Source organism: Callionymus lyra, chromosome 8 (genome assembly GCF_982586985.1).
Source record: "Callionymus lyra chromosome 8, fCalLyr1.hap1.1, whole genome shotgun sequence".
NCBI lineage: Eukaryota > Metazoa > Chordata > Actinopteri > Syngnathiformes > Callionymidae > Callionymus > Callionymus lyra.
The window spans coordinates 15372078-15444166 of record NC_141825.1 but is presented as its reverse complement, the minus strand read 5'-3'; the positions used below and the strand labels follow the sequence as shown (position 1 = coordinate 15444166).

At 39.0% G+C, this 72089-nt stretch overlaps 2 protein-coding genes across 2 annotated transcripts in view; one reads left to right on the top strand and one right to left on the bottom strand.

Moving 5' to 3' along the window:
* Positions 1 to 11949, top strand: part of elapor2a (endosome-lysosome associated apoptosis and autophagy regulator family member 2a) — a 14393-nt gene extending 2444 nt beyond the window's left edge. The window contains exons 3-22 of the mRNA XM_087798221.1: positions 121 to 310; positions 382 to 529; positions 1285 to 1374; positions 1696 to 1801; positions 1884 to 2036; positions 2795 to 2883; positions 2954 to 3134; positions 3217 to 3345; positions 3460 to 3550; positions 3876 to 3978; positions 4048 to 4185; positions 4997 to 5260; positions 5333 to 5506; positions 6125 to 6311; positions 6450 to 6546; positions 6713 to 6814; positions 8489 to 8615; positions 8906 to 9084; positions 10051 to 10219; positions 11431 to 11949. Coding sequence (XP_087654347.1) covers positions 121 to 310; positions 382 to 529; positions 1285 to 1374; positions 1696 to 1801; positions 1884 to 2036; positions 2795 to 2883; positions 2954 to 3134; positions 3217 to 3345; positions 3460 to 3550; positions 3876 to 3978; positions 4048 to 4185; positions 4997 to 5260; positions 5333 to 5506; positions 6125 to 6311; positions 6450 to 6546; positions 6713 to 6814; positions 8489 to 8615; positions 8906 to 9084; positions 10051 to 10219; positions 11431 to 11499 — 2786 coding nt within the window. The 3' untranslated portion in view covers positions 11500 to 11949. The remainder of the gene's footprint in view (positions 1 to 120; positions 311 to 381; positions 530 to 1284; positions 1375 to 1695; positions 1802 to 1883; positions 2037 to 2794; positions 2884 to 2953; positions 3135 to 3216; positions 3346 to 3459; positions 3551 to 3875; positions 3979 to 4047; positions 4186 to 4996; positions 5261 to 5332; positions 5507 to 6124; positions 6312 to 6449; positions 6547 to 6712; positions 6815 to 8488; positions 8616 to 8905; positions 9085 to 10050; positions 10220 to 11430) is intronic.
* A 4283-nt stretch (positions 11950 to 16232) lies between these two features.
* grm3 (glutamate receptor, metabotropic 3) lies at positions 16233 to 65749 on the bottom strand. Its single transcript, XM_087798222.1, has 12 exons — positions 65602 to 65749; positions 49367 to 49865; positions 46504 to 46647; positions 42296 to 42565; positions 41602 to 42199; positions 26340 to 26582; positions 26027 to 26216; positions 23728 to 24037; positions 23451 to 23644; positions 21682 to 21814; positions 19864 to 20041; positions 16233 to 18103 (listed from the first exon to the last, which is right to left on the bottom strand). Exons 2-12 carry the CDS (start codon positions 49676 to 49678, stop codon positions 18027 to 18029), a joined length of 2649 nt encoding a protein of 882 aa, XP_087654348.1. The 5' UTR covers positions 49679 to 49865; positions 65602 to 65749; the 3' UTR covers positions 16233 to 18026.
* Positions 65750 to 72089: the final 6340 nt, after the last annotated feature.

Below are 72089 nucleotides of genomic sequence, written 5' to 3'. Positions count from 1 at the left end.
AGTCTAAACGGATAAAAGGATAAGCCTTTGTGATGTTTCCCCTCCAACATAGTAGTTTCCTATTTTCAATATGTATGGATTATTGTTGACATGTCGGACACGCTCTCTCGTATCTTCAAGCCTTCTCCTGTGACTCCGGTGAGTTCCTGGAGATGTCGGCTCAGGAGTGCACTCAGTGTGCAGCAGGAAGCTACTCCCTCGGCAGCGGTATCCGCTTCGACCAATGGGATTCCATGCCCGCTGGGTTCAGTAGCCTAGCAACCTCCCTGGAAAACAGCCCCCACGGAGATGATAAGCTCACTTGCAACAGGTGAGCGAGGCCAACCGAAGAGCCCAAAGTGTCGAGAAGACCCATGTTTCTTTGAAGCTTCTGTCCCGCAGCTCCTCTTGGGTTCCTCAAGGAAACTACCTGGAGTCCAACAGGGACGAATGCACGGTGTCTCTCATTTATGCCGTCCATCTGAAGAAGCAAGGCTCCATCACTTTTGAGTACCAGTATCCAGACAACAACCTGCTGTTTGAGTTCTTTGTGAGTATTGGCTATTCATGTTATCTTACTGTGATGAGATTTCATCATTCATTTGCATTCAATCAAATGGTTGATCAAATACTCAAATATTGAAATAATCAATTGCTGCGCCCGTAGATTCGTGCATCTAAATAATACAGATACATTCAGCTCATGTTTGAAGCTTTTTTTAAATAAAACCGAGCATGATTAAGAGCGAATAAAAGTAACCTTTGCTCTCGAGGTAAGGAAATTACATGATCACCTTACGTTGGTAAGTGAGATTTTTGCCACTGTTATTCTCAGCCTCATTCCTTCAAACCTGAAACCCTGAAACTCTAAACGGATTTTTTGAATTTGCGTATTAAAGTTTCTTTATTGCAGTGTTGTCGAACTAAATCATACAAGGAGCTAAAATATTAATCACGGTCCAAACTATTTTGAAATGTTCTATCTATAACAAGGCAAGTAAAAGTATTACTGTAAATCCATGTGTAATTTGATCAAATATCCTTCTTAGTTTTTATTTTATTTTATATTTATAATCGCTGACATCAACAATCTCTGTTTCTTAGCTTATCTTGAACACTATCATCTTCAAAGGTCACTATATCAACATGGACTTAAATCTGTATTGACTAAAAATGTCCCACTTGCAGGCCACACAACATGGGTCAGAATTGGGTTTGAGTTTGACACATGTGAAACATTGTTCTTATCATAAACTATATCAATATGTTTTCAATAATCTCCTATTTCTTTTGTTTTTCTTTTAGATCCAGAATGACCAATGCCAAGAGATGGACCAGTCCGCTGACACAAAGTGGTTGAAGCTCACCAATCACGGCGAATGGGCGACTCACACGGTGAGAGCTTTATAACGATGCGAGGGAAGGATTAAGAAAATTAGAATCGACGATAGCAGCTTCAGTGTATGACGTCTTTCTTTTTTCAATTTAAAATAATGTTCCTTTGGACAGAGAAGAGGTCTCGGAAAAGCCTAATCTAAGTATTGACTTTATAGGTCAGGATCATGTGACCCCCAAATATGAATGCACTATGAATGATAAACATTAGTCTGAAGCAATATTTAAAATTAAAAATGAATTTGAATGAATTTGCATTTTGTAAACCACACAAAAAAAAAATCTAATAACTGTTTTTCTGATACTCTAACAATCTTAAAGGTGAACCTAAAGTCTGGGACCAACATTCTGTACTGGAGGACGGGCGGAGTCCTGATGGGCACCAAAGTGGTGAAACCTGTCCTGATAAAAAATGTCAAAATTGAAGGTAATTCATATTTCCTTTCTCTTATCTCTGATTATTTCCTTCCTTTTTTTTCATCTTGTTTATTCTCTCTTTCCCGGGCCAGGCGTCGCTTATACGTCGGAGTGCTTCCCGTGTAAGCCGGGAACGTTCAGTCGATTCCCCGGCTCCTCCTCGTGTGAGCTGTGTCCCAGGGACACCTTCTCAGGACACGGGGCCAGTTCCTGCACCGCCTGTGACACCACAACACAATATGCAGGTAGAGACGCACTCAAGTTGACACGGATCAGGTGAAGACTTGAGTCTTGAGATTCCAATATTTAGCTGATGAGTCTTTTTTAGCAGTTTATCCTACTTTTTGTTTTAGTTCTATTAGCTTTGTAGTCTTATAAACAACCCAAACTAATACAAAAAGTGTGAAATGTGAGTTTATTTAACCATTGTTGTGTTAAGACATCTGAACATTTTTAAGGTTGTTTTCAATAGGTTTTCTGATACAAAGTCCAGCAGATTTTGCCTTTAATATTGAACAAAACACACACACACACGTACTTTTGGAACAACAAAATAAACAACAATAAAAAGCAGCTGTTGGTAAGAGACCGTGTTTTCATATGGGAACTAAGAACATTTTAGAATTTACTGGGAAATTAAAACTAGAAACTGACAGAGAAAAGAGCCTTAATTTACTTCTATAAACAAGCTCACATGTGGTGCTGGTTCACTAGGTTGCAGTAACGCTGTTCTAACACTGAGAGGAGCCAGAAACATGTATTAATTTGCTACGTCAATGTGCATAATTGACCACGTTTCCAGTTACATAAAGCTTTCAAACTTGTTTTTTGAAGCTTATAAGTCCATATGAATTTATTATAGTTATTTCTCCTGATTTTTTATTTTTTTTGGTAAAACTCACAAATGGATGAATGAAACGGAGAAATTATTATTTAATTTTTATTTATTTTCTTGTTTCCTGACAGAAATCTAATGTATTATCTTTTATTGTCATTCTTACAGCTGACGGTTCTGCTGTGTGTAAAGATCGTCCTCCATGCTCCCAAAAAGACTTCTTTCAGATCCACACAACCTGTGACCATGAAGGAAAGGTAAACCTTTTAATTACATTGAACATAAATAACCAGAAGAGTTTTTTTTAAATTGTCTTCTTACTTAAAGACTCGAGTCATATACAAGTGGGCGGAGCCAAAGATCTGTCTTGAGGGAGTGTCAGGAGCGGAGACCCTGCCCCCTAGTGGAGAACGCGAGCCGTGTCCTCCTTGTAACCCAGGATTCTACAACCATGACACGGCCACTTGCTCCCCTTGCCCGCCTGGAACATACTCTGACGGAAAGAAACGTACTGAGAGAGTCTCCGTCTTTTACCCATGTTGCAGTCGGTTAAATTGACTTGTGTTGTTGTTGTTGTGGTGAATCATCAGCGTGCAAGGCTTGTCCAGCGGGAACAGAGCCCACGCTGGGCTACGAGTACAAGTGGTGGAACGTTGTTCCTACGAACATGAAGACCTCCTGCTTTAATGTGGGAAACTCCAAATGTGACTCCATGAATGGTGCGTTATTCTTTTTTGTACAAACAGTCAAAATCATTGTTAGAAGGATTCGGTCCTTGATTAAATTGGTTGATGTTCTCTGGAGTTGAACCTCTGTTTCTGACTGTCTTTTAGGCTGGGAAGTGGCTGGTGATCATATCCAGAGTGGAGCAGGAAGTTCGGATAATGATTATCTCATCCTGAACATCCATGTCCCAGGATTCAAGTAGGTGAACCATACATGGTAACAGTTGACTAGTACTGGTGATGTGTTGATGAGGCCTCATGATACAGTGTCTTCATTTTAAAAGACCACTAGGTGGCCCTCTAAGTTTACAAATAACACAAGGTTTTATTGAATGAGTAAATCAGAGACAAAGATTATAAAGCAGCTAGTGATCTAGAGGTCTTTCAAAATAAAGACATTGTATCATGATACCTCATCAGCTGTTTCATGAAGCCTCACCAACCCATTACTTATTAGTAGCTATAAAGGCAACATGTCATGGCGACACTGCGGTCATGTGTCTTTCTTTCTTTTCCTCTGCCAGACTTCCCACGTCAGTATCAACACATTCTGCAACAGAGTTTGGTCGCATCACGTTTGAGTTTGAGACTCTGTGCGCGGCCGACTGCGAACTTTACTTCATGATGGTAAGAAAAGGCATCCTTTTTAATCAGGATGTGTTTTATATTTATTTACATAACATTTTTGTCCACCAGGATGTGCAGAGGAAGAGCACCACAGTGGTGGAGTCTTGGGAGCGAACCAAGATCAGACAGACGTACACGCATGTCGTCACTAAAAATGCTCCCGTTTCCTTCACCTGGGCTTTCCAGAGGACTAACCAACCCTCGGATGTGAGAATCTCTCCCCACTTACTGCTCTAGACTTCTGCTTGTAAATTAAGAGACGAGTCACTTCTACTAAGAATTTACTGTTTTTTTTTTTAGTCGTGTACTGATCGGCATGATTCAATTATGAAGTAATTTATTTAAGTATTAATTAGTAGTAAGATATTATATTTCAATACTGTAGGAACGTTATATTTGATTATTACAAATTTACAAGCCGCGTTGCTCTTGAAATTTTTTTTCCCCCATTGTTTTTTAAACTACTACTTGAATCAAAGGTATCCTCTCGTCCTCAGTCGGTCGTGTGATCTTGTAAGAGTTTATTCTTCCTTTAGCTACAGAGTACTACTGCTACTGAGTGCTGTCTTCTACCAGCCAGAAGTTTAATTGCAATACAAAAATGAAAAAAATACTGTGAATTTCATGTTAGTTAAAAAAAAAGAAGTATAAATAAAGCATTAAAGAACTACGATAGAAATAAAATATGAAAATTATTGAAAGCCAAAGATAATAAAAAAAATGTAATTGTTATGTTATATATCTATACAGTGCTGTTAAATATCCCCTTTTTTTTTACAATACTGTATCATATTAAAGTGTATATAAGTGTGAGTTTCTTAATTTAATTTAAACATCCCAAAGTCATATTTATTTGTTGCCAAGCACATGGTCAGTAGATGGCACTGCAGGTGTGCATTTGGGGTCACGTTTCATTAGAAAAGCAGCGGCACTAATGAAAATTGTAGATCCTGATCCTGTTTTTTTGGACTTAACATTTGATGTATTAGATTAATATTCCTTCTAATGTGGTCCTAAGGTGCGTCGTTACATCAATGATGTGGCGAGGATCTACTCCATTACTGTCACCAATGCGGTGGACGGCGTGTCCTCGGAGTGTCGAGCTTGTGCCCTCAGCGCGCAACCGTCCAGCTCCACGTGTGTCCCCTGCCCCCCCGGGCACTACATAGACCCCCACTCCAGCCAGTGTACGGAGTGTCCACCCAACACGCACCTGATCTCCCACAGCACGCCTGGTCCAGACGCCTGCAGAACCTGTGGACCGGGCAGCCGGAGTGACAAGGTTTGCTCTCGGAAGTTCAACACCGTTGGATTATTATGATGTTCAATGTTGTGTTGTTTTTTTTCCCTCCAGGACCACAGTTTGTGTTACAGCGACTGTCGCTTCACGCACACGGACGGAAACGTCACCTTCACTTACGACTTCACTTCTCTGGGCCCGGTTGGATCCCTGATGAACGGGCCGAGCTTCACATCCAAGGGAACCAAATATTTCCATCTGTTTAACATCAGCCTATGTGGAGGACAGGTGAACACACTGTGACACGAACGTTCAAGACAATCTTGAATACACACAAACACACATGTATAGACAAAAACGGCAGAGGCAGATATACCAGTGCTAAGGAATTGGTGCCAGACCTTAAATGGTGTCTAAAGAATAAAAAATAAATAAAAGTAAACCTAAATAATTCTAAATCATTCATTTTTAGTTTCATTTTTAACTTCACTCTAAGTGCAGTTACTTTCTGTCAGTCTTAACCGAAAATGAGTTGCATTCTTTCAGAATTACTTTGGGGTTAGATTTTGTTGTTGGTAACAGACTGTGTTATGTCAATATTGGAGAGGAAAATTCCCAACATTTGCTGACAAAAGGTTTCGTTCTGTTAGTATAATTTTGAGACCAAATCTTGTCGTTTTAACAGACTCTTTGTTGTGTCAATATCATGTCGGTATCATTTTGAAGGAAATATTTCAACGGATGTTAGCACAAAAGTTATAAGGTAGCTGATAAATACACAGGGTTACTTAGACGCACACAGTCTGCCTCATGTGAAAGTTAACTTTCGACTCTCACACGACGAATCCACACCCAGAACCATCAATTTCGGTAGTTCATCTTTTTTCCTTGATTCATTGATTCCAGGATCAGCTGGCAGTCTGCGTTGACAACGTGACAGACCTATCCGTCTCCGACTCCCAGAGAGAGAAAGGTGAAGGTGCCAACTCCCTCAAAACCTTCATCTGTCAGTCAACCATCATCCCAGCCAGCGGGCGAGGCTTTCACACGGCTGTCACGTCCCAGTCCATAAATCTGGCCGACACCTTCCTCGGTGAGTCTGGACGACTCCCCCGATCCAGTCATTTACATTTATAACATGTTAAACGACCTGACAACTCCCCCCCCCCCCTCGAGAGAAACGATTTCTCATTAATGCAAGAATTGTTTTTGTTTTTTGTTTTTTTTGAAGGAGCGTCCGTGGAGTCTTCTCTCAGTGGAATTAAGGCGAGCCCAGAAATGTTCCCTCAGACTTCTCAGAAGGTTCCTGACGTTAACTTTTTCTACAGGTATTTAGGATTTACTACCTAAATTATGATAATCTTTATTCTTTCTGCTTTAATTTTATTGTTTTTAAATGTAAATTGTTATTGTGAAGTCATTTTAGAATTACACAGGTCTTTTATTCAGACTTATGGGACTAATCTTCATGTATTTATTTGTTTCTCTGATAAGATCTTTGGAGAAGACGGCATCATGTGCTACAGGGCGCAGTGTGGTGTTGACGCTCCGCTGTAACCCAGAGAAGAGCACAAAATCCGAACTGACGCCGCCCAGGTATCAAACCACATCTTTTTTTTAAATTGAATTCCACCTATTCATTTAGTGAAATGGTCTTTCTCTGTAACCTGTCCAAGCTACCTGGGGTGTAAGCTGGTGACAGACGTGTCATGTTATCTGTAGTACAGCCCTGGGGAATGTATGTTCAATTCTTAATATAGCTTGTTAAAAATCTTTTGTTTAGAACTTTATTTTTCACTACTTTTCACTTTTTGTGAACATTTCCTTTTATAATTCACACTTAAAATGTTTCTAAAATGAAATCATATTCAATAAACAGGCTAATATACTATAATATACTATAATTTTGTCCTTGATACTTCAGTTTTCCCCAAATATTAAGGCCCATATTCTTTGTTTCTTCTTTCTTTTAGCTTAACCCTTGTGTTATCTAAGGGTCAAGGTGACCGAAAGCCCAAAAACCAATGTGTTTGTGGTATCCCTTGTGTTGTCTCAAGACCTATCTGGCTTTCATAAATACATATGCAGTGTTGGAGCTCGTTCACTTTGACCCAGAGTCAACAGAAGGGATACCACAAACATTTTTTTTCAGGCTTTCTGGTCACCTTGACCATGAGATAACACAAGGGTTAAAGGCCCCCCAAAACACTCACAGTATATGATGTGGCCCTTGGAACGTTTAATGGTCGACCCCCTTCATTTGCACATTAAATGTACCTTTTCATGTAGTTCTTAAGAATGCATTAATGCGGCAATATTGATATTTATATAACTAAATTCATGGGCACCTGTTAAAGCTTGTATCAGTGGGATTATTAATGGTGTTTCTGGCTCCCCCTAGTGTAGTAACGGGAACATCGGAAGTTGTCAGTTGCACTTATTCCAATCTTCTGTGTGTACTTTACTTTACAAAACAAGGCACTTGTTGTGACAGTTTCTGGTTCATATTCCTGATAAGTACAAAAAAGTCTCTCAGTAGTTGATTTGAAAAACACTGTCTCTGACCCAGTTTGGTGTTCGCATGACACTCATCGAGACAAAGTGACAAAGCAGAACTTCATTAAACAACATCATTAAAAAAAGAGTCATGAGTGAATTAAACAGGTCATTGCAGAAAATATGAAACCAATAATATTAACATTAAAATATTGCTTTAGCAGGAAAAAATGTATCCTATTATCAGTATAATATAGTTTGAGAGACTTTTAAGCCATCATGGGTCTCATCACTTTGACATATTAAAAAATCCTTACCCGCTGCTGTAACAGTCGACCTTCCTCGACTCTTTTAGTTCTAAATATGGAAAACCGTGACATGTTCTGAAAAGATATCCGTTATTCTTGCACTGCCACTGACGAATCACTATAATGTCGAAGCAGAATTATGTCAGGGCAAGTTCAGGGCAGATTTATATGAAAATATATTCACAGCGTGCAGAGTGTGATATCAACTGGATTTGAATATCTTTGGTTATAATAACGTCTTAAACCTTTAGTGTGAAGACGTGCAACATTTACAGTAGCTCCCATTTTTGAAGTAAATGCAAATATGTGAGGAATAAATGACAAAATTAATGGCTATTTGTGTCATTATTAACATGCTTAAGTGCTTTATCTTGTAATTATTATTTTTTACTGTAAGATTAAAGCTTGTTTTGTACTTTTTAGGACTTGCATGATTAAGGAAGTACAATTTTTCATGTGGTTTCAGTAAGTGTCCTGCTGGAACCTGTAATGGGTGCGAGTTTTTCTTCCTGTGGGAAAGTTCTGGAGCTTGTCCCACCTGCACAGAGGGAGACTATCACCGTATAGAAGGAGCCTGCAAGAGAGGACACCAGGTAAGTGTCTGCGGTGGAGAAATAATGGGACAATTTGGTTTCCAGTCCAAACAGTGAATTAGATTTCAAATAAAGCCGACTCAAGTGCTGACTCAGAGCCTCAAGTGTGCTTAGTCTCTCGTTCCACAAACTTTGTTTAAGTGATGGCTCATTTTTCACAGTGTCTGCTTTAAGCTGTACCTCAGCATTTGTGGAAGAGAAGTGCGAGCAGGGATGCTGCCATTTAAGAAAGACTTAACATTGTTTTACATTATTACACACAATTGTTATTTCAATGTTTTTTTTTTCAGGACCTCCTCTATGTGTGGACGGAACCAAAGCTATGCATGGGAGGCGTGACTCTGCCCGAGAAGACGACGCTGCCGTGTGAAGGCATGGAGTTCTGGGTCCGTGCCGGTGCAGGACTCGGGGCGTTCACTGCAGTGCTGCTCATATCTCTCACCTGTTACTACTGGAAGAAGAACAAACGGTGCTCTTTTCCTTCTTTACTCGTTTGTGTCCATAGCCTCTATTTGCTTTCTAGTTAAACCTTTTTTGTATTTGCAAGATCATTTACATTTTATTTCGAATATATTCAACATTTAGTTGTTTTTTTTTTAAACTTGAATGACAGTTTTAATAGAAAAAAAAGGAAAGGTGGTAAGCAATTGGGTTGATGAGGCTTCATGAAACAGCTGATGAGGTATCATGATACAGTGTCTTTCTTTTGAAAGGCCACTATATGTCACTCTCTGCTTTATGATATTTGACTCTGATCTACTAATTCAATGAAACTTGGCATTATTTTCAAACTTAGAGTGACATCTAGTGGTGTTTCAAAATGGAGTCACTATATCATGATACCCCATAAGCTGTTTCATGAGGCCTTATTTCACTATTACCAGTAAAAGTCTGAAATACTATTTTTTAACGATTCCCATCTTTCATTCCTAGCCTTTTATTATTGAATCATTCTGCCACTAGATGAATTTCCATTTTCTTTCTTCCTTGCGTGGCAAGACAGAGTTACGTCTGTTATCTTGAAACTCGTACGGTTTTGAGTAAAAACAAAATTTCTTAACTAGGCTTCTTACTTAAATCAAATCCCTTCCTGAACACTTTCTCACTAAAAAAAACCTCCCAAAAAAGCCATGATCCTACACCGCTCTTCTGTCATCTCACTCCCTCTCATTGAACTCATCCTTGTATATGTATGCAAATCAACATGTATGTCACTCATGCTTCTTTTTTTTCGGAAACTGTTCAAATAGTTTTATAGCAGAGAGAAGTCTTAGATGCATGTGCAGGTGGTCTTTGGGTAGTTAAAAAAGTGCATGTCAAACCCTGTTGCCGAGGCAGGATATTAAAGGGTTAACAAAGCTGCTGTTCCATTAAAACCAAATCAAACGAATGTGTGACTTGATAATTAAATCCCACCTCCTCTCCATCATGGCAGGCTGGAGTATAAGTATTCGCGGCTGGTCATGTCTGCCAACAAAGAGTGCGAGATGCCCGGCGCTGACAGCTGCGCCGTGATGGAGGGGGAGAACGAGGCCGACCTGGAGGACGAGGTGGTTTACTCCAAACCCTCTCTGCTGGGCAAACTCAAGGCCATCGCGTCTAAGGTGACCTCCACAGTCCTGTCGTATTTGTCGGATCTGGGTTCTTCTCTATTATTCATGGATTCATTGTCACCAGAAATGGAATCAACAGCTAGAAGAGCACGTACGAGCGTGATAAAAATGGGGAATGAGTGCAGACACGAGCGTAATATGGCCACTGGCGACCCTTCCACATCAAAAATATAGTCGGGGGGGAAAAAACTATAAAATGTTATCACTAGTTTTATTGCATGCATCTTGATTTAGGGAGTTAAGTTTCTGGTTTTCCTTCTCAGAGTTTGTCTTGACCCTGAGAATATGAAAACATTTAAAAATAAAGTGCTTTGTTATTATGTTAAAATATTTTGTCCACACTTGGGGTATTAGAAAATATTGATTATTAAAAAAAGGTAAAGTAATTGTGTGTATATATATATATATTTATAAACCTTTTGAAAATCATATGTAATGTGTTACCATAGTTACCATACCAAATGGTTTGTCCACACTAGGGGTATTATAAAATATTGATTATTAAAAAAAGGTAAAGTAATTGTGTATATATATATATATATATATATATTTATATTTATAAACCTTTTGAAAATCACATGTAACGTGTTACCATACCAAATGGTTTTTCCACATTAGGGGTATTATAAAATATCTATTATTAAAAAACTTTTGAAAATCATGGTTACTGTTAGTTTATTTTATGATTTATAGTTCAATAGTGTGTGTGTAAAATAAAATAATTCTATATTCATGCAGTTTCTGTTGCGATTAAACTTCCGGCCGCTAGATGGCAGTTGTCGTCTGTAGCTCGTTCTAAGCGATGACTGAGGACGAGAGGATACAGTTGACTCCAGTAGCTTTTAAAGCTGATGTTTGGACTTATTTCACCAGAGGAAATGCTACAAAAATATCATTCCTACAGTATCGCAATACATTGCAATATATTGTATCAATGCCCCTGTATAGTGATGCATTTGTATCGCTTTCATCATATTTATTCACAAAATTTGTTCTGTAACCCAAGTGTTTACTTTTCCTAACATTATATTATTAACTGTCAGTGCATATAAAGTGGCCCCTTAGGCCCCTCAATGGAGTTATTAAGATTTTGAGTCTTTGGAGTTTAGATACATGAATATTCTTCTGCAAAGTGCATTTTGCTTGTATTGATTTCTAATTGTATATATGTTACCGTTACTAATATTCGTCTGTCATTCCAGGGGAACGGCGAGAGTTATGAAAATGTGCAGCTCAGCTCGTCCAATTCAAAAGCGCTGGTGTGGAGTTAGAGGTGGATCTCTAAAGACTGTTAAGACCAAAAATCCACAGTCACCTCCTTTCATGAGCTTTGGTTTTTGGGGAAACCAGCTGGGTGTGCGCGCTGCACATACCCAGAAGTTCAGAAGTCACTCGATGGCCTTAAAGTGACAGAAATTGACGTGTTTTGTGAGATTGGTGACGCCTCCTAGTGGACGTTTCTGATGCGGAGCGATGTCAGAACGAGCTCAGGGTACGAAGAGGACCTAGTTCACGATTTATTTTTGGTTTTGTATTTATTTCTGTGTGTGACTTGCTCGTAGGGATCCTCCACAGAGCGACGCAGAGACAAGATGCTCATTTCTTCTGTTTTCTTAATGTCACGATAAATACGTTATTCTTGTGTGACGATGATGTTCTGTTGTGACTGGTTAAAGTTTCCACCCATGCCAAATAAATAATGGTGTATTTATGTACAAGAATTGATCTGTCATTCAAAAAGGGCAGCAGATGAGAGCTTCTACAAAATACTGGTTGGGAAAATTTGAAGAATTTTGAAATTTTGCAAAGCATATATTTATGTATGTGTGATTTACCACATTATTACTTCATTTTAAGTAAAGTCTACATATCGTAATTTAAATTGACGGGTAATCAAAGTACATTTATCTTTTGTGGGTCATCTAGTAAATAATTTTGGAAAGAAAAATGAACTTGATATTCAAACTACAATTTATTTTTTCTAAATTGTTATATTTTTATTGAAGAGATTGCGCTAACTTATTATATATTATTTTAAAATATTATTTTAACTCAAAATGTATTTAAGGAACATATTCATGTTCCTTAAATAACTTTTATTGAAGTCAGTACAAAGTAGTTGCAGACTGCACGCTTAAATTAATGTTTTCCTAACTATGGTGGCCTCAGGAGGACATAAGGGAAATCTCGCAACACCGGTTAAATATAAATTTGTGCCAAAAATTGAATCTGTTGAACTCTCATTGCACGAGCCCATTATGGTCAACTGTCTGGCTATTTCCCCTGAAGCTGAACAATCATGTCAGAAACCTTTTATAAGCTATTTACTTTATTATACTTACAGGATTTAAAGATGTATGGTTCCTGAAGCTAAATAAAGCGTAAAGGCTGCTTAATTACCTTTTTTAACTTTTAATAGTTCAGCCAAAATTCAGTTCCTTTTCTACTCAACCTCATGTTGACTAAGAGTTGGGATTGTTTTCAGAGTAATCCGTTCCTCAGGCAAACTTCAATACAAGATGGATGTTACAGATGAGCACCATGGAAGTACATGGATGTTTTTAAATGTGTTTTTTTTTTTAACGAAGATGAAGACAACTGAGCTCCAGTCGCTACATTGAATGCATTTTCCTAGAACTCTAATCCGGAACAGTTTACTCTGAATATAATCCCAGACCTCAAACTGAGTGAAGTTTGAATTTTCTTTGAACACTTTAACTCTGAAGAAAATGTATTCGATGATTTTATCACCGTCCACCAGAGGGCGATCGCGGCTTTTGTAAGTGTCGTCAGAGGTTGGAAGGAAAACGAAGTTGACAGAAGTAGAACTTTCATGCAACACTTTGTTTGGCGAAAGGAAATCTGCGTGTAAGCCTTTTAGATCACACTCTATTTTAAGGCCAAAATCCTAATCTCCTAAATTTTGTTGAGTATACCGTCTTGAAAAGGGGTTTTGGAACCAACCAAAGGACGAAACACTGATCTGCCATAACATTATGACCACTTACCTTTCATAGTGTAGGTCAAAATAGTCTGGTTTGTAGTGGTTTCTAGAAAGATGGATAGTCTTGAAGAAGAGTTCAATGATATCTATCATCAAACTTTACATTGCAATAAACTTCACGGATTCACTAATTTGGGAGAGTTTATCTGAATAATTGTAAGACATTGTTTTGAAAAGGAGTCCCTGCATATATTAAACCCTAATTCAAAGCTTCCTACACCATCTTCTCACGATCAAACACTGCTAGAATCCCATCCCTACAAAGAGGTAGTTCATGTTAATGTCCATAGAATTGACTCGATTCACCTCGGAGTGGTTTAACCACCGAGATGTTGTTTCCTTCCAAAGATGGAGGCCAAAGACAAGGGATTGCAGAACAGAGACCCTTGTAGGGCACATGGTCTTTGGCAGTGGCTGAATACAAGTGTTCTGCCGTTGAAGGGTAAAACCAATTAAGAGAGTTTCTGCCACGAAAGGCGCGGACCACACGGAGGTTGAGAAAGAGCAGCACGATGGTCTATTTCCAGACCATCCTTTACATCTACTTCCCATTTTTTGAGTTTGGCTTCCAGCATTTGAAGCGAAATTTGTCATTTATCCAGCGTCCTCGAAGCTGCAACGTGGGCTGGTTCTCAGGTGGGCAGCCAAAATCCGAACGCTTCACTTTAAGTGCGGGGCGACCAATCTGTTGTTCTGGCTTTAGGTGGTCTTTTTGGCAAGAGACGGAACCGGGGGCGCCTAGATTCACACACTCGGTGGCTAAACGAGGCGGACAAAAGTGGCGAGGGAGAGGTGGAAGGGTGAAGGAAGGAGGGCCAGAGGAAGAGTGTGGGACCGCTGTACCCGGGACTAGTCTCTAGACTAAATAACAGGAGAGTCCGGGGTTAAGTGCAGCCATTTAAATCGGGATTAGAGTACAGGACCCGAGCCAGATCTCATCCGTCGCTGCCAATTGGGATCGGAACCAGAACGCTTCTTTATGTTCCTCCGCTTTTCCACCCCTCCTCTCCTCGCAGACGAATAGACATTCCGGCTGCGGATGTGGCGCTGGTTGTCCGTAGCAACCTGGCATGCGGGGTGTATCTTGTGGGAGCAGGAGGATGGCGGAGTGAAAAGGCTGAGCCTTCTGCTAACAAAGACGGAGAATCTCTCAGATGCTCTTCGGGATTCGTCTGAAGGCGACGCGACTTCTGGGCTGTGGGAGTGCTTTTACATAATCCGGCAGCTCCCCGACACCTCTGCACCTAACACACACCTCGATGTAGGTCGTCTGGTCTCGGCGCGTCAAAACTCCCCTTAAATTCCTCAAATCTATCATTCAGTGTGATGATCAGAAGCTGTGTTTTTTTTTAAGAGACGGGCGCCTCCGACCAGATGAACCTGGTTATTCATGTGACGACGCAGACTTATTATTCAGTTCTGATAATGGTTGAACCTTCTGATATACAGTTTCTCCTGTTGTTGTTTGTGATGACCAGCAGAAAAACAACCTTTAAACGCGTCGCCGATGTGTTCCAAGACACGATGTACTCGACGTAAAGAGCTTTGATGTGGGAGTGAAGTGCAAAGGTTCGCTCGAGAAATGTGAACGACTTTCCCGCCAACAAGCGGTCTGTGTTGGGTTTTCCTCCGCGGAACAAGCAATCTTACATTTCTGTGAGAGGATGATTTGAATTCTAAAAAACAAACAACTGTTCTGAAAAAGAACCAAAAAAATCTGTCCACTTAAGTCGCTTTAGTTGCTAGCATTTAACATTCAATTACTTGTGTGAGTGAAGAAGACGTTTCACATTTCAGTGCAAAAGGTTAAACAAACAAAACGTGAATTTGCTTCTTCAATCGTAATTGAGTGTTTTTTTTTTATTCTGGCGAAGATATCGAGGATATTTTTTATCATTTTCCAAAATGTTTATGTATCATGGGATCGCTGGACTTTAGTAGAAACTAAAAAACAACCTGTAAATCACTTGAAACAATGTTTACGCCACCAACATTAGCAATTCAGCAAAATAAATACGTAAAATAAATCATATTCAAAAAACAAATTTCTTTTCTCTATGACGAATGTGATCTTATCTTATGTAGATTTTTAAAATCTTAAACGTTTTCATGTTTTCATGTTTAAGAAAAAAAAGATGCATGAGCTGTGAAGATAGTAATAAAGCTATGTTAGCAATAAAGCTAAGCTAGCCATTCCAGTTTGATTTCAGTCAAAACTTTTGTTTTTGAATAAATTTGGGTTACATCCCTATTTAAAACAAACACATTTGCACATTTAATTCGTTAAATGAGTGTACATTTATTTTATTCGACTCAATGATCAGTAAATACAGTTAACCAATGGTAAAATGACTTTAAAACACTATTCTTCTGTAAATAGTTTTTTGCAAGAAAGATCGTTTCCAAGTAAAAACCTCAACTCCATTATTCTGGGCTCCCTGTGATTCTTCTAGAAAAAAAAAGTCAACACATTTGAATCGCTCGGTGAATTCTGCTTCACAATGATAGGAAGAGCCGACATCGAAGGATCAAAAAGCGACGTCGTGTTCATTATTATTATTATTATTATTAATTATTTTAAAGGAATAAATCTGAATCTTAACAGACTTTAAAAAAAATCGTATTTATTAGCAAATACCTTTAGAAGTGCGTCAACTCCATGTTGTTAAATTGTGGTCTTAAATTAAAGTTAATCGTGTTCAGGGAATCATCCTCCACTTTTACTTTCAGCCAGATCTTTGCTCAGTGACATGGACATCGTCAAACATGCGAGTTTCTCTCTCCCATCTTTTGTTATCTGCGACGAGGCAACAGCTGACACCGTTTGCTCGGCTTCCTCTTGCGAGCCGCCGTGGGACGGCTGGGGCCAGCTGCGACTCTCTTGCCTCCAAACGTCAACACATTTAGCAAAGACACGTACAACCGCTCGCTCCGATCAACCCGAGTCAACGCGCCGTCAACTCAATCATCAAAGAGATTCCCTGAAGAAGACGACCGCGGTACAGTTGCCATGTGAAATATCCACTTATTGTTTTATTTGCACAGAAAATGAAGGGGTTTGGGGGGGGGAGGTTAGAGAAATTCTCTGCAGCCTTATAGTTCCTCAGATTTAAACGGGTGAACAATCGATGACAGCGAGCTTGCGGAGGGGGGGGGGGGACACGACAACCTCCGTCCACCCCTCAAACATCTATTGTGAGGTCACACACAAGCAGAAATGTAAAAACCGATCTCTCTCGCGCTCCACCTGGAGCTCCTATAAACATACATTAAGGCACATAGCCGTAATCGAAACATCACCATGTGCTGTGCCCGAGGGCACAAAAACATCAGCTACCACTTCCCCTTAAATAATTCAACATGTGTTCATCAAACTGTCTGATGGGCAACTGGAACTCCTGCTACGTTGCTGTTGTGCTAGCTTGACTGTCAATGTGCTACTTTCTACCATCCACCTCACAATCTGCCCTAAATCGCTCAGAAAACGTAATAATAATAATAATGATTACATAGTTTATTTTATTGCTTTGTCTTAATCAGGACCACTCATATAAACCAGTGCCTTTGGATTATTAACATTAATAATGATTTGTATTCCTTTTATTTTAATCTGCTGTCTGTGATGTAACTTAAAGAAACAGTGTCTTGGTAAAAACGTTTACAGAATAGACTTTTGTTTAAAAAAAAAGAAAGAAGATAATATATATTAGTTTCTAAATGGGACTTTCCAACAAATTAGAACAAAGAAAACCCCAACATTTATAATTGAATTATCCTTAAAAAATGCATCATGTTATTCACCACATTTAAACATTTTGGATCACTTTATATATATATATATATATATATATATATACATAAAAATGTTATAGACTGTTTTTTTCCTTCTCTTTTTATTCATCCCTTACATGAGGTAAACCTTCATTCCGGAGCATTGTAAACACATATTGACAGAACAGTCATATTTTTCGTAAACGTCAACAAATCAAGTGTAATTTTAATTTGAATAAACGCTAAAATGTTACGGGTCTTGTGACTTGAATCGCTTATGTTTGATGAACACATGTTTGAATCTATGGCCACTTCCATAAAGGGATTTAATGATTAGCAATAGAAAAAAAAGAAAAAAGAAGAACATTTGTATCAAAAAACACATTTTCCAGTAAAACGCTTCACAGATCAAAGATGCAGGACACACCTATCAAGATGTGAAAGGGTTAATTCCTAAAACTAAAAATACTATTGTGCCACCGTGATGAGCGGGATGGGTCGTCATGTACAAGAACCGTCCTTTTCTGTTCCAAACATCTCAGTTCTGCGTTGTGCTGTTTGAACCATCGGTCATAGTATTTACAAATGTACAGGTAAGACAATAGAAATGCAAACATTGGTTATTACAATGAGATCTACAAAAAGAATAAAAACTCTGTGGGGTATTGCAGGTGAGGCGAGCAGAGCCACGTATGTGCGTCCACAGCGAGGGGTCGTCGCCCTCCTAACCTTGATCAAGCCAGTCATGTCTATTTACATCATAACAAAGCTATCAAAAAACAAAGGCTCCAAAAAAGTCTCTCCTAAAAACATTTTTTTTTTTGTTCTTTTGATTCTCTACTTACAACAATGTTCCAAGTATTTACATCACTAGAAAATAATTTAATTATAGTTACACACTTTCTACATTTGTAAACGATACGGTTTCTAGTCCACAAGGAGAGTGTTTGTGGGAGCAGGAAGGAAGGGGGGGGCGCTGACGGTGATCGGGGGTAACAGTCGCGGGAGCAGGACTGGTTGTGCTCACAGGGAAGAGGTGGTGGAGTCAACGACCTCTCGCCCGTTGCACACGGTGGGGACGAAGTGAGCACTGACAGAAGCTGGAATACAGAAGAAAAAATAAGAATATTTCACGTGTATATCTCACAAAAACATGAAAAATAATCCCAGTATAATCAATCCCTTTCCATGTACTGCTATATTTGAACTACAGACTAGTGATGTGTTGATGAGGCTTCATGAAACAGCTGATGAGGTATCATGATACAGTGTCTTCATTATGAAAGGCCAATAGATGGCGCTCTAAGTTTAAAAAAGTGATGCCACTAGTACATAAGAGACAATTTTTATAAAACTGTTTTAGGTGAATTATAATGACACAAACTTACAAAAACAAAACAAATCAAGCAAACCCACTTGCTCTGGACAAAACATACACTAAAATCCAGAAATCTACACTAAAATATACCATGACATCACACACATTTACACACTCCTTCACTAATATATGTTGGTCCTGTCCTGCCACAAAAACACAAAACACCCACACTAACACACACTACCCTAAAACCACATTAGTTCAGGCTCACACACACAAACCTCTTAAAAAATATCATGATAAATGGAAGTGCTAGACACATATACTAAAACACATTAATCTTTACACAAACAAGTAGAGTGACTGAGCTAGGCACAATAAACCACCCTAAGCAAACGCACACCAAAACACAATCTTCTAAACCTACACGTATACAAGCTAACATGTGTACACAACCCTTGAAAACCCACACCAGATAGTATGTAGCTATTTAGCTAACTATCTAAATGGAGATCCAGAATGCTAGACACCTACACTTAATGGCAAACACTCACCTACACAAACACACAAATCTTTAATACATAATCGGCCAAATAGGAGGAAAAAAAATCAAAAACACAATTGCGCACACCTACGCCAAGGAGAATCACAAACACTTAAACACAAACTAGATGTCATCCCTGTAACACACCAAAAATATACACACTCCAGGCATTCAAGCCCACTTTCAAAAAACATAGACACAACAAAATACATATACACACACCAGGGATTTTATCCCAAAAAACACATACACAAAGACCAAGGATTTTAGTACAGTTTTAAAAACATCAGTGCAACAAAATACATACACACACACCAGGGATTTTAACACACTTTCATAGACATCAACACAACAAAACACATACACACACCAGGGATTTTAACACACTTTCATAGACATCAACACAACAAAATACATACACACACACCAGGGATTTTAGCACACTTTCATAGACATCAACACAACAAAATACATACACACACCAAGAATTTCAGCACACTGTCATAAAGTTGAACACAACGAAATGCAAACACACACTCCAAGGATTTTATCACACCTTTAAAAACATCAACACACCAAAACACACACCAGACATTCTAGCACACTTTGAAAGACATCAACACACCAAAACACACACCAGACATTCTAGCACACTTTCAAAAACATCAACACACCAAAACACACACCAGACATTCTAGCACACTTTGAAAAACATCAACACACCAAAACACACACCAGACATTCTAGCACACTTTCAAAAACATCAACACACCAAAACACACACCAGACATTCTAGCACACTTTGAAAAACATCAACACACCAAAACATAAAAATGCAAATACACACAATACACCCACACATTTTTATTTAATAACAGATTGATGATGTGACTATATGGCAAAAAAAGGAAAAGTTACACAATATTATTGTTAAAAAGTGAACCCAAACAGAACAAACACTTCCAGGCGACATTATTTTCCGTGTATTTCAAACGCACCATGAGAAGCGTACGTAGTCGCCGCCCCGCTGACGCTGAATCGGTTCAGGTTCAGACGATGACTCGTCACGTTCTTCTGCGGCTGGAACATGATGATGTGAACTTTCGGAGCAAACATGCACCCCAACACTACGAAGCCACTCAGGCTGACGGAGATGCACATCGTCGTGGTTTGAACCTGCAGAGAGAGAAAGAATTACAAATATAGATAATATAGATATATATTTGAAGCCAATTTATGTTGTTTAATTGCATTTTCGACAAGAAATATAAACTCTGTAAAAAACAACAACACTGGTTAAGCCAGAATAACAAGAGTTTTGGTTACACGGAAGTAGCATCTTGGTAAGTGACGTTAGCATGTAGCCAGTTGCTAACAGCAGAAGCTAATAGCATTAGCAACACATATAATGTTTTGCTACAAATTCTGTAATTGAACAGGTTCATATTCCGCTCAGGTCGTTGTTATTATTTATTTTTATTAAGTATTGTTCAACAACATTTTCATGGACTTTTAGTTACATATGGTGATAGAAGTTTAAGTTCTTTAATTGTACAATCGCCAACTACACTTGTAAATTAAATGGCCAACCTCAAATCAATGTCATACACTTCTGGATCAATAGGTAGTTTTTTTTACATATGTTGATCATTTGGTCAAGTTGGGGAGAAATTCAAGTCACATAGTATCGCAATATATAATGAGATATAAAATATTTTGAAAATTACAAATAAATTCAAAACAATTTGAATGAAAACAACAATTATTTTTTTTTGGAAGCCGAAATGCTTCAAATTGTGTGGGTGTTGTTTTTTTGCTGGCCATAGTTACTCTATTTGCCTGTGCAATCTGAATCTGAAATGCCACAGTGACATACGGATGTTATATTTGACTTCCAACATGGCTAATAAAGCCAGGTTTTAAAAAAAAAACAAAATAAAATATTTATTAATAAATTAAGTATCAATTTAATATTGGAGGTAAAATAGGGATTTATTTTCACACCTATTGTCAATTTCCTCTTCATGTGCTCATTTAACCCGTCCATAAACTTCATGTTCGTCACCCTCTTCTTCTTTTAGTATATATTTTAGTGAGTATTGTTTTGATTGTTTAAGTGCTTTGTGACCCTGGTCTGGAAAAGCGCTATAGAAATACAAAATGACTTACTTACTTACTTTTATCTGGTTACCTGATTTCTAATGTCTCCACTTCACAAATCAGCACAAACAAGATCAAAAACTACAAATAAATCTGACTTTTGGTCTACAAGAGTGATTAAAATAGTAACTACAGTGAAGTCAGTTTTGATAACGATTTTCCTCTAATAGAAAAAAGGTGAAAACAGCAGAAACGTGCAATCTCGGTGTGAATCATCTTAGTCAGAAAAAGTCTTCCCAGAAATGAGGGGCAGGAAAAAAAGAGCGAGAGTGTGTTTCGTTCTCATTTCTTATTTTGGGATCAAACGCGTAGTCCTGGAGTCAGCACTCTCCTCTCAGACCCTTTGATACGGTTCCTCCCATGTGGTGTGTGTACGTGGAAGATTTGTATGGATCAGGTAAACACTCGCTCCCTTTTCGCCGGCAAATCTGGACATGTGTCAGCGTTTTGACAGAGTCTGGCTCTTTTGTCGTCGCAGCACTGCGGAGCTGGGATGTTTGCCAGCCAGATTAGGAAGTAGCAGCAGTACCTGCGCTCATTGTGACCCGGGCGAGTCCCCCGGGGGGCTCATAATGAACTAATTATATCAGCTCAGAAATGAGCTAAAAGTGCTTTTATTGAGCTGCGTTTTGAATGTATCGGTACCGATAAAATACCCTGTAGTCGCTGGAGGTGACGTAGAAGATGGGCAGGAAGGCCAGCCAGATGATGCAGGTCGTGTACATCGTGAACCCGATGAACTTCGCCTCGTTGAAGTTCTCCGGGCACTTCCTGGTCTTGAAGGCATATCTGCAGAGGAGACATCTGATCAGAACTCTCAACTCAACTTTAAGTTCAAATCCAACTAATAAAAGTTGATGGAAGTTTGCTCGATGGGAAGCTGTGTAGAACTTTCAAGGTTATTTTGTGAGTCATTTATTAAACACATCCTAAATAATTATACGGCCTGACAATACTCTCAAATCATATTTTGAATCATATTTGAAGTTATAGTCTTACTTCAACTGTATAGTGTCTTGAGATAACTTTGTTATGATAAGACACTTTAAATAAAATTGAATTGAATTGAAATCCTCCAAACTTCATTTAATTAATAACTGACATATTTTGTGTTTTTACCTTTAGTGTAAACTTACAATAAATAGCTTCCTCTGTTCAATAATCATAGGATTTTAATTACTAGTTAAATGACTGTACATCATATATTTACTAGATCTTTCCCTTCCGTACAAATATCATTTTTTTTTTAATTATTGCATGATCAACATTGAACGAAATGCTGTAAAAAATGAATTGGGATATGTAAATGGTGTTTTTAAATAACATGCTACTTTGTGTTTCTTTTTTTTTGTTGCATGAAAGCTACTTACACCTTTTACATGATAGACATTTTATGATAACATATTTGTTTTGGATGTTTGCAGGTCTATATTTGATATTCAGGTGGTGGGTCTCCGGCAGTTGTCTTGCGTGGAGACAGACAGTATTTTGACCTCGATCACTCACTCTGTCTCTCTCCTTTGGATTGCTTGTTCTTCCTTGCTTGTTTATTGACAAGGTTTTGTAATTAAAATAGCGGACCGCGATATCTTTCTTTATATTTTCATAAACTTCAAGAAACCGAGGACTGTGTTTCGAGTTTATAGGGGATAAAGGAAGACAAGGGAGGAGAGTGTCTTAAGGCTTAAAGCTTCTCATAAACGGAACCTTTGCTTCAATTCATCCAACAAATACCTCTGCCTAGGAGGTCATGTTATCTTATTTTGTTTGTTCTTTGAAAGTATTTGTGAAAAATAATTGATATTCCCTTTGTTAACATTTTTTATTTTATTCAATTTATTTGTAATTTGTATTTGTTTTATTTCTAATGTTAAAATGAGGAAGGAAATCAAAGAATGCTGTGTGTTGTACACTGCGATCTAAATTCTAATTAAAATAAATTTAAATTAAAAAAAAATACATGCTTCATTTTTGGAATTTTAATTTGATTCAGGTAGGTTTTTAGGGTTCCTTCTTTTGTTTGGTTACTACTTGCTTTTCCCGATCAGTTAGTTAAAGTGTGAATAGCTGGAAAAAAAGGAAAGTAAAATACAGTTTATAATCAATTTATTTAAATATAAGCCCGGTTGTGGTGGTACAACAATATCTACACAGTATTCTCATGGTAAAAATGGCATGAGTTCAATATATTTCTTGAAAGTTGTGTCAATGATTTATAAATAGATAGATAGAACTGTACTGATCCCTCTGGAGGTCTCCTTTGGGAAATTGTTTAAATTCAAGTTAAATCAAAATATAAAGTTTAAATATAGGTACTGTTTCCATATATACTGTACATACATATGAAATGAGATCCTTGTGGCACCATTCCAGTGCTTTTTTCTAGCGGCATACACGGTGGTCATAGTCAGGCATGTTCACTCACAGAGTACACAGGATGACCAGCAGCACGTCGTATCCCAGTGACAGCAACATGCTGGAGTCTCGCACGTTGCACTTGAGAATGACCGTCTGCCGTCGCTCCGGCAGCGTGAACCGCCTCGTCCCGGGGACCTCCAGCAGCAGCCACACGGACACCATCACCAACTGTACTGAGATCAGACTCAGACAGATGAACACCTGAAGAACAGGAGGGTCATTTGTTGTCCGTCCGAATGAGTGATGCCGAGGGCGAGGACGCCCCGTGCTCCCCGATCGCTCACCTGAGAAGACGGGCTAATGAAGCGTGGCCTCACCGCGCCCGCTCCGTCTTTCACCCCGTTGAATATTCTGGCGATCCGGTTGGTCTTGGTGAGGAGGGCGGAGTAGCAGACAGCGAAGGATGTGCCGAGGCCGAGGCGGCGCAGGGCGCAGATGGCGGGAGACGGTTTGGCCAGGAACAGGAAAGTCATGGCGTAGGACATGAAGACCCCCAGAAGCAGGATGTAGCACAGCTCTCTGCCGGACGCCTTCACCACCGGCGTGTTGTTGTGTCGGATGAAGACCCAGAAGACCAGACCGGTGCACATGAACCTGAGATCGATAGAAGGGAATCAAGATCACTCAAAGCATCTCCAGACCTTGTTTTTTTTTTAAGTGACACCGAAATAAGCTTAAATCTAAAACGCTGTAATGCGACACATCTATCATGTGACTGCGTAGAATCTCCTAAATTCTGTTACGATCCTCTTTCCAAGCGCCTGCCGTGACGTCGAAAAGCATCCCTGCATTAATCCAATATTAGTCTAATAAGGTTCTAATTTTGCTAACGTGTAGTTGAAAATCTCCTGATTGCTCATTGAAATGCGTTTAAGTGCCAACAGCAATCGTAAACTCATTTATTAGATTCGGCGTGACTAATTTTGCAATCATGTTTTAAGCCTCTCCATTTTCTCCCTCTTTCGTCTAATGCTTCTCACAAGATTATTACCGACTCCCCTTGAAAAGCCACATGTGACAGTGAGCGCGGCCTCCCGAAAGTAAACAGAACAATTCAAGTCGGTGAACACGGTATCCAAATATATTTAGAAGTTCCTTGCTGATTTCATAATTCCTCAGAGAGCAGTTGCAACTGTTCCTCCCCCCCCTCACCCCCTCACCCTGGAGAGCTCAGATTAAATTTTTTTCATCCTTTGAAAAGAATGCCTCAGAGCTGAGAAATGTCAATAGACACAACAGATATTTAGACGTTTTACGGACATTTTTTAACAAACAATCACATTTTGTAAATACCATAAATATTAAGACTAATATTAATTCAGATCGGACATCATAGCTGACAGTAATAGCAGTATTAAAGTGTATAATCATGTAATGGAAGTTGTTTGATACCATTTGAAATCAAATTTTGGCCAATTCAGAATAAATTGTTGTCAGTTCAGTTGAGTTTAAAGATCATTGTAATGAGTTTTTCTTTCTTTGACTCATTGTCGTCCTTTCATTCCCTTAAAAGATTGAACGACTGAAGACTTTTCCAGCTACATAGTTAAAAAAGAAAGTGAGGGATACCCTGGACAGGTTGCCAGTCCATCATCAGGAATCAAATTCACATATGCAAAAATAACTGAGAAATCTAAAGTGTCTAATGAAACCTACACAAGCGGCGTTTTCTACAGCTTGAGTCAGAAAACCTGAATTGTCTCCAACTGTCGTGGTTAAATTAATGCCTTAGAGAGTTTTTTAATGATCAAATGTCCACTTGTTCGAACTGTGTATTCAACCTTGTAAAAATGGTAAGTACACTCAAAATTCACTCATCACACATCTAAGGTAATAATCTGTTTCTTTTTATAGATGAAAATGTATGTTCATTTTAACGTAGTGACTGGAGCTCAGTTGTTTTCATATTTATCTTCCTCCAAAAAGACAAATTTAAACACCGGAAAACCTCTAAACTGCTCGTCTGTAACGTCCATCTTATATTGAAGCCTTGAAATGAGGAATTGTTCTGAAAAAAAACCCCCAAATAAATCTGGATATTTTAAGTTTGTAATTAAAAGGTTATCAGTCTCTCACTAAAACACATTGAAAGTGTCAATGCACGCAGTGGCCTCGGCTATAAGAAAAAAAGCTTAAAATACAGACTTGTTTAATTTTTTAAGGAACAATTCATGATGTCGAGGCTTCAAAACAAGATCTACATTACAGACGAGCAGTGTGTTTGGATGTTTTGAAGTGTGTCTTTTTGGAAGAAGGCGCCTAGCAACATCTGCTAAAACAAGCTTAATTAAAACTTGTTTTATTTTTTTTACGGAACAGTTTCTCTCTTCGAGGCTTCAATAGCACCATGGAGATAGTAGTTAATTTTTGCCTATAACTCTACAAAAGAACGGATTACTCTGAAAATAATCCCAACCCAAAGGGCGAGTAAAAAAATGAGTGAAGTATCTCTTTATTAGACAAATTATCAACGATAATATTTCTATCTAAACTGGCAATAAGAAATATTCTACTGAATGAAACCCCCATGATGTGGATGTAAACCTCTGACACTGTGTGACATGATAGGCTCTGATCACTCACCCCACACAGGCGATGCTAATTGGACCGATGGCCCAGGCATCTTCCCACATAATATAGTCCTCGGGAAGCTCGTAACAGGATGTTAGGTCGTCTGTGGGCCATTGGCCCGGAGCGCAGGGCGAGCATGTGAACTCATCAGCGAGGTATTCATGAGGCTCGCAGGCGGTGCAGATCCAGCAGCAGTATTCACCTTGGAAACAGGATTACACGTCGCACAGGATGACAATTTTGAAAAAGTGTCCCAACATCGCTACGCCCGCTGTCTCCCGGGGGAGAAAAAAAAGATCGACATTGTTAAAAAACTTCCTCCTACCTGCCTGCATTTTCTTCATCTCATTGCGTTCGCAGGGGTCGCTGCACTGAGAGGTGGGCACGGCTTCTTTAGGCCAGTGGATCAGATCGTTGCTCAGACTCAGGGTCTCTGCCCACTCCCCCACAGGCATGTAGCTGTAGCGGTCGCCAGTGTGCTGATAGCTGAAGATGTTGTATCGTCCTATCCCGTCACCCTGGGAATCGAACTTCACCGCCGTTTCGGTGCCCGGGGGCGAGAAAGGGGCTGAAAAAAGGGATGAGAGATGGGGGATCCCAAAAAGAGAGAGCGATTAGTTGAGTGCAAGAGGAGATTAAAGCGAAAAACAATCAAGCTATTGATGTGTCATTGATGCTATTTTCAAAGCAGCTTTGAGGTGGAGACAATAACTCCTGCTTTTAGGCCCGTGGGTCAGAGACGGTCATAATAACAACCCTCGGTGACGTCTCGTTGTATCAATGGCCTCCCGTTCACCCCTTCGGTCGCATATATTTCCAGACACCTCTCTATATTCCGATCCAACAGAGTTTATTACCAAATGCATCATTAGCAAACTGCCGATAAAGTCATACGTGTGTGAATCCCTGGGCAGCGCTACAGCAACCCACACATAGATAGAATTAGCTCTGGGGTCTCTCATGTGAGGGAGGTACACTGCTGAAACTGCCAAATTGGTTTGTATACAAGTTGTTATGAGAGGATTACCATCTACCCCGAGGATGCAGAAATTGAGGAGATTGAAAAATTGGCAGGGAGCTAGAACCATTAAAAGCATCACAGGAAAGAAAAGAAGAACCGGGAGAAAAACAGGCACTTGTGCTGTTTGCGTGAGGACAGGCAGCGCCGGTTGTTTTGACAAAGACAAAGTGCATGTCAGTTCGACAGAGACATTTCTGCCAGTACAGTGGAGCAATCAACTCATTGCTGCTGAGACCAAGAACATGGCTGCGTATTGTGAGCCGCCTCTTCTCCTGCCAAATGATGATGTGGCCTGGGAAAGTGCGGCGGGTTCATCGTTCCCTACCAGCTATAAAAATGTGTGTTTGGTCATCAGCCCGACAGTTTCACCGGCCATTTATTTATTTATTATTAGTATTATAGTTCAATGTAAATAATGCTCAGTGGAGGATCCTATAGACAAGGGGTCCACAACTCTTTTTGACAGTGTATAATCCAAACTGACCTTCATATAAAAATCATTTTCCACTTGTTTACAGGTTTATTTTTGAGTATATGTGACTGAAACAAGCGTCTTGATGTATAAAGAGTCATTGGCTAATGTTACCTAAGAGAAAATACAACGTTTTTCAGAAATTTAATAAATTATTTTATTCTTTCTTTATTATGTCTTAATTACCGGTAATGGTTCTTGGACTGGGGATCAGGGGCCACTGCTATAGGCCATCCTAACCCCTGGCGTTTATATTTACAGTTCATTTTAATACACTGCAACAGTTTTAAAAGTTAAAGAATGGGATGACAACCAAGTCGCATCAAATGAATTAGTAAAAAAATTTGGTTATTACCAGCGATGGGTTGATGGAGTCTCACGAAACAGCGGATGAGGTATCGTGATACAGTATTTCGTATCATGTTTCGTGAGCCCTTATCAATCCATCACTAGTTATTAAAGGATGGCAGACTCATGTATCACTTTGAGTGGAGATCTTGCATATACATTTAACTGAATCAGAATCAGATTTTTTTTTATTGCCATTATCAGTGAAGGTTTCTACAATTTGGAATTGGCTTCAGTAGAGTTGTGACACATTTAAACATGAAATAAAATCATGAACATGAAAAAAAATATAGTTAAACTATTTAAAGGTTGCAGGTTGAGATATGAAGGTGTGTGTGACTTTAAGTGTAACAATCAGGAAGTGTAAAAGGGGGGTTTATACCAAACAAGACAAGCAACTAGTTTACATTTAACTAGTTAACTAGGTCACTATAGAGGCATCTTCAATTCATTTTCTGTAGTAAATGGGCTCAGACTGAAATACTGCTCTTCATCATATTATAGAGGCGAACTAACCAATCGACGCCAATCTTTTACGGTGACGTTTAAAGAGAGGAATAAATGAGAGATACATACAAATTTAAAACACAGTTCAAAATAAGGGGCCAGACAATGTTCATACCACAAGAGTCTTTCCGCTCATTGATTCTGCACCATAGAACAAGAATTTATTTCCACAATGGCAGCTAGAAAACAGTCTGTTGAAGGGCGATGTCGCACCACTGTGATCTGAGGAGGTCATACGAACGACCTGGTGAACATGTCATCAGTATTTCATTTCATCTTAACCCACTTATTGTTAATCAAGCTCTTCCACATAATATCACGGTGAGGCAGATTGGCCTCTTGTCCTTGAGTTCAACAGATGTGGGCAAATGTGCAGCTACAGCGATGTTGAAAAGCATCAGGGTAAGACATAAGAGGGGAGAACAATATTCTTGTTATAAAAGATCAGTTGAAGGAAGGATCTTATTGAAGGAGGCTGTTGCACTACGATAAAGCTCATTCTGGAAAAGCTGCTAATCTCAGAGGAAAGGGTTAGCTGAAGCATGCAGGGAACACTGCTGCATTCAAGGGGTGCAGGAACATCTGAGATCCTGAGTTGGCAATCCTCTTTTCCTGGTCCTGGTCCTGGATCCAAGATGGTTATTTTGAACTATATTTCTCCCCACAAAATAGTAATGATTGTGTAGTAGACAATCGCGAATATTGAGGACCATTGAGAACTCAAGGCCTAGTGCAAAATCAGGTCTAATTTTTTCTCCGCTTATCGTCTTAGTCTTAGACTTAGTCTGATTTTTTTTTTAAGGCATAACGATTATCACATCAAATGTTATCATTTATTTAGCTTTATTATTATTATAGATATAGAAGCTGGAACATACTTATAAAAGTAACATTTCACAAACAATCTGACAAAAAGACCCACATTTACAGAAAAACCAAAAAGAAAAAAAAAGTATAAAACAAATAAATAAAATCTGTTAAAGATGTTCAGATAAAACCACTGACTCCAAAAAAGATGGTGGGCTATCTGATGAAAGATGGGTATGTTTATGTTATTTTGTATTAACTTCCTCTTCAGTAAATGTAAGGAAGTACAAGTAATATTCTCTCTAAAATATAATACATTTAGTTTTGTTGGGTTGATGATTTGGACTGAGTTAAAATGTTTTAGTAACATTGTGTGCGGTCTTGTATTACATTATAAGTGTTCATTTTAACACCTATTTACTGCTCATGAACTCTCTTTGGCTCGAAACAACCATGTAAATCTAACATAAAGGCGCCTTAATACGGAGCCGCGGAAGTGACATGAATGTCATTTATTTATTTTGTGATACTTGTTCACGAGATATTCGTATTTCATGACATTAACATCTTGCATTATTTTGACACACTTAAGCCTAAAATAACCAGGGATATTCTCCAGTGGTGATGGTCGACTAGTTCTTTTCACCGAACACATGTTTTTGTTGTCATGTAGTTAATGTTCGTAGCTGTTTTTTTTAGTTTAGCCACTAGATGACTTCGTTCCATCTTAAAGCGTGTTCACGTCGGCATGGTAACGGGTCGTCTCGAACTAATAAAAACCCAAGAAACAACAAATAACATCACTTTGTCAAATCATGAAGCAAGAGTGGCGCAGATGGTAGAGCGGGTTGTCCTATGATCGAGAGGTCGGGGTTTGAATCCCGGCATGCTGCATGTGCAGCTGTCGTTGTGTCCTTGGGCAAGACATTCACCCACCTCGCCTGAGTGAATGTTGAGGGACAGTGAATGTGTGGTGCTGGTCAACCCCAGGGCAGCTGTGGCTACAATAGTAGTTCCTACTATGGAGTATGGAGTGAATGAATAATGTCACCTAGTGTCAAAAAAAAGCACTTTGAGTAAGATTTGATAAAGCTACTTTACTTCCTTTATGTCCAAAGTAAGAGCCATTATTATCATTGAAAGTAAGTAAGTAAGTAAGTAAGTAATCTTTATTTATATAGCGCTTTTCCAGACCAGGGTCACAAAGCGCTTTAACAATCAAAACAATATTAAAAAAAGTACATACTTTAAAGATCAAGATAATACTGAGAACAACACAGGAGTTCCAGAAAATCAAGGAAAAGCCTGAACAAATAGAAACGTCTTAAGATGTTTCTTAAAGGAGTCAGTAGATCCATCAAGCGCAAAGAGAGAGGAAGATCGTTCCAAAGCTTAGGAGCAACAGCCTGAAAAGATTTCTCTCCTCTGGTCCTGAGCCGTGTGCGTGGAACCATAAGTAGATTCTGATCCACAGACCTCAGAGCCCGAGCTGGGGTGTAAGGCTGGATCAGATCAGTGATGTAAGGAGGAGTCTGACCATGAATAGCTCTGAAAGTAAGAACCAGAATTTTAAAGTTGATCCTGAAAGAAACTGGAAGCCAGTGAAGAGTCTGTTGTCTGTGATTAAACATAATGTTTATTATTGAAGCCGAAGAAGATGGAGCTGGAATAGTTATTGAAAATTGAATGAGAATGACTTAAAGAACTGCATTCGTCGCACAGGATTACCCACAGGATCAAGCTCTGAAACAAACATTTTCCAAAAATCCACCTGAAACCAAGGCCTGTTAGTTGCTTGTCAATAAAGTGAATCACTTCCTTTACGTCCAAATAGTGTCAACGGCTTAGTTTCTCTGCTTTAAGTATCCTGATTAGGTTTCTCCTGCTCAAGAATAATACCATTTCTTGTTAAGATAGAAAGAACATCTTCATTTCCGTTCATTCCTAAATGAAAAATTCCCGCTGATAAGACGCACCCAGCCCATAATATTGACCTTTTCCTCGTGTAAATGTGGCGAGTGGTACTTCGAGAATCCGCATGATCATGAGATACGTAAAGTATCACAAGATAAAAAAAGAATTTGATTCCTGTCACCTTCAAGGCTGTAACCTGTAAAATGTATTATTATTATTATCATCATTATGTTCCACTGATGCAGTGCATGATGGGACTTGTGGCATTAGAGGTGGGAGCGGACATTCATCACCTCAATCTGTTAAACAATATTCTGCTTTAATTGCTTTCCACCACGCAAACTCGGAAGACGAAACCATTTATTTTATAGTGCAAACGTGTCTCTTCTGAGACAGTGTGTGTGTGTGTGTGGGGGGGGGGCTTTACTGACCACATTGACGCACTGAGCAGTCCATTAGTGCCATTTGTTCACGTCCATGAGTGTGTATGTGTGTGCGCGTCCACACCAAGAATGGTGTGGCAGGTAAGAGCAGACGGGGGTTGAGCTTTATGAAATCCATAAATCACAAAGACAGCAAAGCGCTTTATCTCCACCGTCTCTCTCTGTCACAGGAAATTTTATGTGTCAAGTCTTCATTGGATTCGGGGGCTAAATGTTTTTGGTGACAGCTAAATGAATATGATTCCAATAAAAAATGTGCTGATAACATCTTCAGACGGAGATTAGATATTAATCCATTATATTGCAAAGTTGGCAGATAATAAACTACTGCCTATACGGGAGCTGGGAAATGAGCGCCCCCCCGCCGCCGCCGTCCCCCCATCGTTTGCTAACACAGAAACACTTGGCCACTGGCTGATTATCATAACTGCACCTTATTAGATGCTTGCTTGTGTGTAGAAGCCTAATTAGCTGAACGCGGTAACTGTGTGTAATGTAGACTAAAGAGATAACAGATTAAGCCCACAGACCTATTTAAAAAAGGGGATGGGTTCGTCCTTGACTTTCGCTTTAACTGAGAAGAGTCTGCTCTCGGACCCATGAGACTTGTGGGTTCCTCCCAATAACCAACAACGACCTTGCTGACACGACGGAGTCTTATTAAGGAAGAGTATCAAGCTAGGTCGACAAGGCTACCGAGACCGAGTGCTGATATGGCGGGTCCAGGACCTTCAACGATGGACACTCTCTGACCAAGTGCAGTTGACGAAATGTGTGACGACTAAAATAGTGGTGAATGGCTCTTACTTATATTGTGCCAGCTCAACCATCAGGAGCAATTGGGGTGAAGCGTCTTGCTCAGGGACACAATCTTATCCGGAGCTGGGATTGGACCCGCAACCCCTCCTGCCTCAAGCCAACCATTCTATCAACTGAGCTATGACGCCGCCATGGTGAGTGAATAATGTTCATTAAACTGCTATTTTTTATTGTTAGTCATTCATAGGAATTCGTGAAACATTATTCTATGTCTCATTTGATAAATTGACATTTGATTATGAGTCAAAAAACAGTTTTACTTTACAGATGTTATTTTTCATACAACAGATTAAATCAGCTTCATCAAACCTTAATGGTCAACATATAAACTAAACAGTGTCTTTGTATTAGCCAAATTATGTAAGCCTTTTAGAGTGGCCTGTTCAACGGAAGCACAATTGTTATTTATACAGTATATATACTGTATCTATATATATATAGATATATATATATACTGTTTTTTAAAGCAAAACATATTGTATATATACATATTGTATATATAGTATATAGTATTAAGATCATATTATTATTTTATTATTTCTTTATTTGAACAGCGCACAATAAAACATTAACCCTGGATGAACAAGGAGAGATGCATTGCACCAGGTTCTAGCAAATTGCTTTTTTCCACCCGTAGTCCCTGAGCAGGTAGATGGTACATACAATTAATTAGAAACAATTTCAAAATGCATTTCAATTACAAGGTTAAGAGGTTAAGAATACCCCCATTCCCACATCATAACATTACACACACATACACACACACCTTCAAGTACACACACTCACCCTCACATCCAACATTTTGTGTGGCATGAGATATTTTTAAATATATAATAAAAGGAATGCTAAAAATACCTTTAATGAAAATATTAGTTAGGTAATAGCATAAGTTGAGGGTAAAAGCCGACTCAAAAGCGTACATGTAAACTTACAATTACAATGAAACATTATTAAATAATTCACAATTAAGTATTAATCCGTCCTAAAATTTACCTGACACAAAATACCAATTACAACAAACATTTTTGTTCTTCACTATGGAGGATACACACAACTGATATCTTAATGGTAGACATATTCCAAACTTATCCAGCAATAATTCGGGTATTTTACATTTCCCTTTAATCTGCCTAGAAATGTAACCAGACTATTAGACTACCACCTCCATCATGGAAGCATCACCGCAGCTTCTGAGGGAACCCAGTCATGGATCCTCCTACTAATTAAGGAAGTGCAGTTCTATAGCCAAACTTGCATCACTCACCTGATCAAAGTCTCTACAAAACAAAGCCAAAGCAGTTTGAACTGATATGAAGCTCAGCCCAAGTTCAATCAGGAAGATTGTCTTCGTCGTCACCCTCTTCCGTTCTACCTAATCTCCTCGTCTTCCTTTTCTCTCTTTCTCCCCTCCACAGCAAAAAGCCGTCCACACTGAGTCCGGTTCTGCTCGAGGTTTCTGCCTGTTGAAAGGAAGTTTCTCCTCGCCACTTTCGCCAAGTGCTAGTGATTCGTCGGGACCTACTTTTTCTTTCCTCTTATCAACTGTGGTTTGAACAGTGAAGCGCATTACGATAACTCTGCTATAAACTGAATTTAATTCGAGTCGAGCATTTCTGCAGACTTCGTCACCGCCAGTGTCAAGACATAATGCTCTTCCGTTGGGGTCACACGGCCAAAGTCTGTTACTTCTTGCTAATCATATTACATCATATGATCCTGTTTCTACTTTTTTCTCTTTCAGCCTTAACAGAAAAAATGTGGTTTCTTAAGAAAAAGAGAAGATTCTGAAACCTTGGATCACTGTTAAAGGATTTTTCGCTAATAGATTTATATAACAAGACATTCTTATGATTCCACGATAATTAAACCGAGCCAAAATCAACTCTATATCAACTACAATATATAAATATTTGTTACAGATACTGTACTATTGAGTTAGATACTCCTAATAACAGTGTGTTGTTGGTGCAACATCTGGGTCTAACAGCATGAGTGTAAAGGGACATAAACCCACACCTGAGCATTTACAAATATAGACATGGGGCTGCAATCATGTGTCACAAATGTACGCACAAATAGATGACATTGGTTTTTATCTGTCTCCCTGCAGATTCAGTCCTCGGGGGACGGTGCACAGAGCAACAGGACACAGAGGAGCAGCAGGCGAGGGAAAACACAGGTCACACATCTAGGTTGAGATGTGAAGCGGCAAAGAGCTGAAGCTTGACTGAGAGGAAGGTAGTGAGATAGACAAGATAAAGAGACAGAAAGCTGAAGGTGCTGAGAGGGAGGATGAGCCAAGAGACAAGATAAGAGCGAAGAAAGGAGAGAAGTGACAAGAGAGGCGATGGCCGAAAATGTGTGTGAAAGAGAGAGCAGATAAGAGGGCGGAAGCAAAAAAAAGACCGGTCGGACGACAGTAACGGCGAAAAGCTGGACTTCTTTCAAAATAAATGGATGTCCCTGAAGGATGTTCGAGAGGACGATACCTTTGCTTTCAACCTGATCCAAAAAGCCTATGATTGGCTTGATACCACTTTTCCATGTCCATGTTCCTACTGACTCCACTTTAGTAGAGGCTGATACAGATAACCATCCCCCTCACTCACAGAGACGATATCGACCCAACATTAACAAATCCAACACATTTGGATGTTAACGGGTCACATTAAAGCGTAAAAAAAGTCCTTGAATACTCCGATTAAATCGCTAATATGTGTGTTTCCTTGTCCTCACAGAAAACTGAAAACTGCGTGAAATCGGTCTGAGTTTTGATGATTCCATGATAAAATCCACCCTTTCCACGTATCCTATATCGAACAGCACAGGTGTCAAACTCATGGCCACGGGGGCCAATTCCGACTCCTACCTCATTTTAAGTGGCATGGCTGGACTCTTTTCTCAAAACCAAAGTAGGTTCATGTATTTGGTCACAGTGTTCAACATGAAATAAAGGACAGAGATCATGGATGTCAGGCAGAGACTTATAATAAGAGCTAATCAATCAAATTAATGAATCAAGTAAAATTAATCAAGAATTAATCTTTTAGGTGAAAAGTAAATTTGTTTAGCACACGACTCAAACTGCTTAAATAGTTTCACCTTTGAGTTTGACAGTTATTGACGATATCAAGGATTTCCGAGCAAAAAAGACTTCGATCCGGGTCTGGGTTAGTGTTGTGTGATCCCCTCCTTTTTTAACTTAAAGCCCCATATACAGACACTATTCACACCATCTAGAAGTTGTATAACAACATACACTAGACAATAGTTGATGTACAAGGACATATCTTACTTTAAGTTAAGTCTAGTTATAGCACCAATACGTTAGTTCGAAAATGTCGTTTCTGGCTCCCCCCAATGTCGGAATATTGTTACTGCAATGTCATAATTTCTCCAATTTCGATTTTCTCGTTGTGACACAAACCGACTCTAGTGAAAAACATTCCTTATATAAATATAAATTCTGCGAGTGACAGTTGAAAAATTAAACCAATCAATTATGGATAAAGGTAATATCTTAATAATCATACCCATAAGGTCCTCCTTATCCAAAACCCAAAATTAAAGAATTTAAATGAATTAAAACACTGGAAAAACTATCTTAGAAGGTTAAAACAAGCATTATCTTAAGGATGAAATAATAAAATGAACTTTATTTGAATGAAACGTAAATAAAAATTGAGGTTTTGTATTAAAGTCTGAGATTAAATATGTGCAAAACAACTGTTTGTCATCACTTTGTCATCATGAGAATTCATGGTTTGGCAGAGAGAGAAAAAAAAAAAGCTTTTGTTGAACCAAACAATGTGAAAATGTGAAGGATGGATGGAGGGATGAGCAGACTGGTGCAGAGAGGGGGTGGAGGCAGGAGAGCAACCTTGTGATGTCTGAGTGGTATGTGCTGTTTTTGAATGAGGGGAGAATAGAAACTCTTTTTTTTTTTGGGTTGGGAAAGGGAGACGGTGAGACGTTGGGAGCTGACGAGTAGCAGGTGGAAGAAGACTGGAAGACAAGAGAGTGACAGAAGAGACCGTGAAAAAGTAGTGACGGTTGTTCTCTTGAATCTAAACGTTGCAGTAAGCTCCCCGCTCAATATGGCCCCCGAAGGCACACCGCCTCTGCTAACACAGAAATATCACACACACTTCTATATTTGTGAGGACATTCACTGATGTGATGCCTGAACCCCCCCTACCCCGCGCCGCCCCACCCTCAGTCCTCGGTAACACCACCTCACCCCTTAAAAACACGCCAGCCCTCAGATCAATACTTAGATAGACCGAAACAGGGGAGAAAAAAGGGTGTATCACAACCATCACTTGTAGTTGCACAAAGACACTGTGCATGTGTGTTTATATACTGATCCGCTCGCTGCAGATCAGGGAGGTGGGTGGGTGAGAGTTGAATGATGGCTAGAAGAAGTGTGTGGGTTGTGGGTGTCTGCGATTTTATACTGGAAAAAAAAAAGAAAGCTTTTCAAGCTGCCGCTCTGAAAAAAAACAGTTTCGCACATGTTTGTCTACAGTGTGCGAAGGATGAGTGTGATTTTTTTGTTAGAATTGCCTCATTTAAATGCAGGAAAATGCGCCCCAGTGTTTGGTTGGAAGGGACCAGTATCCACCATCAACCAGATCAGTTCAACAAATGGCAATAGTGTCGACTTCATTACCATAGCAACTAGCGAGACCGGATTAGGGGGTGCCGCGTGTAGAAACACTCCTAACATGAAATGCAGCCTCAGTTCACCAATGTCAGCGACACAAAACAAAAACAAAAAACAGGCTTTCATCCATTGTGCAAGGAGGTCATGTCGTTTTTTTTTTTTAGGAGGTTTTCCACCACAACACGTGGAGATGTGGACCATAGCTTCATACGTGGTGCTACAGTTCAGACAGTGAGCACTGCGGATGGTGATGCTGCAGTATTTATACCCCACATTCAACCTCATCTCACATCTTTTCTTCCTCCCCGGAGAGACATAGAATCATGTATACGAAACAGACGTCAACAACTTTCGAAAACCACCCTGGTCTGTGGCGCTGATATCAACTCTGCTTGAAGCCGTCCCTAATGTCCCAGGTCTGAGCAATAAAGAGCTATAGATCCCTGTTCATACTCTCAGTGTCGGGCGAACACCTGTCTTATGGCAGCCGTCGAGGAGGGAGCGAGTGGGTAGTTGACGATGGGATGTGCTCCTGATTGATAGCATAAAGTCATGGGGGTGCTAACGCCTCTCTGTTTGCTCAGAGGACGTCCAAATCCTTCTGAGAGACAGGAGCCATTATTGAGGGAGGATATCCGTAAAATGTGATGATGGCAGAACTTCAAGAAGGAATCTTTGGAAACCAAATTCATTCGGGATGCTTTGAAACATGTTAGAATGAAGACGTTGAACTGAATTATACGCTTTTTATCTCTATAGCTCAACGTCAAAATGGATACTCTTGAATGAATGCATCATCATTTAATATTGGGAATGAACCAAAATGAAAATTTTTGGCCAAAACCAAAAACACAAATTAAGGGTAACCAAGACAACTGAAACACTAAAAAAAGCATAATGCTACATTTTAGAACTGTTGATTTATTTATAATATTTTGTGCTTTGTATTTAATGTATCGTGACAAATTGAACTTCATTGTGTTTTAACTGAGGATTTAGGATTAATTATGTGTTTAAATAATACACAATGTGATCAATGTTAGTTTAACGCAGAATACGAAATAAAAAGAAATCCAAAACTACCAACTTTACCTTACTATAATAATGTACAAGTTATAACTCTTTGTGGGCCCTTGGTATAATAGTATATTAAGACAAAGAGATATTTCATTTATTCCAACATTAAAATAATGATCTCAATAATGCAGATCATATAAAGTCAGACTAAGACTGTAATTTCATTGTCTTTACTACGGATGTGCAATATTTTCTTCGGTGAATCCATAATATCTTACATATTAAATATTTCAATGATCGATGTTATTCCTTGGGATTAGTTTTACCTGTGGACCTTTGGTGATTTGTTAATAACCTCCTACCTCTGTGTTATTTCAAGTACGTTTGCACGGGATAAGCGACTTCTGTAACAAAGTATGTTTTACTGACATTAAGGACGGATTTGTCGTCACATCCTATTCTACTTCAGGCAATGACAATATGGCTGCGACCGTTGTACCTCGCGCTCCGAAGAGTAAATGCACAAGTAGGCACTAGACTCGAGAAAAGACACTCAATTTAATATCTTTATGGGGCGAGGCCCGACACCAAAGAATATTTTCAATCTATGGTGCACAACCATACGTGTGGGAGCGTATAGATGCAGAAAGAGAAAGGTAGCATAAACAAGGCAGATGGAAATGTGCGCCATAACCATAATAAACACCAGGATGCAGATTCGCACTGGACTAGTATTATCACCTGACACCTGTGTTAGGAGAAATACAGTAGGTAATTTGCGGTGGAATTATTACATTACAAATCACAGACATGGTGATTTCGCACAGGATTAAATCTCAGACATTCTCGGCAATGATTACAAAGCACCTTTGATTCACAGGTGATACTTATCCTGTGCGAATCAGGCTTAAGAATAAAACTTTGGAAAGTTAAAACATCAGTGACAAAAACACTATAATGTTTACTACCTAATTTATAGATGTAGAATGAGGCTATAGATTTATGAATGTCTACTGTTGGCCAGTACCCTCTATTTTGTTTCTTATGTATTGAGGGCAGTCTATTGAGCACAGCAAGAACAATGTCGAAGTACAATAACATCAGCATCCTGCGATTGACAGACAAGACCAATGTGAGCCGTATAAAAAATAGTAATACTTCTCTTACGAGAACTTTTGCTAGACGACAAACAGAACCATTACAGCCAGATCCACATCACCTATGGTGACAAAGGTTAAAGTTATAGTTAAACCAAATTTGAAATTTCACTCATTTTCTACTCACCCTCATGTCGACTGAGGGATAGGAGTATTATTTCTTTGTCTTTTTGGAGTAATTGGCAGAAATGAATGTCTGCATGTCAGAAGTCATTTACTTTGTCCCCGTCGTCTTAAAGACACCCTTAAAAACATCCAAATACATGCCCATACTGCTCATCTGTAATGTACCTCTTGTAACGATGCTTTAAAAAAAGGAATTGCACCTCTCGTAGGAGGACTCACATTTTCCTGATCCTTAAAACTCTGCATTGGCTGCCAGTTCTTTCAGAATCAATTTTGATATTCTGGTTCTTACTTTCAGATCTATTCATGGTCAGGCTCCTCCTTACATCAGTGATCTGATCCAGCCTTACACCCCAGCTCGGGCTCTGAGGTCTGTGGATCAGAATCTACTGATGGTTTCACGCACACGGTTCAGGACCAGAGGAGAGAAATCCTTCCAGGCTGTTGCTCCTAAGCTTTGGAACGACCTTCCTCTACTGACTCCTTCAAAACATCTTAAGATTCAAAACATTTTATTTGTGCAGGCTTTTTCTTAATTATTTTGGGGCTGCTGTGTTTGTCTTATGTTGTCATTGTTTTTAGAAGCATGTTGTGTTGTTTGTTATTGTTTTTGATTGTTTGGGCGCCTTGTGACCCTGGTCTAGAAAGGCGCTTTACAAATAACCTTTACTTACTTACTTACATCTGATGGCTTCAACTCTACTCTACGACAGTCTCAGCATTCTTCATTTTTTTCAAAACAAAACACTAAGACCACTCAGGGCAGCCTAGAAGGAGCCGCCCGAACGACCAAAGCCAGTTGAATGAAGCCTCAATCATGTCAGCCAGTTCAATCAGATTGTAGCTGAACAGGTTAGAAAAAAGCACATAATCATGTGATCAGGCATATCTCCTGAAACACACATTTCTATAGAAGCACCATCACATGATGAGTATGTGAACTGTATGTAAACGGGCACTTAAAATCAATGTAATACTTGTGTTCTGCAGATTATTCCATCTTAACATCGTCGTCACTGCTAAGGGCAATCAGTTATTGATTTGTTTTTCTTGTTAAACTTCATCTTAAGATGTTTCTAAAAAGCCTTTGATTTAACTATTCATGCTAACAATCATGTCTGGAAAATCAAATCATTTTCACTGCAGCACACCTGAAATAATATAAATCAGTATGTGATCAATGTCAATAAAAATAATAGTGTAAGTGTTAACTCTCGGGATTTCAAGAGGGCTTAATAAAATCTATCTAATCTAATCAAACTCTAAGTCATGTTTTCATCTTGTTTTTTTTTTCTAAAAGCAAAGAATGAAATCCCAGGTTCTGGGTAATTTAATATGAACTACTTATTAAAACAGAGGCGTGGAAAAAGATGACTTCAGCGCTGAATTCCACGTTGATGGGATGTACAAAGGAAAAGTTCTTGGAGGGTGCACACGTACATATTAGTAGTAAATCCATGAAATTCTTCTTACATGATGCCCAATAATTTTAAGGATTTGATCATCATAAAGATTGAGACATTTGTTTTCTTCTGAATCCCAATTTCAAGAAAGACCGTTTGAGTTTCAATCACACAAGATATATATTTCCATTGTCAAGATCAGCAGTGTCTCGAAAACCCAAGACTTTAATCAGAGCTATAGTATCCTGATAAACGCATATACCGTTGCCACAAATCTGCTCATTTTCGTCTTTGAGCATAATCTTTGAGTTTTCCTTCCGCCTCCCCTCCATATGTGATATGTTTTTTTCCTCCCGCCTGTTCCCTCTCCCCAGCGTCTGTGGAAAATCTGTCCTGTTAGTGCTGTTTGTCGGCCTGTTTTGATGTCTGCTTCTGGTCACGGTTGGTGGAGAAATAAGCACCTCTAAACCTGTGTCAGTCCCTGAGCACAGGAGTTTATTTATAACGCTTCCTTTGTACGCCATCTGTCAGTCATGCCAATCCCCTCTCTCTTATTTACAAGCTCTACAGAGAACCCAGAGAAACAAGCAGCCCGGCTATAGGAGCTATTATAAAACAGACAGAATCTCATTAGTGCGAGAGAGAAGAATATGTTTAACGGATTAACTCAAGAACTTATTGCTCAGAGCAACTTTGTACTGCCCTATCATTTTACGCATGGGTACAAGTTGTCAATAGCTGGCTGCTCTGACAATGCGTTGAAATTAAGAGGATTTGTTTCAGCGCTTTTCTTTCTGTGCATGAGAGGACTACTAACTAGGCCGGCGTCCTCTGCAATACCCATGTAACTCTCTGGCATCATCCCCCTCGCGCTCTTGGTCTCTTACCTGGGAAGCTGACGTTGAGGATGAAATCTCGGTAGAGCCTGCGTCCGTCCAAGGCCTTCATGCTGTCGCACAACTTCGTGGTGTTGATGCACAGAGTCTGTTGCATATTATGAAGAGCGTATGCCATGGCGTACACGGCGTTCACCACAAACATGATCTTGGACTCTGGTTCAAAAGTACTTTTGTTCGTGACTAGGTCCTTGTCGCATGGTGGGGGAAGCGTCCCCCCGATGGCCGCTCCATCCTCAAAGGAGCACTGAAAGCGCTGCTCCCAGAATTCCCTGAACCATGGATTTCGGAGGTTTTTGACTGGGTTTAGACTGAGAAAGTAGCGATTGAACTCTGGCACGTGATTGGCTGCCAGCTCGAGCGTGATGGCTCCTTCAGCTGTGACCTCGTTTCCCTTGACGATGCTTTCCTGGGCACCCCAGCCGTCACTGGCAACCCAGATGAAGGAGGCGTTAAGCCGGGCAGCAGCTGCCAGCAGCTCCCTGGCATCGTCGCTACGCAGGAAAAGGACGGCCACACGAGCGTTTGGCTTTTGGAGGAGCTGACGGATCACAGACTCGTAGGACTTCTTGGCATTGGATCTCCCCACCTGGAAAGGAAAAAAAAGTCATTGGTAAACTTCTTTTAATTCTTCGTGATCAAAATTCAATTGTGTTCTAGTATGTACCTGATGTCACTGACTTACCTTTTCTGATGTAGCAATGCAGATGTTCCTCATGCGAGCTTCCTGCTCGAAGGCCTCGATACCAGTTTCCCCGTAATCCCCCTCAGATGCGACGGTGGACACGTATGTCCAGTTAAAGAAGCGAAGGATTTCGGCCATGGCCTTGGCCTGGTAGAAGTCTGGCGGGACGGTGCGGGCGAAGTAGTCGTAGCGGGTCTTGTCGCTGAGTTTGGCACTGGTCGACGCATAGCTTATCTGAGGGATCTGGAAGAGCCTGAGAAGGTTGGCCACCTGTAGAGAGACAAAGAGTTAAGTCGGGGGAAATTCTCCACTATGGGGTTCTACATGAACATTTGGGGTTTTTACTCATAGGTTTGTTGGAATGAGTGACCAAATTAAAACTGTTGACCATATCGCAGTAACTTTTTAATTTTTTTTTACTTTTGTTTTTTTAGTTTTCATGTCACTTTACAATATTTCCATTGTGGCTCTGTCTTATTTTTATAATACTAAAGCTAACCAGCAGGGGGCAGGACAAAACGCCCCTTTCCAAGTAAAGTCTTTGGTCAAAAACTGGTTTGTTGGATATTTGTGAAACATACAGTTAAGTCTTCAGAATCAAACCCACAAACTTCAGTCCTTAGTGGCTTGTTAGTAGTACTGTCTCTTCTTCTTCGCTTCTAACCATCTGTTGCAACCCTAGATGTATGTTTATTATTATTATTGTTTATTTCTATTTACTTTGATTATTTGCCATTTTTGGCAGTGATCTACTTCAAAACGCCCTAGAGTTTAGGAATTGCACATAATAAATACATACCGAACATGGCAAACAAAGACAACCCTCAGATCTTTATTATAGTTCACGGAGCTCGGGGACACACTTGGGGAACCTCCGTTCATAATATCAACCAGAAGATAAATAATCCTGTTTATGTGAAATATTCATAAATTGCAGAGTTATTAACGTGTGTACCGTATCATAGACCATTCTGCTTTGAGCGCCAAGCTTCGGGAAAGTAATTAAAGTTTGATGAAAAGTGACTGGCAGAATTTCAAATGTACGTCGACTAAAGGAAATGATAATCCTGCTTTAATTAGTGGCATTTTCTATCATCGGAGAAAAATGCCGACATATGTAGACGGTTGTTTGTAGCTGACGATGAATGAAATGACTTCATGCATGATGGGATTATTTTGGAAAAGGACACACAAGCTTACGTTGGTATTATTAGGCTTTCATTTTGTATTTAAGCAAAATACGTTTTTTTTTTGGGACATACGAAGAGCACGAGGAACAGCCGTTATACACATACACAAACACACACACACAAACACACACACACACACACACACACACACACACACACACACACACACACACACACACACACAGTTCAATAAATCACTGACTCATGCATTAGTGATGGACATCATCTGGGTCTACCAATGTCCATATAATATTCCCTTTCACTGTTGATTGGGGTTTCGCTCATGTTCACCCTCATTGCAAATTTGGTCACATACACCAACACAAGCAGCTGAAGTGTATTTGCCTCAAACACAAAGGCTTTCTAAGATACATAGTCAAATACTGGTCGCAAATAAACACAAACTGCGCGGCTCCGGCTCTGTTCTCGCCTCGCTTTAATCCAGCTGGAGAGCATCACTCTGGGCTTTTCTATATTTCAGTTGACGAGCTGTTTTGACAACTTGTCAGCATCTCATTAGAAAAATAATGCGGAAGATTGGAGTACACGCTCGGTTATGCACACACTCCAAGGACAGGTCTACACAAAAAATAAAAACCAACCTGCAGTGATGGACACGAACGTGCGCGGCTATTTAGGCGGGTTTTATGGTTTGGAAAATGGCAGTTGACTTAAATGTCAGGGAAGGTCACGCCGCGATATGTGACCGCACGGCTCTATTACCTGACGCTGACCAATGACCAACGCTTGCTAAGAAGTGTGTCTGCAGGGACGCCCAGAGTTTTCCCTCTGTTCATGAAAGCCGCTCTCCTCCACCGAGTTAGAGGGAAGGGGGAACATGCTGTCGGAAAGGGCTGAATATGAGAGATGGCTCGAGAAAAAAAAAATGTAAAGCTTCAGGAAAAAAAAAAAAACTGGTGCAGTGCAATGATGCTGTGTGTTTTTCTGCTTGAAATGCAAGTCACACACTTTCACACACACACACACACAGTACACATGTTCTGAAGGTAAGAGCGATGTAAACACCTTAGAGGTAATCAGCATCAACAGATATTTGCTCGGAGAAAAAACACAAGGTGTAACCGAGGAAAAGAGAGGGAAACGGTTTGACTGCTGGTTAACAATTTTGACGTGTGATAAAACAGGCAGGAGGAGAGAAAAGATTTCTGTTAAGGAGGAGAGGAAGGCGCTGAGGTCAGCATACATTGAGCTCTCCCCAAATAGCCCGGAGAAATGCCTAAAGATGCATACATTACAGATGAAAACACATAGAGGAGGAACAAAGCTACGCTCTGAGAGAGGGAAATAAAAAATATAAAAATAAGAGAGTGAGGGGAAAGAGATGGAGGAGGAGAGGACAGAGAGACCGAGATTAGGGATTTAAGGACTGATAGGAGGCTTTTGTTCAGTCACAGAGGAGTAAAGGAGAAGAAGGTTTTATGCTAAACTATGCAAATGACCCAGCTCTGTGACAAGAGCTACAAGAGCCGGAGAAACACAAGAATACATCAGCGAAAGTCTCAGAAACACACTGGCATTATAGAACCGTCGGGCTTGAGTGGACACCATACTTCGAACATTCGGCCAAAGAAGTTTTGGAAAATAGCTTCCTGATGCCAAGAAAGACTATTGTTGCGCCTCCATCCTTAACTTTTTTTTTTATTTTTTTATATATTTTATTTATACAATTTTTATAACAAAGTGCAAACATGTTCAAGAGTACAAAAGAAAACCAGGTTATTAAAGCACAGGAAACAAAGAAAATTAAAATCCATCCTTAACTTTTGATTCAGGTTGGAAGAACAATTTAATCCAACCATGATTTTTAACAAATGCAAAAAACATAGCTTTATGATGCCCCACTAATAAAAAGGAGGAAGGGTTTACTATAATTCTCAAAATCAGTTCCACACCCTGAATTTTCACCAATTCATTAAAATCTAGAACACTGAAATAAAACATTTCAGTCACCTGTAAAACAAAAGGAACTGTAAAAACACATTTAAACATTCTAATTTCACAATTCCCCCTTTCTCAATAACCACTTTCTAGACCTAGAAGGAATGAGCTTGAGACTTACTTGCCCCTGGCGGTGTTGCTTCTGGGGAAAGTCTAAAGAAAGTGGTTAAGAAGTTTTGAATTTAAAATCGAGCTTGATTTTCCCAAATCACCTGCCTAACCTTAATGCTCTTCTTCCAACCTTCAACATCATCATCATCATCATCCTCTTCATCATCATCATCATCATCATCATCATCCTCTTCATCATCATCATCATCATCATCATCATCATCATCATCATTAGATTACCTGTTGTACTTTGTACACATATGATGTTTCTTTAGCTGAGCTTTCAGAATGTTACAGGGTCAGTACATGAAGACATGTGAAAACAAGGAAATCTATAAAAATGTTCAAAACCTAAAGCACAAGGTAACCAATTGAAAAAAAAATACTATTTTGTTTTACCAAGTTACAAGAAGTCTTCTACACAAATATGTTTTTTTTTAGTTAAGAATATTAGAGCCCCATGGAACACTATAGTGTGTGATTTTAATAAAATAATAATTTTTGTCATTATCTTGACCAAACTAACTTTTTCGTGATTGGTCAAAGGCAGAAAGATTCAAATATAAAGTAACTGAAACCTGAACTATCAGAATTGTGAGTCAGATGGAAGTAAGTAAGTAATTAATTTGTATTTATATAGCGCTTTTCCAGACCAGGGTCACAAAGCGCTTGAAAGATTAAAATCAATACTCAATAAAATATATGCCTTAAAGTTCAAGATAACACAGAGACAAACACAGGAGTTTCAGAAAATCCAATATATTTAAGGGTCAAAATAGGTGGTTCATGCATATTTTCCATCCATGCTGAGGCTTGAAAGAAAAAAAATTACATAATTTTCTGTGACAATAATTTTTTATTTGTTACATCAACACTAATGACGAGATTAGTGGCGTGTGATTGCAATGATAATAAGACTCGGGGGTTAAATCAGGTGGAACTTGTTACCTGTATCGAGACGCTGCTGAAGGACCCTCCGATGACCCCAGCAATGGCGAGCGGGCTGTCATCCTGCATGGCGTACGATCCATCCGGGCAGATAAATTCTGTGTCGTCCACCTTGGTGAGGGAAGCTCGGACAAACTCCAAAGCCTATAAAACACGATCACTTGATGGATTTCTTTCAACCAGTAAACAGAAAATGTAACATTAAGATTCTATGACTTATTTATTCCCACAAAGGGACCCTGTTCATACTTTTAGCACACGTGCCAGCTTGTGAATGGTCTCCCTCTGGGCCACTATTATACTAACGTATTCCAGGTCTGGTGCCAAATATGTAACAGACCTGAACCCATTTCACGATGCCACCATCAAGATGTGCGCCAGACTCATCACCTTTAACAAGCTCAGCAATACAATGTAATATTCCTGTTGACGATTACTGTCCCATCGGGAGTTTCGGTTCATTTCCAAAATCGCAAATAGCTTCTATCCCTATTTCTCATCAAGTTATATTTGCTGATATTACTTCTGGCAATATTCTCCACCGACTGGGGATGAAAATCAATTTCGAGGTCCATTTACTTTACCTGAAATTCACAGTTTGATGAAAATCTGCCGCCCTTTATTACACAAACAAGATATTTAAGACTTAAAGATGCTCTAAGATCATTTGTGTTTTTAGAAAAGAAAATCTTCAAACTTAATCAGTGCAGTGTGAGGATATAAATACAGCATAAACAATACAAAATGAAAGTTAAATAATGATAATTGAGAACAGCAACACACAATTCATTAAATGATAAACAATTAGTTAAAGTTATGAGGCCATTGGAAACTGAAATAGTACTATAGTTGTAGTGCTTACATGTATTTTGAGGTAAATATAACCCTAAAAAGATATCAGATTGGTCATTATTTTTTGTGCCTTCCAAATCATTGGATCTTCAAAATGTGTACAATTAGATTTATATTTTTACAATTAGATTTTAAAAAGTAACTTTCAACAACTTTCCTAGGGATGCACCGAAGTAAAAAATGTAATCGAAAACAAAGGCTGAAAAAACAAAACATGGAAATTATTATTTCAGGACAATCGGGTAAATGGATAAAAACTATGGGCTTATATCCAAAAAATGCATTGCTATTGCAGTATGTATAAATATATTAATGAATAACAGGACAAAACAAATTCAGATTTCAACATTTATTTCGCACTGACTATGCCACTACTTTGCCAAACACTATCCATGTGTCTTTCTCAGGTGTTTTGAAACACTTTCACATGTTGACTGGATCCAAGCGAGCACAATCTGGCTGCGACTTTTAATTACAGCGAGTTTTTGCCAAAATACATTTTTTATTTTTGGAGCCTAAATGTCCAAAAAGTAATATTCATTAAAAAAAACAAAAAAAAAACTTTTAACTTGTCATTTATGAATACATTGTTCCTTTTGGTTAAATCACAAAAACAGATGTCAACCTTTGTAGGAGCCAAGGTTCCAAGAAGGTGTGTTCCCAAACAAAAAAGCCTCTATTAATTAATTAATATTTTGCTCGAAATCAAACAATGGCTGAGTGAAAACACTTTACAGCTAAATGTGGACAAAACTGAAACACTGGTGATAAGATTCCAGGGTTGAGTCAGTATTTGGGTGACTTAGGTCAGTCTGTCAAACTAAGCCTGAGAAACCTGGGTGTTGTATTTGATAAAGACATGTCTCTTGTTCGACATTGCAGAAAACTGACCAGAAATTGTTTCCTTCAACTGAGAAAAATCTCTAAACTTAGGAAAATGTTGTCGGAACATGATCTGGAGCTTGTAATCCATGCGTTTGTTTCTTCTCGTCTGGACTATTGTAACAGTTTGTTTTCATGTCTTAACAAGAAGGATCTGTCTCGTCTGCAGTTGATACAAAACTCTGCAGCGAGAATTCTGACCCACTCAAGTAGGAGAACTCACATTTCTCCGGTCCTTAAAACTCTTCACTGGCTTCCAGTTTCTTTCAGGATCAACTTTAAAATTCTGGTTCTTACTTTCAGATCTATTCATGGTCAGGCTCCTTCTTACATCAGTGATCTGATCCAGCCTTACACCCCAGCTCGGGCTCTGAGGTCTGTGGATCAGAATCTACTTATGGTTCCACGCACACGGCTCAGGACCAGAGGAGAGAAATCTTTTCAGGCTGTTGCTCCTAAGCTTTGGAACAATCTTCCTCTCTCTTTGCGCTTGATGTCTACTGACTCCTTTAAGAAACACCTTAAGACGTTTGTATTTGTTCAGGCTTTTCCTTGAATTTCTCGAACTCCTGTGTTGTTCTCAGTATTATCTTGATCTTTAAAGTATGTACTTTTTTGAGTATTGTTTTGATTGTTTAAGCGCTTTGTGACCCTGGTCTCGAAAAGCGCTATATAAATAAATATTACTTACTTACTTACTATATTTGTTGTTTTTTGTGTAGTTAGTAAGTGTCTGTTAAGCTCAACATTACCGGCTGGAAACTGTTCAATAAGTTAGTTAGTTTCTAATGATCGTCATTAAAAAGCCGTAATGTTGGAATGCTTTGAAAATGACGACCTTAATTCTGTAAAGGCGAAAAAAAACAACTATGATTTCTAATATTGAATTAAAGACATTTTATATGGAGTAAAATGTATAGTTTGCATGTTTTCTGTTACAGTGTCATAGTTACACTGTCATAGTCACAGTAAAAAAGGATGATATTTACAGAAAATAGGCCTGTGGTTTGCTGATTGAATGCCTTTAAAATTATTCTAATTCCTGATTGATTTTTGGCAAAAGAAATTCCAGTGATTTCATTGACCTGACTGCCCGCTCAGCCGTACTCAAACAATCATAGTCACTCACCTGCTCCAGTGCATAGGTATCCCTAGAACAGGTGTCCAGGATGTGGACCCCCAAGGTGATGCCGGGCAGTATGGAGGGATCCGTGTTGATCCGGTCTATGGCAAAAAGCATGGCCTCCAACCTCTGGATCCCCCGGTCCTCGTTCACCCGCCCGCACTCCTCGATTCCGGCTCCTTTCTCGTGGACCGGGAACAGGCCGCCGAGCACCAGGTCGCCCTCGATCCGGATCTCCCGACGGGACTGAGGCGGGTCTCCGACCGACAGCAGGACGCCCTGACACATCAACGCCAAGACTAAAGCTTGGAGCAACATGTTCTGGGAGGGTGTCGGATGACCAGCGGAGGAAGGTTATGGTAAAGGTTGGGGGTGAGGGGTCACGGGGGACGATTGCGAGTAAAGCAAAAGCTGCAGGTGCTTCGGACGGTTTGACGCCCATGAAACGGTCAGGGAGAGAGGAGTTGGACCACACATGGACGAGCACAGCATCTGGACATCAGTCCTGCACACAGGGGAGAAGAGGGGAGGGGAGAAGAAGAGATAGATGCATAACTCAATTTAATCCAGGTGCCAAAGAAATTGCTTGTGCTGCCGGAGCCGCCGGTGAAAAATGGAGCCGCTCCTCTGAAGAATGAAGACCGCAAATTGGCCCTTTATTGGAGTTTGGGGATGCTTTTAACGGAACTTAAAAGTGTTTTTCCACTTCACGGCTATCACCCACCATGTAGGAGGAACTTCTATGGAGTGTCTTTGAAGTCCTCCTTACCTGACCCTGCGAGTGAGTTTGCCCTCTGTAACGTCAGGGCGACAGAGTTCAGATGGATCCTCGATACACGAGCCTCCTCATAGCACAAATGAGCAAAAGCCTCTCTAATCTGATCCCTGTTCCGACAATTCTCAGCCAACGCAGAAGTTTAAACCCGTCTGTGTGTGTGTGTGTGTGTGTGTGTGTGTTTGCGTGTGCGTGTGTGAGTGTGCTTACTATCAGATCGAGAGCCCGCCCTCTTTAATGCATAATTACAACGTGAGCACAGAGTGCAATTTACCATGAAAGACACTAACTGATAACACCAGGTCCCGAATCAGCTCATTTGACTTATCTTAACTTACGACATGAGCCCAGCCGTCACTCATCGTGCGCTTCCTTCCCATCGACTTTCACCTGCACTTTACTTTTAGAGGCCTTTAACGGGAAAATTACATTATGGAATCTACGGCAGGCATCTACTCGATGTATGTGTGTGCCCTGATCTGTTTGACTTACATTCGTTTTTTTTTGTTGTAATTCTTGCAGTCTTTGGACTAGTCTTGTTGTAGTCTCTCCAATCTCTCGAATCTAAACAACTTGGAAAATTCTGGACACTCTCTGGACGATGAGACAAGGAAGAAAAACCTAACGTTTTGTTTTGTTCTGGACCGTCATCTGGATTAAAAATAAATAGTTTTTCTCTCACACCATCCTACCCTCTGAGTTACAGATTTGATAGACAATCTGAGAAACACTCAATAAAACAAATCCACCTTCATGTTACTTTAGAGGTCAAATTTCTTAATTAAACAGCATTTTCGAGGTTCTACAACTAGAAAAATAGACTGGATAAGACCAGACAATTGTCTCTTATCTCTTCAAGTCTTTACCTTTGATCTCTGGTTTCTCTCTGCCGCGAGCCAACACAATTCTTCAACAGTTTAAGTGTTTTTTTTCCCCTCTTCATTAAACACTGTTTATATGAAGTCAACCACAGCTACCACCAGAGTAACCGAGCAGGATAATAAAAGTTTTGTTGCACATTATGATGTTTACTTGCACATTCCACTCAAGTTTAAACTTATATTCACCTTCAGGCTGCCCTTGCTTATTCGTGTGTTCCAAATAAAAACAAATCATTTGTTAAATACAACTAAACTACGCAGGCAGTTCTGTAAATCAATAATACAGCAATAATGATGTAAAATTGTGAATTTTGGGCTAACGTTGTCGAATGGAAAGAGTTATCAATAATCAATTATAGGTGAAGTGCATGGATTAACCACCCCAATTGTCTATGATAAAAATATTTATACAAATATATATATATAAAGATGAGTCAAAGACCGTTATATAGTAAAAACCTTTCCTGAAATTAAACATTTAAACTCCCACAATGCACCTCAACAGTTCCAACACTCCATTGGTTAAGGCGCATATGTTGAATTAAAGATAACCATTTACCTTAATCATGGATGAATCTGACTATTTATTCTCCACCACCCTGCTCAGACGCCGCTCTAAACTCTTCGACTGTCCAGTCAACTAAACCTTTGTTATTGATCTGGCTCACTCATGGGGACCAAAATTGATTTTTAAAAGGAGAGAAAGCTGAAAACAAGTGTCGTGGAGGGCTTGACGTAAATATAGCAGATTGACTGTGGCCGTCGGTAAACATCAAATCTCTGGGTCTGTCTTTGTCTTTACACCTGGCGGGGATGCTTCGTCTCCGAGAGCGGCAACAATCTTTTATCGACCCGTGTGGATCAATGTGGTTTCTGGTGTGCGCGGCGGAACATTGCAACAACTTACGTTTTTCTTCAGAGCTATAAATTGCGCACTGACACTGGGTCAACGTGCCATGAGTGAATCCCACCGCATTGATTCAAACCTTTAACACAACATTATGCAAATCCAGCAGTGCACCACGATCATCGATTTCCTACAAGTCTCTCCCCTTTCGGTTGTGCTCTGTGATGTTGAAATACTGTGACAATAACCCTGCTCTTGAACGCTCGCTGTCGTCTCTCACACTCAGTATTGCTCAAGAGGGATCTGACGGAAGATGGAGGTTGACAGCCCTGGTATAAAAATCAATTTGGCCCAAACCTAGTTGAGCTTTGGTGGTGAATGTTGGCATCCCTGGTCTGCACCCTGTGTGTGTGTGTTTGTGTAAGAGAAAGAGAGGCATGCAGGAAGAGAAGAAAAGCAAGAGCATGCCTCCTCACTTTGGCTGGCAGGTAGGAGGATGAAAGTATCTCTAGATGCAGCAACTCAGATTTTTCTGCAGGCAGCTGCCATACCTGTAGCAACAGTAATATGACACACACATACAGTCAGACATCCGCCCACACACACAAACACACACGTACTAGCGCGCACCTCGGATTCTTGGGGGTCTGATCTCGGAATTTGTCTCTCACTAGGTTTAGTAGTTCCGCAGGTTCATGTATCATAAATCACAACTTCATCTTCCTGGCTCATCTTAGATCCCGGATATAATATCATTTGTATAAGAGTCCACAACTAGTGGTTTCGTAACAGCTTCAGGGCTTAGCAAGGTACTGTTTTTTTTACTTTTGCGTACTTGCTAGAAGATATAGGGCTTTACCTTAGCCAAACACTTGGCGTCAGGATTCTTGGGGATACTTTCCACATATATCTTAAGCAATACTTTCACCAACATTTTCTAAAATGTATTTATTATTCCACAAATAAACTGTAAATCCACATATTTTGAACTGTAGATTTCAAAGTGAAGGCCGCTAGGGGGCGCTAGGAGAGCCTCAGAAAATTGCTAGGAATAGGGAAGAATAGAATATACAATTTAAAAAATATTTTATATAGATGTATTTATTTGAAGTACTTGTCCTGAACATACAACACGAAAACTGCCTCCGGTTTCCGATTGTACCTAAAACACACCACCTGTGATGATTTCATGTTCTGTGTAACTCCTGCCGTTTGCATCAAGTAGCTTGTAGTTAGATAGTCAAGTTATTGTGTTCTTATCTGTGGAAGGTTCATTGAAATGTTATTCAATAGGACTATACAGTACTAAAAACTTATCCGTTAACAATCTATTCTTCCTTAACAAAAAACAAATAATGAAAAAGTAAATAAAAGCAAGGAAATGCACTCTAAAAGTTGATATATATACATTTTTATACAGTATATTTTGAAGCATTTGCTGTGTTTTGTAAAGGGGTTCCCTGGCCTGATTGTGATTGGAGGGCTTTATTATGGTGAAGTTTAGAACCCTTGGATTATAACTTAATATAGTATTCCATTTTCTGTCAATTTAAATGTGTTGTGTGAGGTATTTAGTTTTATTTTATTGAACTTAAATTACAATTTATTATTAAAGGGAAACAATCTGTGACTGTTTCTGAAAGACAAAACATAAATTAAACTACTACGTTCCTTATTTGACTTAAGAGTATTTTAAAGCCCAAGTGCTATAATAATAATAATAATAATAATAATAATAATAATAATAATAATAATAATAATAATAATAATAATAATATTCATATATCTTAACAAAAGCATTATCAAGCCTTTTTTTTTAAATGGACCGAGTAGTTGTTTGGGTTGAGAATATAGATTATTTAATCAGGAGTAAATGAAATGTATTATATTATATTCAGCTGTCGCATAGCATCAAAGGAAAAGTAAATCAACCAAATAATGGGCCACATGTAAAAATGCAGTGGGCATGATCTGGCCCACAGACCTTGAGTTTAAACTATATGATAGTTGTGCAGAGTAAACCTAAATCATAATACAAATGTTTGCTGTTTTTCCAGCTCAATAGTATTTTGCAAACATATGAAATAGTTCACTACCACTTCAGAGAGGTTTTTTTTAAGTACAACATCCCTCATGATTTCCCAACAAGAGTGGTCGGAGAAGGTTCAAAAGCGACAGCATCTGTCTCACTGCAACCTCACCACCGGCGCCTATTAAAACAGAGAGTGTGGTCGTGATTCACCGAGCCGCAAGAAGAAACAGGCCGGCTGTCAATAGACGAGAATATCAGATGGATGAGATGGCTGACTACTGACCCTTCTCTCTGGGAATAACATCTGACAGACAAGCACATTTCACCTCTGACCTGGTTCAAATCTAGAGCCAGCGAGGAGCATGCATTCACACCATCACACTCTTCCGCCGCTCGTGTTTCATCCGCTTCATTCTTGGTTTCTTCAACTGCATATTTCCCTTCTTCCCCATCTGTGTCCTCCTCCCGTGGTTTCTCACCTCTCCCCATTTATTTCCACATCCCTTTACACCCTCCACAGCCTCCTCATTCTCCCCCTAACAGGCAGAGCTGCTGTGGATGACACGTATCCTGCTGAGAGCAGCCATGCAGGGTCGATGGACCACTGTACACTAAAACAGCCTTCTGTGTTTGTGCGTGTCTCTTTCTGCACATATATCTGTGTGCGGCGGCGTATGTGTGCGTAATGCACCTCAAAACTGACAGTTCTTGGATCCTGCAACAAAATAATTCACAAATAATTCAATAAACGTAAAGTGTGTTTTGTAATCCAGACAATTTGTCAGATTACAGTGTCGGCTTCATTCTATTATGTTCCTCGGATGACGAATGTTCTAGTGTCGAATTCAGCGCAGGATTCGTGTGTCATCATTCTTCTCTAGAAATGTGGAAAACAATAGACATCAAATATCAATAATAAATGTTGAAAATAGTCAGAAAATGGTTTGCTTGTAAATTTAAACTCTCCCAAGAGTGTTGTAACGGGTATTTATGTTTTCCCATGATCCTCTCACCCATTTTGGCTTCTTTTTATGTAGTAAAACGGCCACTCTTATTTGAGTCATAGGTAAATGAATTTGGCGACACAGCCAAGTAGTCATCTGGCCGTAGGCGGAGGGTCTAAAATTGGAGGAATGTCAAAACAAATGATCGTAGAGGAAGATTTATATTTCTTTATCCAACTGAAACTATGAAAATATCCAGAAAACATTTGTTTTTCCGTGTTTCTGGGTCCACGAGAGGATCTGTACATTTAATTTATTATTGTCTTCATTCATCTTGCATATGTTGCTATACACTCCGGGATGAAATTTATATTTATGTGTATATTTGAACTGGTTTGTTTGACACTACAGATGTCGCAGAAAACCTTCTGCTAGAAGTGCACAGAAGCAGCGACACTTCTGCCTTAAACGTGTTGCATCCTACGCATAAGATCGTAGCGTAACACCTGTCACGTGTAAAGACTCGTCTGCATCGACCCGTATATTTCAATTCATTCATCATTTTTGGTGTGAAAACGAGTTTTGCAGTATTTCCAAAATTGACTTTTAAAAAATTAAATAAACCCCTTAATACCTTAATTATTTAAGGGTTGGCAGTTTGGTGGGTTATCCCACCATATTGATTACGTCTTTTTGGAAGGAATTTAACCAACCTAAACATATGTACACACATATGTATAAACCTGGAGTTGTTCTCTGGTTAGACACAAAAGATGTTTGTCTCAAAGATGTCGCCATGAAATCTTAAAGGAAGTCATTTGAACGTTTTTACTATACAGCTTGAAATGTTCACACCCGAATAAAACAAATGAAAGCATTTGAATCCCCCCTGTACAATACTCTCTCTCCTCCGTGTGTTCTATCAAAGAGCTTGCTCACGTCTCTGAGGAACACCTACCTCTCCTTTAAGTACACATGGAGCCTAGAGTGAAATGGCGAATGGCTCTTCTTCAGGTGCAGGAGTAAGAGCATCACCTCTACGACCTATTGTCTATTTTCATTTGTGTTCCACTGCGAGAGAAAATGTTAATCTTATAGAAAAAATAAATGAAACCCTGTGATCCCGTGAAATTTCCTGCTATGAGTAATAATAAAAATACATAAATCTGCAATATATCAAGGACACAAGAGATAAACCGCCATCTGCCTGGGGATTACTGGCATTCCTAGTCTTCCTTTTTCTTTCTTATGTTGTCCTACTTATGCACCGCATAATATTGATCTAGTCTCTAATTAGTATTTTCCATGTAAAAGGTCGAGTCTCAAATTTTAAAGGGGCGTTGATGTATCAAAGTTCTTGTGCGAAATCTGTCTATTCCATTTTAAGAGCCTTGTTTATTTGGCATCGATGTGTCTTCAGCTGAGTCTGTCAAAGTGCAGCAAACATGAATTATTTAGGTGCAGGTAGAGGCGAAAAACATGAATGAAAGTGGAAGACACACACACACACCCTCGTGTTAGCTACTTTACATCAGCTGGCAGTTTATAAAGACTGGATTAATGGATTGTGTTTAAGTTGACGACAGCTAACCTGAGCAGGAGCCTCATTAATCAACATTAACCGGTCGACATCATTAGGCTGCTCCTCTGATCTCAGATGACTATTGATGTTCTGTTAAGACACAAATACTAAACAGTTCCTGTATTGATTCATTCCTTCGTTTTCTACCTTGCCGCGGTTCAAAGGTTAAAGGCCGGATCATGCTAGGAACTTCAATTATGGATTTTTTTGGGGACCACTTAGACGCCTGTAATGAAAAGAAGCGCATTATTTTTTTAGTTACCGCGAGGACAGCAGCTGCTTGCTATTGATAAAAACAATTAATGTTTTAAAGTGGAAATTTAGATCGACTGGGTAATGACCCGATGTGCTTCATATTTTAAAACGACGCACTCATGTGCAGTAAGTACTCGGGACAAGTCCACTTAAAAAGCGTTTAGCTTATAAGCACGATGTAAAGTCTGCAGTGGAAGTACCTCGAGCCGGGGCTGCTTTGAAATTCTCACTTTGTGACTTTTTTCCCTGAAAAAGGACAAATATCATCGTTCAAATATGCTCTAGAACTGTAGCTGAGAGCAGGACGACCAATTATATACCAAATAATGTCAATTATTATTAACATCATGTCACTTATTATCATATTTTTGTGTCACAGATCGTTTTGCTTCTTAATATTTTTGCTAATCAGTAAGATTTTGGATAGTTTACAATCCAAAGGGAGCCGCTTTCATCAACAAAAGTCTTTCTCTTCGGCCATAATCTCCTTTTATAGTGTCGTCTTCTCTTTGCTGAAACAAATCAGCCTTTTGGAAAAAAAAAAAAAAAAGGTTCAAGAGCAGGATAATGTCAAGTCTGCACAAATAAATTGAATATTATGGAAGTGTGAACAGGTCTATTGCCAATACCCCGGTGTCATCCACTCCGATGACCTCAGTCGTCATGGACTTAGTGGCGCCTTCCTCGACTTTCACTTGTTCAAAACTTGCCCGACAGGAGCGATTAAAAATGACAGTTGAGTCTAAAAACAGACCTGGTTTGGAAAATATGTGAAGCAATTCATCAGCTTCATATTTCATCACTGTACAGGGCAGCGGGGCCTGTCAGAAGCAGAATTACCCCTCTGTGGATGGTATCTATCAACTTAACTGTCATGTAATGACCCTGGGAGTCATCAAGGAGCATCAGTCAACTTTGTCTTGGCGTCGCAGCATCCACTTAATTCATGTTCACACCCCGCCGGTCTGCAGTCAACACAACTGTGTAGAGCTGTTGCACCGGGAGGACGAGAAGTAATGGAGGCCATAGACCACTGTTTGTCCCTGATAAGATTATTTCTACTTCTGTGGCGTCTTCAACTTTATATGGTCCTTTAAACAGTAAAGAACCTGAGAGGGAAAATCTCTCACCGACTACCAACCCGAGAGATGGAGTTTCACAATATTAGGAGTTTGTTTTTCTCTTCTAATCAAGAAGGTGGAACAAGTTCAACTGTTTCTGGAAACTCAGCCAAACTGTTGCAGCCTGACTGGTCCTTAGACTCTTCCACATGACACCGCTTCGACATTAGCAACACAATTGTGTAAAAAATACATTATTTTCCTTCATAGCTACAAGTGGACCAAGTCCAGTTTTTTTTTTGCTACGTTTAGCTTTATTGGCCTATAATATTTTTGCCCTGGATGATATACCAAGACTTTTAACAATAAAATGTATGTATTGTATAGAAATCATCCCAGTAAATCCGTATTAAATACCACCCCATAACACTGAGCTGTTATATTACAAAGATACCATTTCTTTAATTTACTTTACATTACTTAAACTCTCGCACGTCCCAAGGTACTGTAAGGGGAAGTTGATTCAAGTGTGTCTTAAATAGATATTGGACTCTATTGTACTCATCAGTATGTGTCTGTTTGTATAAAACTCAATTTTTATTTAAATATTTACATTTAAAAAATGTACATAAGCCCCGCCCACTGTAAACACTTTTTCTGGAGATTAAATCTTGTTTACTACAACCATACCCACTCTGCCGTGATTGGTCAAAAAGCAAGGTGCGTCACTTCGCGTCATCAGTCCCTTAAGTCTCCACCTCCAAGGGACTCGTTGTATAAACAAAGCAGGGTATCATTACAGCTGGCTGGAGGAAGAGTCTAGACCATTATTACGACATAATGGACTCCGCTCTTGTAACCTCGTTTTTGCCTAGATTTCAGACAGTGGAGAACTTTATAAAGTAAAGTAAAGATAAAGTTCAAAACATGGTCATGATGAGAGACTTACTGCATCTTAAAGAGAAAGATTTCAACATTTGAAACATGTGAGTGAGTCAGGAAAGTTGGGTTTTTACATTTGACACGTTACTTTAAACCCAGCAACACAATTGTCACCCACACTGGTCCTACGCCCTTAGGCGCCCCTAAGGAGCACTGATAGTGCCTGTGAGGCATCTTGTAAAAATAACAACGGTCACAATAAACCTCTGTTTCATAAACAATGCTTTTCATTTATGAAAAAAATGTGGTCCCTTATTTTCAATGGCCGATAAACCAATAACCGTTACTTCTATTACTCTCATTACTCTCTTCATTATTGTTATTATTACTAATAAAATGTGGTCTGTGTAGTCTTTTTTAGAATGTTCATCAAACAGGTCTTGGTAGCGCTGAGTTAAACCATGAAGGATCCCTCAGTCGGGAAGGGTTTGTGACCTCCGCTGTAACTCACAATAGAAAGTAAAGTGCTAGTTTAGCTATTCGCTAACATCGCTGATGTCTTAATAATTGGCTGGTCATAGGTTATTGTTATTAGAATTTTAAAGTGGAAATGGCTCTGGCTTCGAGTTGCGCAGATACACAGTATATTTACAAGCAAAAAATTTAAAGATAGCGATTTAATGTAAAAGTAAATTGGACTCCTACGGCAATAATATAAAATGATTATTGAATGTTCATAAAACTCCTGCCTATGGTATTTGAACACAACCGGCTTCTCAACGTGATGCTAGCTATCTATGAATTTGCAACACAAATACTCTTTTAACATTAATTCACCAATGAGCAATCCTTTTTGTAAATTAATTGTGCATTGGGTTGAATGCCAAACAGAAGAAAACATTTTTTTTTGGGCCACCACATGCATATTCCAAAAAACAGGAATATAAAATGTGCTTGTGTTTACTCGTTTTGTTCTACTGATTGCTCGTCCACAAACACAAAAAACTAAAAAAAAGACCCAGTTTAACATCGTGATGACGCAACAATAATGTCAATGATGGATCTCTGAGCGTCATCAGATATAACAAGTCTTTTAATTTCAACCGGACGCACGTATGACTGTAGTAAGCACGTCTTCTCCAGCTCATCCTTTATTAAAGAGGCTGATCTCTCTGTGAGACTCACCATCACAGCTGTACATCCCACTGCCCTTTCCTTGTCTCATCCCCTGAGTGCTGGGATGTGTGTGGATGTCTGTTCATGGAGAGAGGGGCGTATGTCACCCTTTGGAAGACCTGTTTATGAGGAAGTGTTTTTTTTTCTGATGATGGGAAGTGATGTGTTAACTTCAGACGTGCAGTGATGAAACAAGAGTGAAAATATGAATGAATACATTTGTATATAATTTATCGCAATTTTGACTTTCTTCAAAAATGAGCCAGAGAATAGACTCAAGACTGTAACTTCATACCTGTTGACAGTCAAGCTTCTCTCTCTTATTACTCTGATAGCAGCGTTTCACGGTGTTACATCACACCTAACTTAAGCAGTGTGGTTGTAAATCTTAAAATAGTCAACGAAGGAAAAAAAAACAACACTAAATGTCATCTTTCCTGACAGGGAGCAGTGGCGGGAATTTGTGGAAGTCAAAATATTTTATTTAGCAATTTCCAGCAAACCAGCGGCAACACACAAAAAAAAAACAAGGTCAATTTCAAGATTGAGATGAAACTACAGCCTTTATATCCACGATCACTAATCCAAGTATAAAAACTACCTTAAAAAAAACTGTACAAAATACTGAATTTGACTAGATCGAAATCTCAAAAATATTTGGTAAGATTCTACTTGAAAACATAATAATTTTAGAACAAACTTATAAACCAAAATTGATGTTTTGGATTTGACCATTATCTACTTCCTCCCGAGTTATGGATTTTTCAGTCAAATTTCAAAGGGTTTCATTTGCAACTTAGGTACTCTCTTATAATGATTTTATTTTTTATTCTTTTAAGTTTTTGCATTCATCATTCAAGCAATAGATCCATTTCAAAAGCACAATATTTGCACCAGTATAATATAAAAACAGAAATGTATCCATCCATCATCTTGAATAGGAACTTAACTTGCATTATCGAACCACTATTTGACCATGTTTCACGTTGGCATGAAGAAGTTGAAAGTTAATCAGCTTATGAAAATTGACCATTTGAAGAATAAAAAAGGTATATAGTTTAAATGAAAGTTGAGGTTTTCGCAAATCTTAAAAGGTTGAAAATCTATTTTGATTTAGTTATCAAGAGTGGTAAGGAATCGGTAAACTCAGAAGATATTGGTGTTTTTAAGTTACATCTGGATCTAGAACGGTTTTGCAGGGTTTGTCATTTACTTGTATGGATTTTAACGACTGCTGCTCGGTCAAGAAACCAAGTTTACAATCACCGACAAAACTTAACGAAACCCAGAATACAAGAGAATCAACTTATACATGAACAAAGTCAAGGTTTATTAGAGATCTGCCAGCACTTAAACGTCCCCAAATGCACTACAATAGTTGAAGATTGGTGTTACTAAAAGAAAAAATCCTAAAGAAACATGTTCAGATTAATAATTAAAGAGGCAGATTTGTAAAGCACCAACTGAATGAATGGACAATAAGAGGCATAACTCTCCAAACAATTCAAATTCATGCAAATTCGAACGAAGACAAAGGAATTAAACAAGCACACTTGGAGCTCTTGTGCTACTTTTGAATCTCCCTGTGCACGATTTAAAAATAAATATACTTCACATACATACATGACCAGAGTGTGTAGGGACGACAACAGCAACAGCCGGTCAAGTGTCAATCCTCTAATTCAAAATGACCAGAGTGGGAGGGCGAGGTTACCTATAGCTACGCTGCTGGTGGATTTCTAATTTTACAATGTTAAATGACACAACTGGAACATGTAGTCACACATATTGGCTCAGGTGTATTTAACACAGGGCGCACAGTGTCGGCTCCCTTCATGCCCGAGGCAACCTGTGGCCTTTCTGTGCTGAGTTTATGGAGTTGATGTTCACCATGTGTTTGTCAGTTTACCCTGCAAAAACCCTCAAAAACTGGTTTTCAAAAAGTTTTCTGATGACTCTGAATATAAGGCGCACAATATTAACTTTAAAAATGCGCAACATTTTCCCATTATCATGATTTATTTTTTAACTGAGCATGAAGATACAACCAGAGACACAGCAAGTCTTTCTATTGTGCACATGCTGTATCTAGGGTTGGTGCAACAAAGGAGCTATGACATTGCAGCTACACTGTTCTGACACTAGGGGGGCTAGGGGGGAAGGGGGGTCAGCAAGGACATCCTGTAGCTAGAGCCGAGAGGGAATTTAAAGACCTCTCAAAACACACAAAAAGAGTTTGGTAACACAATTTCCTGTCATGGAGAGCATTTAAACTTCAAATGGGGTCAAGGGTCGCTCCAAATTAAACTCAAAAGCAGTTTTTTTGTGAGGTTTGGCATCACCTTAAAAAGTACGTAATAAAGGTACATTTTTGGGCATCCAGCTGCATTACGGCCGGATTCCTTATTGGTGCCTGAAAAATGTCATTAAAAAAAGATATTGGCTTCTTAACTACTGCAACATATAATTTAGTTTTCATTTTATTGATTCCATAATATTGCCCCCCCCCCCCCACAGTTGATCTGAAATGGACATTAAACTGTAGTTTTTGAGGGATTGTTTCAGTTTGTAGAGTGTCTTTCTTCTCTCCATTCAATGTCTGCTATAGAGCAGAAGAATTTGCTGCCTGCTGTGCCGTTAAAACAGAAGCTGAAACCAGCCGCCTTGTCTATCTCCACAGTGGGCTATTGTCCTTTTTTAGATTGTCACGCAGTTGAAAACAGGATTCTGGGTTTGGTAAATGGTTCTTAAAAATCTTAAAATGTGTTATCTGGCTGAAGCACTTGTTAAAAGAAGGGGGGGTGTGATTAGTTGTAACCGCAATTGTCGTATCAACATTTTTAACTCGCTACATAAGCAACAAAAGCAGCGTTTTTATATCTGTTGGATCCAGTGATGATGCATTCAAAGCTGTTTAAACCATCAGAACGGTGCTTTGTACTGATCACCTTTCATACGACGGACGGTGAACGAACAGAACCAAACAACCCAAAGGTGTTTTTTTGTTTTGGTCTCATTGAAGAGGGTTAACTGAAGCACTCCACCGCTTTCACATTTTTAATGATGGGTTTCTGTGGTCCAGAAAGAGCCGGATGGAAGATACAAGGCCATTACAAACAAGTGACCACGTGCTCAGGTAGGAATAAACCCCCCCATCCTCAAAAAAAATTGAAACCCAAGGTTAAAACCCATTCATGGACTCACAATGATTATCACAATTGACACAGGAAAGTACTGGGTGTACTTTTTGAAACCTTGAGAAGAGAGATATGGGAAATGGACTAAACCAGAACCAGAAATAAAAACACTGTTCTGTTTTAAGGTGGGATAGAGTACGGACTTCTAAAGAAAAAAACTGGTGCATTTCTATGTTTTTCATCACTGGTATTCAAGGTCTTTTTGTGTCACACTCAAGGTCTAGGGGCGAGATTCAGCCAGCCTGATCAACAATCTAGACCCATGATCCTGTTTTTCTGTTCAGCAAGGTATCGAATATGGTATCAATGTTCAGAAAGAACAAAAGCAATGTCATGCAAAAGAAGGTTGTTTGATGAAAGATGGAAAAGAGAACACGTTCTTGCTAAAAGGATGATTTTTGTGATGTTGGAAGGCAGACATGTTCAGATCTATTTTCTGATAAACAATGGCGTACACAGAAATGTGAAAAAACAATGGACTGAAAAATGTTTTCCTCATCTCTGATCGGGTTTGACTCGCTCACCACCTCAGGGACATTTATTTCACCTCAAATGTTAAAGATAAGTAGTTGATTTTTCCTTCTTTTTTTCGGTCATCCATCAAAGACTCAGACTGGAGCTACTTGTCTGACATACGTAGAGCAGAAAAAAGATGAGGAACCCAATTCACTCGTTGACCCGTGACCCCTCGTTCAGAGCCTTTGTGAACAAATGATGGAACTCTTGTCTGTCTCAGGATGAGATGATAAGAATAAACCCCCTTAAAGTGATGACAGCCGTGCAACCTTAACAACCCCACCGTTAAAAGTGATGACTCCATCTGATTGTAACGTGTCAATGAAGGACGGATGACTGCAATCTTGGCTTTCATTGTATCTAGTTTATCTGTCTGTTCACCCTCATGTGCTCTATGGTAAACACCGTCAGCGTCTTTCTCAACCTGGGTGTCATGATTGATGACCAGAGGTCTACTGCTGGCCATGTTGCAATTCTCGCTTCGTTTTGCTTTGAAGCGGAACTCAGTATTGAAAAGGACACACAATCTTGATAGAAAAAAAAACGACAGTCTTGCAATTTCATTTAGCGAAAAGCATTCCCGAGAGTCATAAGGTCGTTAAAAAAGATTGTGTAAATTCATCAAAGTTTGATAATTGCTGCGAATAATCTCCGATGACGCAATAAAGACAAATAATATCCCTTGAACATCAAGCCTGCGATAAAAAAAAAGTTCACATCATACATCACTTTTTTTTGTGCGTAATCTTTTCACGCTTGTAATGCTGCTGTTAACACCAAGTTTTCTTGTAAGAGGATTAATAGCGGCAGGGCAGCTGCCTTAGATGATGACTCGCACCCTTTGCTTTCTACTTTTTGTGTAGGACAATATGATGAAGGTTTAAACATCACCTGACTAACACGTATCAGCCTTTATTCCCATATTAATTCATCAGTATTATTAATTATTATAATATTTGCCTGCGGTTTAGTGCCATATCTGATGTCAAACTCTTTATCCAATATTAGAGACGTGGTCATAATATTATGATGTATATGACTCCACTTTTCGAATCGGAAAATGTCTTCAAATTACCTGACCTGCTGTACAATGTTTTTTATAAGCTGAATTCATTCATATTTTTGCAACACTTTTGCACATGTACTCCAGACACTCACGTTTTTTTCCTCCCACAGAGGACGGTTTGTGACTCTATATGTATGATCTATCGGTGTGATGTTCTTGGAGTGTCCCCTGCTTCCCACCCAAAATATCTAGGACAGACAGAAAATATAAACTGAAAGTCATGCAGTTGCAGTTAATTTAAAGTTTAAAATGATCATAAAGTGAAGCTGCTTTAATACCTTTCAATTCAATTATTGCTGCATGGGAATGTTGAGCTGGAGTCTATCCCAGCTAACTGGGGTGAGGGCTTGGGACACCCTGGGAAGGACGTCTACAGACAACTACTCACACCTTTACAAATGAAGCCAATAATTAAGCACCAGGAGGAAACCTACAAAAGCCAAGGATAGACGGACGAACTTCACACTTAAATTGATATAAATCCTAATTCAATTTAAACTCTTATTTTGTTAGAAAATAATCTACAGGTTAAAAGCGGATTTAAATGCCTCAAATGTGAAATTCAAACGACGCAAAGTCGTCGAGGATTTTCCACAGATCTAATTTCCCAAAAGACACCTGTGTGTGTTTTTTTCTTCTTTTTCCTGCAGACAGAGAACACACAGATCCAAAAGCTCCGGGACAATCCTTGTTATGATCCGAACCCCGAGAAGTTCTGCAGCTCGACTCTCTGCAGACTCTTTCATCTTTTTCTCCATCAAGCATCTCCTGCGGTGATCCGCCAAAAGGGCGTTTTATTTGATCATAAACCAGCGAGCAGCGGACGCTCTGAGATGGTATCACATCAAATCCAAGTCATAAATCGACATTAAAAAAAAGTGACGTTAAAAACGCTGCGCAAAAAAAGTTCAGAAAAAAAATAAATTAAAAAAAATCTCTCCCCCCCCCAACTCTGGGACCCACTGACAGTCCCGGACCGTCATCTAAGAAGAAGAAGAAGAAGCAAACATGTGGAAGTGTGACCTACCTTCACGTCTTCAATCCTTCAAATGTCGCGCACAGATCTGCAGGAAGTTTGACTTACTCCTGATCCCTCCGAGGAGTCGCACTGAGAGGGAGAGGATGGGCGCCACAGTCCGGGTGTGTGTTGGTGTGTATTAGAGTGTGTTAGTTTGAGAGAGAGAGAGAGAGATGTGGTTCGGAGAGAGAGAGAGAGAGAGAAAGAGAGAGAGAAACAACAGAGAGCTGGAGCCCCCCCTTTGCCAAGGGATGCTTCAGTCTCCTAGCAACAACAATCGATCTGGCAAGGAGACATTTTTATTGGATAAAAAGAAAACTTAGCCATTCACCCCTCTTCCCTTTTAGTCCATGTTTACCCCTCAAGATGACAACTTGAGCATCTCTCTGATGGAGGGAGAGCCACAGATCCGTCCTGGTGTCGACGAGATACATGTGTTTGAGGTTGACATGATGCTCAGACATCATCTCCTTCCATCTGTGCCTGCAAACTGACTGCAAATATAGGAGGAATGCAGAGCTTTTTCTTTTTTTTTTACATCCTGCGAGCTGCATTAATGTTTCAGCACATTATTAAACAGGAGTATGAGGTCAAAGAAAAAAACTATTCAAGCAGTAATAAACATTCTGTCCGTGCTCTGTCTATCCTTGGCATATTTGAGAGGCATGGCGTTGGTTGTGGAGGGAATGTGAAGCTGGGAAAAAAACACGTTTTGAAACCCAAATAAATTACTTTTGTAAGACATTTTAGAGCATGACATTAAAACAAATACATGAATACATCTCAATGATATAAAAGATAAATACATTATTACTCAAATTTTATGTTATGTACGGAAAGAAACACAGGTATAAAAGAAGACATTTAAATATTTGCTTGAGTGGTATGTGGCTGAAAAACAAATGATTCAAACAAATGTGATTAACAAGGTGATAAAAGAGGAAATAAGTTACATACAAATATAATTAAATGATACAAACAAAAAATGCAATGAATACATGTAATAACAAACTAGAAAAGCACTGATATATGGCATAACCCCACCCAGGAGATCTATTTGAAGAAAGAAAACAGTCAAATTAAGAATGATTGTGGCTCTAAACATGTTGTTAAATACCTTTGTCGATAAAAACACGTGAAGGTCTATTCATTATTCAGTGATTCCATCTGTATGCAGCGTCTTATCTTGGACTGAACGCTGATGAGTTTTTGACCAGCAGCAGAAAGAAAACTTTGAAGACCTTTTAAAATTCAGATTAAATTGCCGAACACAATAATCTTCAACCTGAATTACACTTGTGACCATTTAAATGCCAAAAAGCAATTATTGTAAAACAAAACATGATCTTAGTTTTTCATCAAAGGTTTGATATTCAGGAATATTTTGCTTTTATCTGTTTGTATTTTCTCTCAATTCTACGGATTATTACACAATTTTGGTGCCTTCTGCGTCTGCTGATTGGCAGAAAATGTTGATTGGCATTTTTTAATGTCCTAAATCTACACTTTTGATTATTTCTTACCATCAAAAAAGTCAATTTATTTGTGCAGAAAGTCCCTCATAGATTTTTCACTTCAATGGAAAATACAGTAATACATGAAACACTGTGTTTATATAAGTGACATCACAGACAACAGATCATTGTTTTCAAAGCATAAAAATAGCAATAAATAATATCCCTTTAAAAAGGTAGATTTACTTTTTTATCGAATTATTGAGTTCAATAATTAGCATTTTGAACGGCTAAAAAGGAAGACAATTTAATTAAATTTTATTTTAATATTTTCTATTTTTTTTAATTTATTTTTTTTACAGATTTAACAGATAAAGTTTGATCTTTTAAATCCAAAAAATAAATAATAAAATGTAAAAATTTAAGTAAAAAAAATTGCTGGCACTATACTAACATTCTTTTAATAATAAAAACCAATTAAATATTTCAATACAGAAACTATTCAGTGATTAAAAATAATTAAAAAACATTTAAATAAAATGAATTATTATGTCCACATTTGAAATGTTTAATTCAACCATTCATTATTCTGATGGCACTGATATACTAACATAGATTCGTGCAGGAGCCAAGGTCTCAAGTAGCATCCTGTGAGGCATAATAAATAAAGAAACTAAAAGTTTTATAATCATAATGTAGAGTTAAGACATTTTAAAGTCAAAACTAAAGCCTAAATTCTGTAAATCTACCAAGAAAGTAACGAAATCACAATATTTCACATTAATTCGATACAATACAATTTTATGATGTGTGAATATTAAACTAAACCAAATCAATCAATTTGTTCTTCAATAACGGGTGAAGAAGTTTTCAGCTTTATCAAGATGAAAAAAACACAGTATTTATAGGGTTATAGTACATTATCTAAATAAAGATTCTTTATAAAAGATGATTTTGAAAGAAAAAAAAAAAGCATCATTTTGTAGAACAGCCTTAGTAGTACTATCGATACACTTCGTCAAGTGTATTGTTGTGTGTATATATTCGAGGAAGTGCGGGCGCGTGTACACACGCACACATTCGTGGCTTTCTAGGAAGTAATTATACACATAAAGTCATTAGGATGCAAGTATGCAAGTGCAGCTCCTATTGAACAGAAAATCCTCTTCATGCATGATTGAGTCACCGAGCGCCCTCACTCTACGCAGCACAAACACGTGCACGACAACACACACACACACACACACACACACTCTGGTCCAGTGGAGGCCTGATTACAGCATTGTGAAGTTAGTCGAGCGCATAGAGATACACTGTCTGAGAGTTTTGCTCCGAGCAGTTTTGTGATTGCAGCTGTAGGCATCGTGTTGTTTTATACGCAGACATGACAGGAGGCTGAATACCTCGTGTTTTCTTATGAAGATGCCGGCGGAGAAAAAAAAAGAAAAAAGTACGGCCGGCGAGAGACGATGACAAGCGTCCCATGGCCCGGAGATTGATGAATTAAGGGTAAGAGCATCTACTTCGCACCTCTGACTCACATAAAAGCGCAGACTTGAAGTGGGAAGTGCACACACACACACACACACACACACACACACACACAAGAGTGTCAGTCACAGCTTCATCCCTCATCCCTGCCGTTCCAGTCCGGAGATGCTGGCTCCTCTAATAAGGGGCTCATTGTCTAAATGGCATGCATATATGCAGAAAGCCCAGAAAGCCAGCTTTGTCCAATAAGGGTCCCTCAGTGAGAGGGCTTTGTGCCCAGGCTTTCCCCACAGACACAAACCCGCCAACGACAAAAAAAAAAAAAAACTTCCAGAAAAGAATGACAACAAAATAAGCAAAGAAAGATGTGATTGAATTAAACATACACTTCTCATTGGAGGATTATGAAAGTCGGTGTCAGCGGAGCTCACGCGGCAGGAAGTGGAATCTGCTGGGATTATTCTTCCGACTTTGATTGTCCGCAGATTGTTTGTGTCCCCAGACTAATGGAATTAGCCATGCTTCATTTCCCAGGGTCCTCCGTCCCCGTCTTCGCCCTCGTGATGGATGGAGCGTCACACACACACAGGGGTGAGTGTGTTTAGACGTGTGCCCCAGTGTGCGTCGGACAACAGGACCGGTCGCTGCCACCAGCTTCTGTTTCTTTTTTTTCGGCGGGTTTTTTCGGGGTGTTTGCGGAGAGGCCGAGAAAAAGGAGGAAGTCCGAGTTATGTAACTGGAATTCATCTGATAGGTCATCGCACAAAAACGATGACGCCAGAGGTCCTCAACTAGGACGGTACGATTCCCTGCTAGACAAAACAAACTGTTGCTAAATTCCAAACAAAACAAAAAAAAGTTTGATAATCTGTTACATTTTTATTTGAACAAACTAACAACTATTCATTACTAGTAAATCAAGATACTGCTGGTTTTCTCAACAGGAAACTACTGCAATGCTTCCTTTTGTCCTGGATAGAAAAGTATCCTGGGGCTTTGCTCAAGAGTGATGACATGTTGGGTGAAGGGCTGACTCGTCACAACCAGGATGCCCTGACAAACAAAGAGGGCTAAGTTAAAATGCTTCGTTCTCCATAGTCGTGCTTATTTACCACTGATTGTTAGCGGAAGGTAAGTAAGCAAGTAAGTAAGTCAATTATATTTATAGAGCACTTTTCCAGACCAGGGTCACAAAAAGCACTTAAACACTTAATACTCAATAAAATATATACTTTAAAGGTCAAGATAACACAGAGAACAACACAGGAGTCTCAGAAAATCAAGGAAAAACCTGCACGAATAAAAATGTTCTTAAGATTTTTACAATATAATGGATTTTTCCCCATAGTGTGTTTTATCTGTAGGATTGGATGATACTTTAAACTATGGTATCAATGTGATACCAAATAAATACTGGATTAGCGATACAGATACTGATACGTTTTACTTTTTTAATCGTTAAAAATGTATATTTTTAAATGACTTTGAAGTACACTTAAAAACACTCGTCAGTGACAAATCCTTCAGAAAAAGTCTGGGATCCAGATGGTATTCCACAAAAAAAAGACAATTCACAAAAGTTTTATTGAAGGATGTTTGTAACTTTCTTTTGTCATCTCGACCGAGATAAAGAGGCGACGACACAATGGACACACAGTTGAAAGTCAAGACATTCTGACGCGGAATATTTGGGATAATTGTCGTTCCATAAATCAGGAAGTCGTTCCATGTCGACCCCTGTGGTTATAAAACATGTTTCTCATTACCAGGATTGCAGACAAGGTGGATTAAAGGACATTTTTGGAAAATCCCGATACCACCTTGGAATGAACCGTTGAAGTCAAACGCATTAAACTCGTGGCATGTTAGCTGCGATATGATCGAACAACGTCTTCTTGGAATAACGCCACGATGACCTGCGAAAGAGTGCCACCAGTACCTCTTTGATTTTGAAATCTAAAAATTCATGAAATCTCTCTAAAATATTTGAACACCAGGTCATTGTTGTTTTGTTGCCATGGCGATGCCGAACGTAGATCCCGTATTTCTTATGCTGAACCAAAAAGCCCAAACCATTTTATAAGATCTAAAGATAAAAAAAACAAAAACAAAGACATAATGAACCTCATATTACACAACATTGCTTTTATTGCAAAATTCTGGACAACTTTTTTAATATGTTGAGTAATCATGAACTTGTTTGGCCTTCACAGATCTACTTAAGATCCTCCTTCTTTCTCTTCCCGCTGCAATATCAGTCATCTCTATGGTTTTACTCTCTGCCTCGGAAAGATATGTGTGTTGCCTGGTAACAGAAAAAAAGGTAAATAGAAATGTGGAATCAAAGGCGCTCTAAAAAAAAAAAAAAAAAAATGCAAGTGAACAAATGTGACTCTGTGAACACGTGAGGAAAAGGTATGTTTTGGTGATACTGTTTTTAGGATCGTAACAGGGGGTTCGTCCTCAATTATCCTGGTTACAGAGGCATGGCCGACAGATTGCCACCACACACACACTTCACAGGACACTCAATGACCTGTCTCACGATCGTTTGCCTCACAACAGTGGAGCTTCCAACACCTTCTGTCTTCTGTCCTTTGTTTCTTAACTAATTTAACTTATTTTAACCGTTCCAACCACTTCATTGAACATAAGATAAAATGACAAACATATTTCTTTAAAGGCGGAATAATGTTTAAGCTGGTGTTATATGTGATTTAAACATATCCTGGGCATTTTTTTTAAATTAAACTTAAGACACTGTGGTAACACATATAATAATTATTATTATTGTGTTAATCAATTTGCCTGTTTTAGCATAATAGCTATAAAGAAAGGCTTTCTAAAATTCTTGTAAGGCTACCTGTTTACATACCTGTCTTTAAAGAACACAGAAAACCAGCATACAATTGAATCGCTATAGTATATCAACAATCATAATATTGTTACAACAAAATTATTTTTTTATTGGTCGTTCATCCCATGTTTTTTTTAAACAGTCTATATGGGTTCACTTGAGCATTGGAACATCTAAGAATGCTTCCCTCACGTTTCATTGTGTTTTTGTGTCTTTTCATTAAATTCTGTAAAATGAACTCCTTGGCAGAGGTATGTATTGTTTCAGTGTTTATCACTATTACTATGTTATATTAAAAATGAATGATGAACGGGTATTTCTAGCTTAATATATGTGGTTTAATAATTGGAATTGAAGAATATGAAAGCAGCTCTAGGTAGTTTGGGTACCTTATTATTTTTGTGCAAAAATATTTTTTATAAAACTTGTGATGGTACATCAACTTAAAAGGAGTTGAATGGCTCATATTGAGGTGTTTTGTGTGATTTTTATTTTCGCTATAAAAGTTCTTGATGGTGTGAACATGCTACATATCGCGCTGGTTGTGGTGGTGGTGGTGGTGGTGGGGGGGATTACGATACAAAAACAAAGTTAAAGCTATGTTATTTACAAAGCCGTCATAATGCATTTCATATTTCATCATCTACAATCTGAATCTTTTTCTCATCGATATCCATTCTTCATTCAGACAATGC

Bases quoted from the DNA above. Each gene is read 5' to 3' on its own strand.
- grm3 (XM_087798222.1), bottom strand. From the start codon at position 49,678: ATGTTGCTCCAAGCTTTAGTCTTGGCGTTGATGTGTCAGGGCGTCCTG. The intron at 23,645-23,727 runs GTGAGCGATCGG...CCTGTTCTTCAG, and splicing joins TCATTAGCCCGTCTTCTCAG to GTGTTCATCTGTCTGAGTCT. The intron at 20,042-21,681 runs GTATTTTATCGG...CTCTCTCTGCAG, and splicing joins TCACCTCCAGCGACTACAGG to GTTCAAACCACGACGATGTG.